The sequence below is a fragment of the Vipera berus genome (genome assembly GCF_964194415.1).
Source record: "Vipera berus genome assembly, chromosome: 3".
NCBI lineage: Eukaryota > Metazoa > Chordata > Lepidosauria > Squamata > Viperidae > Vipera > Vipera berus.
Genome location: NC_138204.1, coordinates 176,084,344 through 176,156,432, shown reverse-complemented (window position 1 = coordinate 176,156,432; position 72,089 = coordinate 176,084,344).

Here is a 72,089-nt window from a genome sequence, read left to right as displayed (position 1 = left end):
AAAGGTGTTAACAGTTTATGTTCTTATTGATAAATTTGGATAAATTTCAGATAGGGGAAAGCATAGTGAATTTGAGTATCATTGTAATAATAATGGTGTGATACTTGATTCCTGAATTTCTATAGCTATTCCAGATTTAAATGTTTTAATTTTACATACATATAAGCAAAGGGTAAAGTTTACAATGCATAGCTATAATACCCAGCCATCAATGACTGCGTTGAAATGAATAAATTCTTAAAGCCTGTTAACAAAGAAATGTCTAAGCTTTTCGTGTAAGAAACTAAGGGTCTAATACCAATAAAGGAGAACATTTGTAGCTCAGAGTTGAAATGAGGTGCTCTCTGAGCTTTTTTTTTTTTTTTGCAAACCTTTCATTACCCAAATTATGTAACATCATCAGCTAGTGGGTCCAGTTCTATGAATTTGATGGTAGAAACCAGGGCCTAAGAAGAGAATGGGAAAAGCTTTATCAAGTAGGCTTGAGACAATTAATAAGCAATTCTAAAGTTTACCAAAGTAAGTATCAGGTAATGCTTGGACACTGGTCCAATTTATGACTATCATGCTAAAAATGCCTCTAGTATCAAAAGATTTTAAGATTATCAGAGATTTTAAAAATCTGGATAGGATTATTAAATATATTTGATGATCAGAACCAAAATTACAAAGTAAAGTCCCCATCAAATTTCTATTTTCCGAAGACACGCTAATACTGCTAAACAATGGAAATGTCTAGATGATATTTCAATTGAAAAATGGTAAGATCTAATGTAAATTGTTCTTTAAGAAAGTTTCTAAGAAAAACCATTGCTTGACAGTGCAAAAAAGCAGTTAATTATTCAATGAGGATCGGTAGGATTTTATTATTGCCATAAGAAATAAACTTCCTTGTAACACCCTGTGTAAGAAATAATTGGAGAATTAAAATTTACAAGCATCATGTATATTTTAAGTTTAACCAAAAATAAATCTTTAAAACATAATAACAAAACAAGTAGAGGTTGGGCGATCAAAGTGTGAATTATATGGATTAAACTTAGAAAATGAAACAAAGTACGTAGATGTAAAAGGAAAAATATGAACTGGAAAACAGCAGAGTGAGAAACAATTTAATATATTTAACTTACATGAAAGGGAAGTTGGGAAAGAAACATTGCAAATATTGCAAATGAAAAAAAATCAAATTTTCAAGCAGAAAAAGAATTAAAGAAGGTTTCAAAATAGCCTTTCATGTAAAATTTGAAAAGCCAAAGTCAAAACAAAGCAAGTCAAAATGTTGGGAACAAAATAACATGTATGGAAACTGTTACGTTACGGTACTTTAACTTTTTATTGCGCAAAGTTGGTTATAAAATGAGCAACTATAAAAACATTTTAAATAAATAAACTGAATGCAGGCTTTAATGTAAAATGAGAGAGAATCAGGAAAGTTATTTCAAACAGATGTAAGAATATAACTAGAAAAATGAAAAGGTTTTTTTTTTTGAAAATTAGAAAACTCATAGAATTTAAGAATACTAAAAAATAAAAAAAATAAAAATAACAATCATGGAAGAGATATTTGAGAGAGGCAGATGAGACTTAAAGGAAGATATAATAAACTATGATATAGTCTTTAGGGTACTCTAAAGCAGGGGCCCCCAATCGGGATGCACAAGCAGTGGACGAGTGTACGAAGCTCCATTTGCCCACTGCTTCCACCTACCACTGCTGCTGGTCGGTGGAAACAGAAAGGTTGGGGACCACTGCTATAAAGGCTACAACAAGACCTTTTACAAATGAGAGTAACGGGAACATTTTTTTAAAAAAAATCATATATAATAGATGAGCTGTCAAATAGGAAAGTACTAGATGCAGATGTGAGTGAGCGCCTGTTACTCGTCCCAGCTTCTGCCAACCTAGCAGTTCGAAAGCACGTAAAAATGCAAGTAGAAAAATAGGGACCACTACGGTGGGAAGGTAACAGCGTTCCGTGCGCCTTTGGCGTCTAGTCATGCCGGCCACATGACCACGGAGACGTCCTCGGACAAGCGCTGGCTCTTCGGCTTTGAAACGGAGATGAGCACCGGCCCCTAGAGTCGGAAACGACTAGCACGCATGTGCGGGGGAACCTTTACCTTTACCTTTTAGATGCAGATGAAATGCCAGCTGAACTGCTTAAAGTTGGAAAGGAAGTGAAAGTGCTGCCAACCAAATGATTATGATAACAAATATGGAACTTGGGTTTTGACAGTGAAGAGAAGAGCAGTGCACAATTTAGGGCTTCATTTCTTAGACAGCTATGGCCAGAGGGACTTTGTATAACTTCATTTTGTGTGCCAACTGTATCACATTTTGGTTTGGGAGGTTCTGTTCATGATCACTCACTATTCCTGATTGGATTATTGAAACAGCTCTGCCTGGAGTTGCTGTTGAAGATATTTGGAAACTAGAACTGGTCCAGAATGTAGCAGCATGTATAGTTGCTATCTGGGCATGTCTCACTATGTCAATATGACACTACTACAGTACATGAACTATACTGTCTTTCAGTTAATTTCCTAGTGTAATTCAAGGTACTGGTTATCACCTCACCCCTATATAGCACTTTAGAGCACTTGCCTAGCTGACACACTAGGATGGGTAGAACACACTCTAGGTCCCTTCATTGAAACAATGGCATCTTGTGGGACCAGGAGGCAAATCTTCTACATGGTAGCCCATATTTTATGCAAATACTTCCTGACATTAGTTGGTCCTGACCTTTCTGCTCTTTAGAAAGCCTGTGTTGTGACTCAGGGCCAGCCTGTGGGTCCGGCAGCCGGCTCAGATGTCTCGGATGACTCAGATGAGGGGGAGGAGGAGGGTGTGGAAGACGAACTGGCTGATGACGGCTTGGAGGCTTCGCAGAGCCCTCAGCCGGGGCCCTCTTCTCAGCTGCGTGAGCCCGATAGTGCGGAGGATGATGACCCACAGCTGGCCCTGTTCAAGGACGCCCGACGCAGGAGGCAGTCGAGCAGGACCAAGCAGAGAAAGGCTGTGGGACTCCTCGGGAGGAGGCACAGGGAGACCACGCCCTGAACTCTAAATAAAAGGAGTGTTTGGGGAGGGGCTGGTTGCTGAAAGCAACCCTTCCGTTTGAGGATTCAAGTTCCAGTGTTTTTGTTTCTTGTTCTGTTTGTGTAATAAATCTTGGCAGACGCTTTGCAGCCTCAGACGCTCTCCAGTCTCTACTGTTTGAACAGGGGTTTGCCTTATTGCAAGGCCGGTAGCAGGCTGGTTCAGAACAGCCTGTGAAGATCATTGTCCTTTCCTGGCCTTTGGGTTACTAGAGTCCAATTGGTTGATGGTGGTACACCATTTTACTATTCTATTGTTTCGTGCCCCTAATTCTGCTGTTGTGGAGAAGGCCCTTCTTCATGCAGGCTCTGACAGAGAGTCAGAGTTTATAGTTTGGTCTATTGGTTAAGGCATTGGGCTTGAAAACAAAAGACTATGAACTGTAGTTCTGCTTAGATATGAAAACCAGCTGGGTGGCCATGGGTCAGTCACTTTCTCTCAGTCCAACTCACATCACTATGTTTTTGGGAGGCAAAGTAGGAAGAGGAAACAGTATTAGATATGCTCTCTGTTTTGAGTTATTTACAAAAATAATAGAGGATATAAATAAAATTAAACATACATGCACACGTACATATCGGTTTGCCATCTTTTACCTTTATCTTTTATTGAAATGATTGTAATTTCTTGTTTGATTGTTGTAAGGTACCCAGAGTTGTTAATAGTTAAGGAAGAAAAGATAAAAACCTTTTTGAAAAACTGGAAACCTTATATGGACTTTTGTTGAAAGAAGACTCAGTTGATGATTTATGGGTTTAGGATTAAAAAGGGTTAAAGAGGAAGGGCAAAAATTAAAATGGGTGGACGGAGGTCATAATTCTATGTTTTCTTTCTTTTTTCACTTTTTCTTTTTTCATTTCTTTTCTTCCATATTTTTTCTTTAATCTTGTATACTTTTTTATGTATTAAACATTTTTAATTGAAGTATTTTTTAAAAAAGAGACAGGATGTGAGATTAATTCATTATAATTAAGGTAGTGTCTATGAATATAGGCAGTTCCAAGCAGAGTAGGTTTTTGTACAATTAGGGTGTTCAGGTCTGATAAGCTCAATATTTCAACATTTTTAGGAAGTCTTTCCTTTATAAATCACTTCAAGGGCTCAAATCATGTTTGGTATTACAATGGATTTCTTTTTTTCATAAGCGTTCAATCTGCAGATTCTGGTATTTTGTATTTTTTATTATTAAAATATTACCAAATACTAAAAACATTTCTTTTTAAATGCTGCTTTTAGATGTTTCCAATTGCTATTACAAATGAAGCAGTTATTAATTACAATGAAAAAATGAATGCTGCTGTACTTTTCAAATTCATATCCTTACAAAAAAGAATGATAAAAGCCCTAAGTATTATGCCTTCTCTATGCTTTGAATAATAATTAATGCAATTTCCTGAAATATTGTATTCTAATTTTTTAATAATTAGACATTGTATCATATAAATAAAAAGGAACATTTGTCTTGATAATCACTCCAATACCTTGTCCTTATTTTTAATATGGATTAATATTAAATGATGTATGATGCTAATTATTTAAAACCATTAAATGCATTTCCTGGCTCATTTTTGAAAAAGATGTAGGGGGAAAAAATCTATATTTTTTCTGATATTTTTAGTATCTAATTCTCTTACCTTCTTCAAAAATGGTTACATTTATAATTTTTTTAAAAATCCCATTTATATCCCACCCTTCTCTGGGATTAACAATTTATGTACAATTAAAATATATACCAAGCACATGTTCAAATTCTCTAAATGGCTTAGTTAGTTTGAATAAAAATGTTCAATCTCCATCTATTTTAATCAATTTCATTCTCTTAAAACTTGAAAATTGTAATGTTTAAAAAGTTTGATTTCCTTCACAAACATTCTTGGCAGTTATTTTGCTTTTGTAGATCTATATTGACTTTGGAATAATTAACTATGATGCCTGGACCAATAATCCATTTTTCCAATTGTTAGAAATTTGGTTTAGTTTAGCTAATTGAACTAATGTCATGGGTTTGACTTGGATGTCTTGTCCTGGTAAACCAGTGACATATTGCTTTAAGTAAAGTGAAATTATGAAATGTTCAGAAACCAACTGGAAGGACCCACTTCAACTAACCACCCAAGAAAGCAGAACTCTTAAAACAGGCATTGTCTCAAAAGGATACTTTTATTAGGATACTTTTATTAGTGATAGTAGGGAAGTCAAGGCAAGATCTGGGGGAAAACCCATGTAAACAGTATAGTTAAGCTAGCAAGGGAGACACATTCCTTTCTCAAGATGATAGAAGCAGGAGAGGGAAAGTAGAAAGCGAAATGTATATTGCCAACAGGTTGGAGAACTGCTTTCCTCTGGAAAGACCTACTTAGTACCTGATTCAATGGGACCAAATTTTCCAACTACTATGTATAAACCCATAATTAAGTGAATAAAGCAGTCCCCAGAGAATCTTTTTAAATAAAATTCTAATATGCTGTATTTCACAGAGTACATTTAACTGTGGTTACTGTAAAAGGACCGTTATTTTTTCAATTTAACTCACATTTCTGGATTTACGGAATATCCACTGAACTATAAACAGGTCACACTAATTGGGTTTTCATAATGTGCAGAGCTAAACTATATAGTTCTAGTTGGGCATTTTTAATTGTGCCAACTCTGAACAAAGAAAACTGGAATTCATGTATGAGAAGGAATTATCCCAAAGTGAAAGCTAAGTAACATTTGCTGTATGCTTTTAATTCTTTTTTTGAAATTCAATTCTTTCAAACTAAGCACATCTTTCCTCTCTTCTGTTTCCTCCGATTGATATACAGTAACAGTATTGCCAAATCACAGAAATGAAGCATTGCATCAACTGACTATGTTGCCCTCTGCACTGAAGATGAAAGGAGACATGGGGATGAAGCAAAATAGATGCCTTATATGTAATACCCTATCAGGCTTTTGTGTCTGTCTTTGAAATCATATCTCTTAAATGCTAGAATGTGTTTCTAGATATAGATATGGTTAATTTTTCTATATATTTGTATTATATAATTACATTATCTACACTTAATAAAAACAGAGATACATACACAGAATTCCCATTAGAATTCCCTCTCTCTCTTTCACACACACACACACACACACACACACACACACACAGAGAGAGAGAGAGAGAGAGAGAAATTAAAAACAGATTTATGCTTCATCAATTGAGCAAATTAATGTTTTCCCCTCAATAAACACCAGTATGTGCAAAATGTTATTTATTTACCAAATCACTAAACACTGAATTAAACTATTTGAGTATTTCTGAGGTGGCCAATTCCAAGAAGGAATCAATATACCATGGAAAATCCAGTAATTATGATGGTGATAGTAATAATATTTTTTTTACCAAGATCTGGTGGTGTGTCTGCAAAAATGTAGCCATTTATTGTAGCAACTTTATTAAACTGTATTAAAGTGGAACAGAATGGATTGAAATTAAATGATAATGTCTTTAAATCAATACCAACAAAGTAAATATGTGTCTGAATGAACTCCTGAGGACTAAAATAATACCTCCACATAGTTTTATTAACAACAGTATGAAAACTCTTAAGACCAACCACTCAGTCTTAAGCGCAAAGTCAGAGATTTTGTTCTTGTCTCACCCAAGAACCATGAATAATTCTTCTTGATAAAGCAAATCATTCCTTAATGCCCAGTTTTAAGAATTGTTAAAAGTAAAAGTAGGAATTGCGTTTAAAAGGAAAATATTTTATAAACAATGAAAATTAAGTAGAAATAATAAAATGAGAAAGAAGGCTGATTAGCAAAATACCAAGTTAAATGTGCACAATTAGCATAAAGGTGGCTATAACATGGGAAGCTCAAATCAAATGCACAAGGGTGATGGTGAAATGAGTTATTACCTTTGTATCAGACCCTTAAAAAGGTAAGGAAAGAAAATAAAACTAGGCAACATATGTATCAGGGTTGTGGAATTTAAAATTTGCTTGGTAATTCTAAATTGCTAAGCACATTGATTTGTACTTAGATTGTAAGCCGCCCTGAGTCTTCGGAGAAGGGCGGGATATAAATGGGATTAAAAAAAATTATTGCCAATATTCATACTGACATATTTTGTATTCTTGTTGTTTTTGTATATACAAGCAACTTTATATTCTGCAACAGTATTGAAAATGTTGCTATAAATAATAATTAAACCAACAGAAAGGTTTTTTACCTGATGCAGAAAAGATTAGGAAGGCTTAGTTAAAATTCTGCAAGGAACATTTCACGGCTAAAGTGCCATCTGAAGAAATGTACGCTCACTTATTTCCTCCTAGCACTGCAGCTCATTTAGAAAGGATATGAGACTTATAAGGCTACTGTCAATATCTATGTAAATACATATAGCAGGAAGGATTTATTCAGGGAAAAACTATTCCTCAGCAGGAGACTCGAAGCATTCATTTAAGTGTGAGGAACCAGTAGCGTGGCTCCCTCCTCAGCAACTTGGGAGATAATTTTCTTTAGTTGGCCCATCATGTCCTGCTCCAAAGAGTTCAGTTTGACAGGCACAGTGTTTCAATTAAGATGAGAACCAGGAAATTCTTGAACAGAAGAGTACATGTTGGCTGCATTGCTTTGTTCCCATGATATATACTTATGTTTAATTTAGCCATGATTTACACAATTGGCCAATTCTATGGGAAGGGGGCATATTGCAGGATTTACAAGCTAACCACACAATAATTCACGTAATACATGAACTTAAAGTGTTATTGGATTATTTATGTATCTTGCAAAGTCAACCACTAGGAAAATAAGTTGTATTCCTAATAAAAACAAGGAGGTCCAAAGAATCCAGAATGAGAAAAGAATATATGTAGTTCATGACTGAACTGTGGAGTCCATGGTGCTCTCTGAGGCTACAGCATCCATCAGTGAAAAATAAAGAACAAATTGGACTAAACTGTTTCTGGATATTCTTTCTGCAAATTAAATACATTTAGGTCCCTTTCTTCAGTTTCTATCCTCAGGCACTAACTGGCTAGAAAACCTGCAAGTGCAATTTTGGTTATTGGATCCATTACTCCCTTCAAACAAGCAAGCACTCCTAGCTTTCCAGTTCTCTCATTCAGTAATTTCACAAGTATGAATTCATACACATAAAATGGACCAGGCCTTCAATCCTAAAGCCACAACCACTCTCCTGTATCTCCTTTCCTTTGTAAATGCTGCTGGAGCTACTCAATACCTTGTTTTTAAATTAATGAAGACAATTATAATTACAATATATGTTATATCACAAATATCTACAACAGTAGAAAAAGCTCTTTGCATTGTTAACTAGAAAATATGCATCTTCAAAAAATCAGCAGGACACCTTTTGTGAGATGCCCATATGAGGGGTGTTCAAGTTGTTAATAAAGTTTATTCTATGCTGCTTTCAAATTTTAAGGAGCTCTTACCTCATCATCATACCATAGATAGCTGGGGCTCCAAAGAAGCTAAAATGGGATAAAATAAATTATCTGTGCAAATGCCTGCAAAAATGCACCTACTTCTGTTAGCACACCTTAATATATTAAAAATATATTAAAAATTCTCTGACCTTTTCAGGGTCCTCCAATGAAGAAAGATCAGATGGCAGGGAAGGAGCTCTCTGTGCGTCCAAAAGCGCCACGCGCGCAAACCAGAAGCCAGTAGGATTATTCTTAGTGGTTCCTTGTTTAGGCTATTATTTATTGTGAAATGACACTGGGAACAACATGTCCATTTCCTTGCTGTGTGTTCTTCAGCCATTGTGATTCTTGCCTTGACTCTCAGTCTGGATTCTATTTCTTGAACTTTGGATTGTGCCTCTTGAACTTTGGACTTGCTTTTACCTTGTGGACTTGCCTTTGCCTAGTGGACTTGCCTTGTCTCTGCACTCTTGACTACCGGTTGAACTCATTGAAGGTGCACAGGGGTTGGTAAAGGGGGTTGTTGGAGAATACTAGTTCAGGCTCACAAGCCTTAATAAAGAATCATAACACTCATGGTGTGTGTGTATATGTATGTATGTGTGTGTGAGCATGACAGCACATAGTATTAATCTTGGTGTCAATTTCTGCTTATCTGGATGTTGATTGCTACTGAGGAGATGTTTCCTTTTTGTCTTTTTTATTGTCTCTTTGGAATGGTATATAGATGTTTATCTCTGTCAATGGCTCATTTGTCTGAGTACCAGGCTTTTAGGAATTTTTTAGTAGTTTTTGTCTTTTCTTGGTCTAAGATGCTCATACTTTCCTAGTTGAAACTTTGATTAAATCTGTCCATGAAATTAAGGAGTTTTCATCATGTCTTCTGACTGCTAGTTCATGTTAATGGATGTGTTCTGCTTGTCTTCTACATAGTCCTACATAGTAGCTGTTAGTCCTTACATTGCATGCTGTAGTGACTCCTGATTTTTCTTCTGGGGCTGTGGGGCCTTTTGGTTTACTTGTTTTGCAGGCCTTCAGTTGGTTTGTATGCTAGTAAGTGTGGTGTAGTGGCCTGGTGGTGAAGACACTCTTCTCCCACTAGGAAGATTGAGAGTTCAATCCTAGATAGCTGCAGATGTTTCTCTCCTAGAGTGCAAAGGAAAAATATCTGCTGCAAACTCCATGTAGGCATCAAAACAGGCATCTAACCAGTAAACACTTAGCACCATACAATCACCCCAATTCTATTCTGAATAGGGACTACAGGGTTGTACAAAAAAAGGTTTGTGTGCTACAGTGATGCCATGTGATTGTAACAGTCTGTTGTTTCTGAGATATTTTTAATGTATGGCAATTTTATCCTTTTCATAGCTTGTGCTATAGCGGATTGAATGGTCATGCATTTTTTTGATAAAGTTGCATTGTGTAGACAAACTGTTTCCTTTTTCTGATGTCCTGGGTCACTTCAGTGCATTTGTACTCATCTGAATAAATGTCCTTATGTAGCTGCTGTTGTGTGATGTTGGGCTATCATTTTGGTAACAGAGCACTTGTGTAGGTTAAGGTCCACAGGAGCTCCACATTTCAATCATGAACTACATACATCCTCATCTATTGGACTACTTTTATACTCCAAAAGTAAGGGCATTTATTGGTTGAGCATAATTGTGTTTGCATATAAACACTTCTTCCTCAAGAAAACAGCAGCAGCATTCAGAATATGGTCAAACAAAAATAAAATTATACAGAATGCTATATGAAGAAAGAAATGATAACTGTTGTTTTGATTTTAATATGAACAATTTGTAATTCTTTTGTGATCTTTTCTTAAAAATTAAGTGTACCTTTCTTCTCCAACAATTCCCACTTGGAAGAAGAGTGCAGTCTAGCTTGTAAAGTGATTTGTTACATAGCAATTTGCAAAGCCAAGTTTTTCTATGCAAAAGTTCAGCTGAAGAAAGGAGAAAAAAATTCCAGTCTTTTGCATTTCACACTGTAATATTTGGGAGAGGGCAGAATTAATCAGTACAAACCAGTTTTTCAACACTTTTTGAATGCTTTGATCAATTATCTGCTTCACTTTGTGAATAAATTGCATGAAGAGACAGGCAAGTCATTGTGGAAAATAAAAATGAACAAGGAACATATTTAATGGGACCTGGTATTTAATGTAGGGATAGACCAGGGGTAGGCAACCTTGGCTCTTTTATAACTCATGGACCTCAACTCCCAGAATTCTGCTGAGGGGAAAGAGAGAGGTTTCCAAGCTGAGCCATACTGGCTCAGGAATTCTGGAAGTTGAAGTCCATGAGTCATAAAAGAGCCAAGGTTGCCTACCCCTGGGATAGACCATTTGATGCTCAATTAGGACTTTCATTACAGCCATACAATTAGAGGCCTGATGTCATAGACAGACAAATAGCCACAGTTAATTCTTTTGCTAAATGCACAGTTTTTTGTCATGGTAATTTTCATCCTATGTACATTTCATTTTGTTGCAGTACTTTACTCTTAGCCCCACCATCTAAAATAGTAGTTCTCGTCCTTGGCCCATCACAAAATTGTCAAGCTAGAGAAACACTGATCTAAAGTATTCTACAGCATTTATTTCTCATTCCATTTTAATGCAAAATGCTTTTTATGGGCCATTTTCTGCTTTGGGGCCAGTCCTGCCCATTAGGTAGTATGAGGCAACTACAGTATATCTCACTTTGGATAGTGGAAGAAAATAATTACAGTCCCTGAGTAATTGATTCCTGTTCCTAACTTAGAGAAACAAGTTGTGATTATCACACAGTTTGTGTTTGCTTAGGTTATCTCCAAAGGTCTCAACAAACACAATGTATTCTAATATATTGCAATTAAGGAGATACTTTGATGGTATCCAATTAAACCAGGAAATGTAATTATCTTTACAAAAAAAGTAAAATAAGGATTCATTGTTGCTGTTGTTAGCTGCGAAGTCGTGTCTGACCCATCATGACCCCATGGACAATGTTCCTCCAGGCCTTCCTGTCCTCTATCATCTTCTGGAGTCCATTTAAGCTCATGCCTACTACTTCAGTAACTCCATCCAGCCACCTCATACTGTGTCATCCCCTTCTTCTCTTGCCCTCAACCTTTCCCAGCATTAGGCTCTTCTCCAGTGAGTCCTTCCTTCTCATTAGATGGCCAAAGTATTTGAGTTTCAACTTCAGGATCTGACCTTCTAAAGAGCAGTCAGGGTTGATCTCCTCTAGGACTGTCCGGTTTGATCACCTTGCAGTCCAAGGGACTCGCAGGAGTCTTCTCCAGCACCATAGTTCAAAGACCTCAATTCTTTTGCACTCAGCCTTTTTTATGGTCCAACTTTCACTGCCATACATTGCAACTGGGAAGACCATAGCCTTGACTATACGAACTTTTGTTGGCAGGGTGATGTCTCTGTTTTTTAGTGTGCTGTCTAGATTTGCCATTGCTTTCCTCCCAAGGAGCAAGCGTCTTTTAATTTCTTGGCTACAGTCCCCATCTGTGGTGATCTTGGAGCCCAGGAAAATAAAATCTGTCACTACCTCCATTTCTTCCCCATCTATTTGCCAGGAATTGAGAGGGCTGGATGCCATGATCTTGGTTTTCTTAATGTTAAGTTTCAACCCAACTTTTACACTCTCCTTCTTCACCCGCAACAAGAGGCTCTTTAGTTCCTCTTCACTTTCTGTCATTAGAGTGGTATCATCTGCATATCTTAGGTTGCTGATATTTCTTCCGGCAATCTTAATTCCAACTTTTGATTCATCTAGCCCTGTCTTTCTCATGATGTGCTCTGCATATAAGTTAAATAGGCATGGCAACAATATACAGCATTGCCAGACTCCTTTCCCAATTTTGAACCATTCAATGGTTCCGTGTCCAGTTCTCACTGTTGCTTCTTGACCCGCATATAGGTTTCTCAAGAGACAAATAAGATGGTCTAGTACTCCCATCTCTTTAAGAACTTGCCACAGTTTGTTGTGATCCACACAATCAAATGCTTTAGCATTGTCAATGAAGCAGAAATACTGTAGATGTTTTTCTGGAACTCCCTAGCTTTCTCCATGATCCAGCGTATGTTAGCAATTTAATCTCTAGTTCCTCTGCCTCTTCGAAATCCTGCCTGTACTTCTGGCAGTTCTCGATCCACATACTGCTGGAGTCTAGCTTGTAGGATTTTAAGCATAATTTTACTAGCATGTGAAATGAGTGCAATGGTGCGATAGTTTGAACATTCTATGGCACTGCCATTCTTTGGAATTGGAATGTAAACTGATCTTTTCCAATCCTGTGGCCACTGTTAAGTTTTCCAAATTTGCTGGCAAATTGAGTGTAGCACTTTTACTGCATTGTATTTTATGATTTTGAATAGCTCAGCTGGAATATTGTCACCTCCACTAGCTTTGTTGTTGCTCAGTTTTTCTAAGGCCCACTTCACATTCTAGGATGTCTGGCTCGAGGTCAGTGACCACCTCATCGTGGTTATCAGGTACGTTAAGCTCATTCTTATATAGTTCTTCTGTGTAATTTTGCCACCTCTTCTTAATCTCTTCTGCCTCTGTTAGGCCCCTGCCATTTTGGTCCTTTATCATGCCCATTTTTGCATTAAACATTCCCTTCATATCTCCAATTTTCTTGAAGAAATCTCTGGTCCTCCCTATTCTATTGTTTTCTTCTATTTCTTTGCACTGTACATTTAAGAAGGCATTCTTATCTCTTCTAGCTATTCTCTGGAATTCTCCATTCAATTGCATGTATCTTTTTTTTTCTCCCTTGCCTTCTCTTCCCTCCTTTCCTCAGCTATTTGCAAAGCTTCCTCAGACAACCATTTTGCTTTCTTGCATTTCTTTTTCTTTGGGATGGTTTTAGTTGCTACCTCTTGTACAATGTTGTGAACGTCCGTCAATAGTTCTTCAGGCACTCTGTCTATCAGATCTAATTCCTTAAATCTATTTGTCACCTCTGTTGTATATTCATCAGGGATATGATTTAGTTCATACCTGAGTGGCCTAGTGCTTTTCCCTACTTTTTTCAGTTTAAGCCTGAACTTTGCAATGAGAAGCTCATGGTCTGTGCCACAGTCAGCTCCTGTCTTGTTTTTACTGACTGTATAGAGCTTCTCCATCTTTGGCTGCAGAGCACATAGTCAATCTGATTTCTGTGTTGACCGTCTGGTGATGTCCATGTGTAGAACTGTCTCTTGGGTTGTTGGAAAAGAGTGTTTGCTATGACCATACTATTCTCTTGATAAAATTCTATCAGCCTGTTCCCTGCTTCATTTTGTACTCCAAGGCCAAACATGCCTGTTATTCTGCTTATCCTTTGGCTTCCTACTTTAGCATTTCAATCCCCCATGATGATAAGGACATCATTTTGGGTGTTAGTTCTATAAGGTGCTGTAGGGCTTCATAGAACTGGTCAATTTCATTCTCTTCAGCACTGGTTGTTGGGGCATAGACTTTGACTACTTGATATTGAATGGTTTGCCTTGGATTCGAACTGAGATCATTCTGTCATTTTGGGGATTGTATCCCAGTATTGCTTTTCCTACTTTTTTTATTGACTATGAAGGCTACTCCATTTCTTCTGAGGGATTCTTGCCCACAGTAGTATACCTGATGGTCATCTGAATTAAATTCACCCATTCCTGTCCATTTTAGTTCACTGATTCCTAAGATGTCGATGTTCAGTCTTGTCATCTCTTGTTTGACCACGTCCAGCTTGCCTTGATTTATGGATCTTACATTCCAGGTTCCTATGGAGAAAAAATCTTTACAGCATCGGACTTTCCTTTCACCACCAGACACATCCACAACTGAGCGTCCTTTCGGCTTTGGCCCAGTCGCTTCATTCTTTCTGGAGCTACTTGTACTAGCCCTCTGGTCTCCCCCAGTAGCATATTGGATGCCTTCTGACCTGAGGGGCTCATCTTCCAGCATCATATCGTTTTGCCTTTTGATACTGTCCATAGGGTTTTCATGGCAAAGATACTGGAGTGAGTTGCTATTTCCTTCTCCAGTGGATCACGTTTTGTCAGAACTGTCTGCTTTGACCTGTCCATCTTGGGTGGCCCTGTATGGCATAGCTCATAGCTTCATTGAATTATGCAAGCTCCTTCGCCACGACAAGGCAGTAATCCACGAAGGGGAAGGATTCATAAATCAATGTATTTCTGTTCTAGAATTACAAAATAGAGTATCAGAAAGACTTTGGTACAAAGTCTGTGCAAGATTCAGAATTTGAAAATGGATAATAAGAGATAAAAGTGTTTAACATTTCCTGTATTGCCCCCCTTGTGAGTTTTGTTTTGAAATATGTTTCACAAGCCTTATTGTTTAATAATAAATTTTGTCACATTAGGACTTGATTGCCTGTTATGAAAAAATATGTAGCTCACAATTTTAAAATCATTTTCTCATGCTTCCATCTCATATCTGTCAAAAAGTTATTAAGCTTTTCATATTTCATATTGTATAATATAATATGAATAGGTCAAGTTGTTTTCATAAATAACTACAAATCAGTTTCCATTTTCCATTTTCATTTTGCAAATGCACATTTGCAACAAGAGAACTACAATGAGCTGTAGTAGCAAATAGCTGTATTTAAATTTCTTTTTATTTTTCAAAAGAAATGTATGGTTCTTGGTTACTTTGTCGCTTCTGAATTAATAAATGCTTCATTCCCTCTCTCTTTTCTTTCATCACCTTCTCCCCCTCCTGTGGGGGGGATGTTTTTAAGTTAACACAAGGTTTTATCTTTTCATGTTATAATTTTAGAAAGGTAAAAGAAATCTCATAAGTATCAGCATTGACAATTAATTATCATAATTAACTTTAATAATTGAACAGAAAATCTAATATTTGGATAAAATATGTCAGGTATGGGCAACTAGAGGGAACAAATATCTTTCTTTTAATAAGGGTTGGTTGCCTGCATTTGATTTCTTAAAAATGTGCCTTCCATGTGTACTGAACTATATTTTATTCTGAAGAGTCAAGAAGCCACAGAAAGGGAAGGGAGATGATTTATATGTGAGAAAGAGCCCTAATGCTAGTATAAGGTAATGTTTATGGTATCAGCTTTTTATTCACGGCTTACTCTGGAAGACCATATAGTAGCCGTGACTAGGGGGGCTTTCGCCCAGGTTCGCCTGGTGCACCAGTTACGGCCCTATCTGGACCGGGATGCCCTGTGTACGGTCACTCATGCGCTCGTGACCTCTCGTCTGGACTACTGCAATGCTCTTTACATGGGGCTTCCCTTGAAGACCACTCGGAGGCTCCAACTGGTACAGAATGCGGCCGTGAGAGTTGTCTTGGGAGTTTCCCGGTACTCCCATGTTACACCTTTGCTCCGCGAGCTGCATTGGTTACCAGTTGTCTTCCGGGTGAGATTCAAGGTTCTGGTAATGGTCTTTAAGTCCCTACATGGCATGGGTCCTGAGTACCTCGGGGACCACCTGCTGCCGGCGTCAACTTCCCTCCGCCCTGTGCGTTCCCACAGAGAGGACCTCCTCAGGGTGCCTCTGGTCAGAGAATGTCGGCTGGTGGCCCCCAGGGGGAGATCCTTCTCTGTGGGCGCTCCGGCTTTATGGAACCAGCTGCCGGTCGAGCTCCGGACGGCACCGGACCTTCGCTCCTTCCGACGCGGTCTGAAGATCATGAAGTTGTATGGCCTTTATCCTGATTCCCCCCACCCCCAGAACTCCCTGAGGATGACCCTATTTGCATCTGTCACTCTTTCACAGTGGAAACCCTGTATGAAAGTTGTTATAGGAATAAAGTAAGATACCATATACTGTAGCTGTCTCGGGCTTCTCTGAGAAAAGGTACGTTATAATGGAAATTAGCAGTAGCAATTTGAACTCTGTCATGTCAATCATCACCATCAGCATGTTCTTCCTGCCTACTTCAAATGTGAGCTAGAAGGCACTAATCATTATGCCACATTGAATAGGACATTCCATTTACAGCATCTGAAGAAGGCAGAAGCTGAAACATTTTTGTTTGTTTTGCAATTTATTTTAATCACTATATATTATTTAAGAAATCATTCACATCACTCTGAGAACTTTAAGTACTCTTTGTTGTTTTAAAAAAAAATATTTCCTTCCCTTTAGATCAGACATGTCAAACACAAGGCCCGGGGGCCAGATCCGGCCCGCGAAGTGGTTTCATGCGGCCCGTGAAGCCATCCTGGAAACAGTGAGGGAATGGCCCCCACTGCCTTGGCCCTGGCCCAGAGACCCTCCTCCTGCCAGAGACCCTCAGATCTGTCCCACTCCTGCCCAGGCCCCCATAGGCACCCTTGATGCGAACGATGTAGAGCTGGCCATGCCCACCCAGTAGGCCATACACACTTTAGCCATGCCCACCCAGTAGGCCACGCCCACCCAGGCCACACCCACCCAGCCCCCTGAGGGCAACCACAATGCTGATGCAGCCCTCAATGAAATTGAGTTTGACACCCCTGCTTTAGATGTTGTTTCTAAGTTCCACCACCTGCTTCTGCTCCTGCTCCTCATTGTATTCTGCAGATTTTCATGATTTAGGAACACTAATGAATAGAGAAGAGGTTCAGCAAAGACTTTATGGAATAATTTGGTAGGTTGATCCTATGATGTTGTCATGAAAATTGCTGTAATGTTTACATCATCAAATACAAGTTAAAGAGTTTTACTTTTTTAGTTCAAGTGAAAAAAGTGGCAAATATTTCATGTTTTGAATAGACTATAACAAAGTGAAAAGCCTTTTGTTCTATTATCTAAAAAGCAAGTTTTCCTTAGAAAAGGGAATATGTGATAATTCTTTTGTAAAATTTACTCATTTGCTTTCAATAAGCACCTTTGTAGTGAAGTGAACAGGAAAATCCATTTGGTAGAGAGAGAGTTAAGTAGGACCAGAGCTATTTTGTGCTTGAACATTTCATGGCTTGCAGGCTAGGCTGATACACTCATAAGAACTCAGTCTACATGGAGTTTAATCTTTGACTTCCTAACAGTTTTTCATATCCTTCTGATCTTTACAATGGCAAAAATAGGAAAACTTTAAATGAGATTTAGTTGGCCTTTTCTGGACTGAAGTAAACCAAGGCAAAATAACATATAGAAAATCACAGCAAAGCCTCACACCCACCAAGCAAGTAGAAAAATTAACTGCTCATAATCCTTCCTTCCTTCCTTCCTTCCTTCCTTCCTTCCTTCCTTCCTTCCTTCCTTCCTTCCTTCCTTCCTTCCTTCCTTCCTTCCTTATTTTGTTTTAAAGAAAGCAGTCCATTTCATTCAAATTATGGTAGTGGAGAGTTTAATCTAGCAGTTGAGCTGCAAGAAACATTAATCTTTTGATCCAAATTGTTTATAGCAAGAAGGCTAGTCATACTATACTTTATACTATACTCAAAAAATCCAGATGTGGAGCTAACCTGTCAAATAAAACACATATTTAGTTTATACTTTCAATCTTAACTTTACTTCATAATATTTGAGTGTATTTGTGGGTGGGTGTGAATAAAATGTTGAGCCTGGAAACTAACTCTTTACTATGAATTTCACAAAGTGGGGAAAATATTTTTCCACCAATACAAGAACATCTAAAACTCAACTGATGAGAACATTTCATTCTGTTTTGTACATTTGTACATAAGTAGGTCCCACTGAACATAGGTAAATGAGTATAATATAATGTATACTGAGCATTATTCTATATTTTCCCAATAAAATGTAAATCTTATTCAATTCAACGATATTTCTGTATTATAGATAAGATTAGAGACAGCTGATGTTAAATGGAAATAGAATACATTTCCCAGTTCTGGAGTAGACTGTGGATTAAGTGACCTCTGTGGCTGATCAATCTGCTATCCAGTTGGACTGATTGTGTGTTTTTGGAAAACAGTTCAGAACAGGTGCTTCAGAATGTGTGAGTGGGAACCTAAAAAAGAGGTTAGTTCTTGAAAAAAGTGTTGAACCCACACTCCCGTGCATTCTGAAGCATTGCTTCCAAATAATTTTGGATGGATATACTATCTATTTAGTGTGAAAATGATGGGAAATTACTTGTTGAGATGGGAGGCCAGACAAGTTGAATAAATAAATAATCAAACAAGTATAAAGGTCCTTACTGATCTCTCTTTTTTTTATCTTTTAGGTATAGCTAAGCCAGAAAGCATTCCAATAAATCAGACTAAAACAAGGGATTATCCATTGATAGCTTTATGTGTATAGTCATGCTGTATTGGATTTACTTTTCCATAGACATATAAAGCAGCACACTATTCCTCTGTACATACTGTATTTGATTCTATATGCATATGCATACTTAGTAAAGTCAACTCTAATGATAAAAAGAAAAAAAAGATCTTGTCAAGATTGCATCCCATGCAATACTTTTTTTCATGAAAGTTCCCACAGAGTGACCTAAAATGTAATAAAATAATTCCAAACTATTAGAGCTTATTTTAGGAATTAGTAGAAAACAAGATGGGATGTACAGATGAAGGAAACAGCCTTTTTTAGGTGAATTATCTTTCCCCAGTCCTATCAAGTCCTATAACAGCAGAACTTTTGAGGAGATCAAATCGATTTGATCTTGACTATAGCTAACGATGAGAATAAATCAAAAATATCTAGTTATATGTATGTTAATAATCTAAAGGAAAAAGTTGTCTTTGATCCTATACCCACCCACTACATAGAAAGTTTAGGATGAACCTTTTATCTCTCCACTAATTTAGCATCTTTGAGAAAACTTCATCTCGGTGCCAACTTTCATAACTATGAAAACTTTTGAACCCAATGCCAATATAGCATTTTTTAAAAGTTTATATAAACCCTGTTAGGATACTATTAGAGAATATTCTGTTTTAAGGTTTCATCTTAGCTTCTCTGAATTGAAAAGTTTTCTTATCTAATACATAGTAATAACTGTTGGTCTTGCAAACAGTGTTATTAAATATTTTTACACTTCATAAAGCTGTATTGTTGCCACATGACCTATAATAGAATGGTAGTTATTGATCTCCTCCTCCTCCTCCTCCTCCTCTTTTACTGCTTCAGGTGTCGAGGGACATATAAAGTTCTGGTTCTTGCTCTTCAACATTGATCTGCCTTATTAATTATAATCATTTCCTGACCATCATAGGGCAACAATCAGTAAGAATGTTATGTCAGGGATCTATGTCACAAAATTAATCTCTGGGATAGAACTAACTTGTAATTCATCTTTGCTGCTTTTAGAGACTTTGGCTAAGTAAATATTCTTTAAGCAACTTGTAAAATAAAAATGTGCTTATTAACAATCTACTTATAAATTGAAAGCAAAATAGTTTGATCCCAATAAACTGTTGAATGAAGCTTGGCTGCAGCCTTTATTATTCTAATTCCAGGTAGTCTTCTTCTTAGCCACTTGACAAAGTACTTTTATTGTAGGGAATATTTGCCTAATTAAAAATATGTAAAGTGATGATTTGATTTATTACTGAACTTTATTAAGCACATTTATATAGATGCCCATCTATCAAAGGAACTGGAGGATAGGGGTGGATAGGATAAAAACGTAAAACCAAACCAACCAACCAACCAACTAGCAAACAAACAAATAAAAAGACCGTTTAAAATAAGAAATCAAGCTGAGTTAATGATAAAATTCTTATAACATACCATAAGAGCTCTATTGTCATCTTAATCATAGTGCCTGGTGGAAAAGGCAGGTCTTCATTGCTTTCCTGAAGGCCAACAGGGCCAGGGCTATCTGTATCTCTGGAGGAGCACATTCAAGAAGGCAGTTTCATGACAGACAAGGCAAACACTATAATGTTGTGTTGGAATGACCTTGAGAGACAGGGGGCAAGAGAAGCTGCTCAGGAAATCATCAGTTAAGAGACGTATAGTCAAGAGCTGCTAATGAGCAGAAAATGACACCTACAAGGGAACCTCCTTAACTATCTAATTCCTAACTATCAGGTGGTGAAAAGAGAGATTTGTACTTTCAGACTTATAAGATTCTGTTAATATAAAGAGATAGCTCATCTGGTTATGTTTCCTTGTCTTCAGGATTACTGTGTGGAAAATGTTGAGTATCTGGTGAATAAACACTCTTAAATTCACTCTGTCTTGAATTCCAGCCTTGAAGCAAGGCCAGTGGAGGTTATAGATGCTAAGTCTTGCATAGTTACCTGGAAGGAGATTGAGCCCTTTCCAAGATTTATTTTACAACACCTCCAGCACATTAACCCTGAGGAGATAGACAGGGTTCTTGAGCTGTCAGTTCATCTTTTTCTGTGTTAGATCCATGCCTCTCTTGGCTGATCAAGGCTGCATGATTGGGTCTGGGCAGTAATTAATTCTTTCTTGAGGGAGAGGATAGTCTTATTGGCTTTTATGGAAAAAGTAGCTCTCCAAGGGGCCCTCACATGAGAGGTCAATTAATCTGGACAATTTTTTCTAGTCCCCAACTTCCATTTTTAAGAAAGTTTTTTTTTAAACTGGTTTCAAATAGCTCTGGATGAGGCAAATTATCTGGACTTCTTTCAGTCAGAATTCATGTCAGCATATGGGATTGGGATGACATTGATTACATTTTGTATGACCTCTGGTAGGCACAGGATGGAGGTAGTTCATCCATCTTTTCTGTTCTTGACCTCTCAGGAGTCTTCTGTACATCAATCATGACATCATTCTTGATCATCTTGGAAAGTTGAGGGTAGATGACACAGTGTTGTGCTGGTTCTGCTCTTTCCTCTGGGTAATTTCTAGTTGTTGTTGATAGGAGAGGTCCAGCTCACAGCCTCTACTTTGTGGGAGCTTAGTTCTCTCTCTCCTCTTATTTAATATGTACAAAAGGCTAGTGGGTGAAGTGATCTGCCAATTTGGGGTGAGGTGTCATCAATATGATAGCTGATGATACCTGACCTCTATCTTAGGCCACCTGAATTATGCACATTATGACAGAACCTGAGTTCTGTCTCAGTGTCTGGAGGCTATAGGGGTCTGGAAGTGGCACAATGGGTGTTGACTCAATCAAAACCCCTTGTATTCCAAGACATTTTTGGCCAACTATTTATACCCAGGAAGTTCATAAGCACAGCAGGAGTTCTCTTCTACTATTGCTCCTTAAGAGTTGGTTTTTAAGCATATTGTCCATGATTCACAAAGTAATTTATTGCCAAATCTTTTGTCCAGTTGCTTTTAAAGCTATTGGCCACCACTACATCTGACAGAAAATTTCGTAGTTTAGCTCTGCACTTTGTAAATAAATATTTTCATGATTCTGCATCTCCCTGCATTTCCTTTCAACTCTTTAGAGTAGTTGAGGAAAGTCAAGGCATTTGAATTTTGTGGTCAATGTAAAAAAAAAAAGTTCTAGACCAAAGAAAAATGAAGTCTCACATGGAAAGCCGACTCTGTTAAAAACAAGCTATCTGTCACAAGGAAAACCACAATATCTGTTCAAACTAAATGACTCATTGACTTCACTTAGTCACAGTTAAGTCAGCTGCAACACTTAGGGGAAAAAAACCCATTTATTCTAGGTATACAGAGACCACTGGATTTGACTTGGGGTTATCTGGATCAGTCAAGAGTAGTGCAGATTTACTCATTATCTGGAATAACTCTACACTGGTATACTCTAACATGAAAAAAGAAAATGGCTGTATTAAGGAGCTAAAGTTGAGGATTGTTTGCCTTTGCTTTATAGGAATGTGATAATCAAGAGTCTTAAGAGGGGAGAAAGATTGTTCTGTGAAAATTAGGCAGGGAGTTTGCATTACAACCTTTTAAAATCTATTTGTTATGTTAAGTATGCTTAATATTATTTTGAGACAGCACATGCTGAATTTGCAGCAGGAATTGTCACTATTGTTAGGAATATCCTTGCCCACATTTGTTTAAGGGAAAGGATATGCATTCAGGATATGCATTCAGTTAATCTCTGGTTATTCCAGTGTTCAGTATCTCTTTTTTCTAGTTTGGCTTTTGAAAGGAATAGCAACATTTGACTTTAACATGGAGTACATTCTGATCCCCAAGTTTTAGGTCAGTATTTCTCAACCTTAGCACTTAAGATATGTGGATTCCAATTATCAGGGCTTTCCAGCCAGCATGATGAATCCTGGTAGTTGGAATCCATACATGTTAAGGTTGCTGAAGTTGAGAAACATGGTCTATTTATTAATTTAAACAATTTATTTATATTTCAAATTTATATGCTGCTCATCTCACAATGCGAGGCCTCCCATCTTAAGCAACTCTGGGAATCTCACAATAACAATAAAACCAATAAAACCAATATATAAAACAATAATAAAACTGTTATGTATTGGGCTCAGTTGTAATACCACGTGGTTAGGTGGAGCAGCTAACGGCTCTCCAGCTACCTAGACTCCAGGTCTCCAGTGCTGCTATTGGCCGTCCCTAGGCAGCAATGTTTGCTTTAAACCTATTGGCTGCCACCTAGGGGCTAGGCTATAAATTGCTGCTAGTTTCAGCCCAATGTTCAGTTCAGATCCTGCAAGCAATAAACCATGAGCTTTGTTGAACTCACTTGCCTCGTCTCCGTTCCTGCGCGAAGAACATGCTACATAACACTGGTGACAAAGGTGCGATCCTGCTTCCCAAAAAGAGCTGAAGTCCACTAGGGGAGAGGCAGCTCACATCTGGAGGGAAAAGGCATCCCCCCCTATGGTTGGCTAGCAAGCCATGCTAGCAACCATGTGCTCAGTGGATTCATTCCCTGGGCCTTGGGAAGCAGGATCAGAAACTGCAGGAACCAGCTGAAGACAGAATGCCAAAGGTCAGAAGACTTTGTGAATTCGACGTCAAGCACCCAGAGGGATGGCCTTCCTACTTGTCCCAGGTAGAAAACCACCTCCGGGCAAACCAAATCACAGAAGTGTTGTGATTCAGGGTCAGCCTGTGGGTTCGGCAGTTGGGTCGGATGACTCAGAGGAGGAGGGGGGTGTTGAAGACCTTGCTGAAAGGGTTGAAGATCTTGCTGATGATAGCCCTCAGGCAGGCCCCTCCCACTTGGTCACCATGGAGACCCAGCTATGTGAGCCTGACAGTGTGGATGAAGATGACCCACAGCTGGCCCTGTTCAAGGACGGCCGACGCAGGAGGCAGTCAAGTAGGAGTAAACAGAGGAAGGCAATGGGGCTTCTCGGAAGGAGGCAGAGAGAAGCCACGCCCTGAACTCTTTATAAGGGGAATGTGTGGGGAGGGCTGGTTTGCTGAAAGCAACCGCTCGGATAGTGTTTCAAAGCTCCTGTATCTTGGTTCGTGTCTTGTTTGTTTTTGTAGTAATAAATTTGGCAGACGTAATTCCAGCCTCTTGCCGTTTGTAAAGGGGTTGCCTTTTCTGCAGGGCCGGTAGCAGGCTGGTACAGAACAAGAAGAGGGGCTAAAGGCTGCCACGTTGCTCTGCATGTGTGGCCCAGCCACCTTCAACTTGGCCAAAAACCTCTTCGCTCCGACACCGCTAGAGTTGATTTCCTACACGCACCTCAAGAAGAAGCTGGGAGAACATTTTCAGCCAAAGATGTCAGAGATTGCCTGGCGCTTCACGTTTGATCAGAGAGTGCAGCAACCCAGCGAAACAGCATCAGAATTTATCACGGCCTTGAGGCAGGCCGCACGCCTCTGTAAATTTTTGAACCTTGAGGAGTGACTGTGAGAATGGCTTGTCTGCGGCCTTCAGAACCAAACGCTCCAACAAAGACTTTTTTCCAGACCTAAATTAACATTTTCAGAAGCTCAAGACGAAGTTATGGCAGATGAAGCTGCCAGGGGTGCAGTCCAAACAGTCCAGCCCGCCCAAACGACGAAATATGAAAAAACAGTCCACCATGAGGATGCCAAGTGCTTAGAGGAATCTTTGGAGGAAGAAGATCCTGAAGTAAACAAGCTTCACAAGCAAATTGATGTGCAGCAACATAGCAGCAAACAGCAAGAGAACACTTACAAGGCATTTCTCTTACCTAGATGTAAAGGGTGCGAAGGCAACCATTTTTGCACCGATTGCAGATTCTGGTCAACCACGTGCAGGGCCTGTGGCAAGACAGGCCACATCGCAGTGGTCTGCAGAGCTCACCAGAGGGACCAGCCACCCAAACATCAGTCGGAAGATCCGACCAGGAGAGGCACTGGGGCCCAAGGTCCATTTAGTGTGGGGTTTTGCAGAAGCCATAGAAGCGTGTGCTGCACTGGGGCCCAACGCCCCCTCAAATCTAAACTCAAACTGCTGGTAGAGCTACAAGGAGTCCCATGTAAAATGGAGTTGGACTTTGGCTCTGCTGTCTCCATTATTTCCCAGGACACCTTCAATTTTGTGTGCAGGCACAGTAACAAATGAGCCAAGCTGAGGCCCTCAGACATAATTTTAACTGACTTTCAAAATGCTCAAGTTAAAGTTAAGGGAGAAGCCACCATGACTGTAAAAATTAAAGGGTTTTATGGGCACCTGGATGTCATAGTAGTAGGGGGCCAGAGAACGAGTCTCATTGGACTCAATTGGTTTGATGCCTTAGGCCAGTGTTTTTCAACCTTTTTTGGGCAAAGGCACACTTGTTTCATGAAAAAAATCACGAGGCACTCCACCATTAGAAAATGTTAAAAAATTTAACTCTGTGCCTATATTGACTATATATAAAGTAATTCTCTTGAATAGGAATCAAATAAACACAAAGAAAGTATTTTATAATTACTTTTCAATTTTTCCCACGGCACACCAGGCAACATCTCGCGGCACACTAGTGTGCCGCGGAACAGTGGTTGAAAAACACTGCCTTAGGCATTCAGATTACTGGTATCAACTGGACACAAGCTGCAAATCTTTTGTCAGTTTGCGAGGACTTTGCAGACATTTTTGATTCAGCCCTAGGAACATACACAGGCCTGCCTATCTCATTCAACCTAGACCCCAAAGTAGCTCCCATTAGGGTTAAGCCATGAAGGGTTCCTTTTGCCCTCAAACATAAAATTGACTCAGAAATAGACAAGTTTGTAGAACAGGGCGTTTTACAACCAGTTGATGGTGGGGAGTGGGAAACTCCTATAGTCACCCCACTTAAAGCCAACAGGGAAATTTGTATATGTGCAGACTATAAATGTACAATTAATAAAGCCCTTAAGCAACACACTTACCCTGTCCCAGTGGTCAACCACATTTTAGCTTCCTTGCAAGGGGGTACTATTTTCGCTAAATTAGTTTTAGCGCAGGCCTATCACCAAGTGCCGGTTGATGAGGCCACAGCCGTGGCTCAGATGATCATGACTCACAGGGGGTCTTTCAAAGTAAAGCATTTACAGTTTGGAGTCAGCGTTGCCCCAGGCATTTTCCAGGGGATCATGGAACACACACTTAAAGGCATTCAGGGCGTCTGCCCATATTTTGATGATATTCTTATTGCTGGGGAATCTACAGAAGTGTTAGCTAGCAGGCTCAGGGCTGTCCTACAGAGGCTTTGTGAAGCAGGCCTCAAATTAAAAAAGAGCAAATGTAGTATTGGGGTCCCTTCAACAGAATTTCTGGGATTTCAAATTGATGCTAACAGTATTCACCCTGCTGAATCCAAAGTGAAGGCCATTAAATTGGCTCCTAGTCCTAAATCCAAAGGAGAGCTACAGGCATTCTTGGGCCTCCTCAATTTCTACCATGCCTTTTTGCCTAACAAGGCCACATTGGCAGAGCCTCTTCACAGGCTTTTAGATAAGAAAGCTCCATGGAAATGGACCGGCATTCATGAAAAAAGCTTCCAGGACTTAAAGGCACTCTTGTCAGATAAATCTACTGTAACTCGTTTTAGAGAGTCTAAACCAGTCTGTTTAGCATGTGATGCATCTCCTTACGGGGTGGGGGCAGTTTTGCGTCAATTAGAAAAGAATGGAACACAGGTCCCTATAGCATTTTATTCATGGACACTGTCCTCTGCTGAGCGTAACTATGCTCAAATTGACAAAGAGGCCCTAGCCATTGTTGCTGGAATAAAAAAATTCCATGACTATTTATATGGCAGGGACTTCACGGTCTTTACAGACCACAAACCTCTGCTGGGACTTTTCACAACAGACAAACAAACCCCCCACATACTTTCCCCAAGAATGCTGAGATGTTCTATTTTCTTATCTGCATACACTTTTAAATTGGTTCACAAACCTGGTAAAGAAATGGGCCATGCTGATGGCCTCAGCAGACTCCCACTGCCACTAATGGAACCAGACCCAGACCCTGCAGCCAGAATTCTGTCCATACAGGACCTGCCTGAATTTCCCCTCCATGCTGGGGACATTGCTGTAGAAACAGGTACAGATAGAACACTTAGTAGAGTGCTTTCATGGGTACACACGGGGTGGTTGGATAAAAGCCCAGGTTCTGACTTTCAGAATTACTTTGTCAGAAGGCATGAGCTATCAGCCCACAAGGGGTGCATATTATGGGGAAACAGAGTCATAATTCCCTCTTCCCTGAGAGACAGGGTTTTACAGTCATTACATGAAGGCCATCCAGACATTGTCAGAATGAAAGCTTTAGCAAGAAGCTACCTTTGGGGGCCTGGCCTTGACAAGGACATTGAGGCACAAGTCCATGGTTGTTATACATGAAAGCAATATAGGCCAGAGATGCCACATGCCCCAGTTCACAGGTGGGAGGAGACGCACACTCCCTGGTCTAGAATTCACATAGACTATGCTGGGCCCTTTCAGGGACAGCTCTTTCTCATAGTGGTGGACAGCCACTCCAAATGGCTGGAAGTAATTCCAGTTGCAAACATGACTACTGCTAGGACCATCCAGGTGCTGAGAAAAATCTTTGCCACACATGGGTTGCCAGATGTCTTAGTTTCAGACAATGGGGCTCAATTCACTGCTGCTGAATTTCAGGCTTTACTCAGAACAAATCTTATCAGACATGCAGCATCTGCCCCCTTTCAACCGTCCACTAATGGTCAAGCTGAACATATGGTGAGGACAATGAAGGAATCACTCAAGCTCATTGTAACAGGTGACTGGCATCACAGACTGGCAGATTTTCTACTCTGCCAGCATTCTATGCCCTGCACTGCTACTGGCAAAAGTCTTGCAGAACTGCATTGGGGGAGGCATCTGATCACTAAACGTGGCAGGTTGCATCCAGATAGAGTGGCAGCAGAAGCCTCTCGACCAAAATCCCCTAGGGGCTGCAATTGGGCGATTGGGTATGGGCCAGAAACTATGGACATGGGAATCTGTGGGTTCCTGGTAAAATTACCAAATCATCTGGGCCCCTGTCTTACGAAGTGGGGCTGAAGGGAGGGCGTGTTGTCAGATGCCACATTGATCAACTCAGAAAACGGTTTCCAGAATGGCCACTAAGTGAGGGCTGTGTCATGAGTTCCTCCCAAGGTCCCCAAACTTGCAGTCAAGCCAGCCCATACATGGACCCTCAAGACTCTTCCTTCATAACCAATGAGGAACTTGGTATAGAAGAGGGGAGTCCAGAAATACAACATGGATCCCCTGAAGGAGCAAGCCAACCAGACTTCAACAACTGCTGTGCCTACTCTGCTGATCAGTCTGACTCTGGGGTGGGCCAACCTGGAGAGGCCAGCCAGAGAGCATCTAATTCCTTTGACTCAGGTGCATCAAAGGACAATGGTCTACCTGGCCCGATGGTTAAGCTGGTAGATCACAAAGTGACTGGAACTCCGTGGCATTCCACAAGGGCACGCAAGCCTGCTTCTTATCTTGCTGATTATATTGTAAAATAAAGAACTATAATGTGGTCTGTACTGTAACTTGCTGCTGTACTCAAAACCGGAGTTATGATGTTAACTGTCTAGTGTACTGTCAATGAAAGCCTATTCATTCAGATGTTATGATGTTAACTGTCTAGTGTGCTGTCAATGAAAGCTTATTCATTCAGATGCTATAATGTTAACCCTTGTAACTTGTATTGTTTTTTATTTAAGGTTGCTATGATGTTAAGTCTTGTTAATTGTATTAAGGCCAACTATTGCTATGATGTTGTCTGATCTAAGAGGGGAGGGGTGTTATGTATTGGGCTTAATTGTAATACCATGTGGTTAGGTGGAGCAGCTAATGGCTCTCCAGCTACCCAGACTCCAGGTCTCCAGTGCTGCTATTGGCTGTCCCTTGGTGGCAATGGTTGCTTTAAACCTATTGGTTGCTGCCTAGGGGCTAGGCTATAAATTGCTGCTAGTTGCAGCCCAATGTTCAGTTCAGATCCTGCAAGCAATAAACCATGAGCTTTGTTGAACTCACTTGCCTCATCTCTGTTCCTGCGCAAAGAACACACTACATAACAAAAACAATCAAACTTCCGGTGGCGACGCGACGCCGAAGACAGCCGTCTTCGGGCTGCCCGCTCCGCAGCTGTGTTTTTCCATCGTAAACAGCGCCGATCAGCTGTTTAGATGGATTTGAAGCCCCCTCCTCAGGAGAAGAGGAGGGGGTGAGGCCCCAGGTAGGGGTTGAGCTCTCCGGGGCCGCCTGAGCTGAGAGTTTGGGCGGCTGAAGGATTGAGCCCCCCCCGAAGCCTGGGTTGCTCCGAGCTGCGCAGCGCCCCTGCTCCGGGATTTATGGAGCAGAGCCAGGCGTTAGCAACCACCCCTGCCAAAAGGAAATACTTTTGATTATCAAGATGCAGGCAGAGCGGTACAGGAGGTCAAGGTGATGTGGACTCTTATCTTTACTCTCTAGCTCAATGGATTTTATAGCTTTAAAGTGAAAGTGCGCAATAAGTGAAAGTGGGGGAAGATGGCGGCTAAAACTTCTAAAGCTCTTCGGAGTGCGGGGTCTTCCCTGGTGCAACAGACCTCATTGCAAGCTTTGCTTCCTCCTGCACCTCCTCCGGCATTGACGCTTAAGGATTTACAAGATGCTCTTGGAAAGCATTCACAATTGATGTCTGACATGATGGATGAAAAGCTGAAAAAGTTGGAGGAGAAACTGGAGAAGAAGATGGAAGAGAAGTTTAGAGCAATGAGGGTGGACATGTTGTCTATGATTGAATCTGTAGCTGAATGTGTGCAACAGCTGGATGAAAAAGTGAAGGATCTCAGTCAAAAGAACTCTATATTAGAAGCAAAGGTATCAGAAAATGAAAATATAAGGGATAAAATGGACGGAGAATTGAGCCTTGCTCAGTATCATCAGATGCAGTATGCTATTAGAATCAGGGGTTTAAAGGAGAACTGTAAAGAAGATTTAAAGCAGCTGATTTCTGAGGCTCTGGAAGGGGTATTGGGCCAGCCAGCATCTGAAATTGAGGGAAATATGGACAAAATTTTTCGTGTAAATTCATGGATTGCAAGACAAAGGAAGTTACCCAGAGATGTGGTGGTCTATTTTACAAAGAGAGTAATTAGAGATGAAGTTATTCAAGCTGCCTATGATACTAAACTGGTAGTGGCTGAGCAAGAAGTCTTGGTTTTAAAAGAGATTCCTCCGAAGATTTTAAGGAGAAGGAAAGATTTTGCATTTTTAGTATAGGAACTTAAGAAATGTGATATTAAGTTTAGATGGGAGATTCCAGTTGGACTGGTGGTGACGCATGAAGGTAAAAGACATCGTCTGGTTACTGTGGCCCAGGCACGTGATTTTTATAGCAATGTGTTAAAAGCAACCCCCCTATCATTTTTGGAAGCTGTTAAGGAATACGGCGAGGGAAAGCTTCAGGATGTTGCAGACAGACAGATAGAGGACAATGGTGTTGGAGGGGATCAAGATACAGTTTCATTGGATGTTGCAGGAGGCCAGAGGAAGACGCGTGCCGCCTTAAGAAGAGTGAGACGAGAGCAAGAGCAAGACCAGCAGATAGTTATGGAATCTCCAAAGTGTATTTACAGTGAAGATGTGGGAGGGGCGCGGTCCAAAGAAGTTTTGGGGGTCATGACAGACGTGCTCCAAAAGTTTTGGGGCGTTAAGATTGCTGATTAAATTTTTAAATTAGTATCTTAATGGATTAAATTTATCATAGAGGAGAAAGAAAGTTTTTTTTTAATATTTAACACAATTTAAGATGGATGTTATTTGCTTGTTAGAAAAGTATATTAGGGTTATGGACTAAAAGTGTGTGTTGAACACATTTGGTGTGATACATGTAAGAATTATTTTTGATTATGGTTTAGTTTGGTTGGAGATTATTAAGGTTAATAGATAGGCACTTTTGGCGCGTAACTGAGAATTTGTTTTTTTTTTCTTTGAAATTAATATGAATAAGGACTGGGATTAAGAAAATCTATTCTGAGTAAAGCTCTTTTTTGTTTTTCTCTTTTTCTTTTTTACTTTATTTGTAATATTAATATTGTTTGTATTCATTTTACATGAGCTAGAGGGAGATAGAACTAATAGTTTATTGCTGATAACATAGGGGTGCTTATGTTTGTTTTTTGATTTTATACCCTGTATTTAGCTCTGGGAAGTCGGGGGGGGGGAGGAGGGAATGGGGGGAAGGGATAGGGAGGGTTGGGTGGGGGTGGGGGAGGGGGAATTAAAGTTAAAATGTATTGTAAAACTTTTTAAATAAAAACAAAAACAAAAACAATCAAAACAGCGAAACAATAAAACAAAAACCCTGTATTATAATCAACCTGGCAGGAGGGCAGAGGGCAGAGGTCGACCCCTAGGACTCTCGCTTGTGGAGTTCCTCAGGGGTCGGTCCTCTCGCCTCTCCTGTTCAACATCTACATGAAACCGCTGGGTGAGATCATTCGTGGTTTTGGAGTTGGGTATCATCAATATGCCGATGATACCCAACTTTTTATTTCGACCCCAAACCACCCCAGTGATGCCCTCGATGTGATGTCCCGTTGCCTGGAGGCGGTTCGGGCCTGGATGGGGAGGAACAGACTTCAACTCAACCCTGACAAGACTGAGTGGCTGTGCATCCCGGCATCCCGGGACATTCAAAATATTCCATCTCTTCTTATGGGGGGTGAGTCCTTACCCCCCGTGGATAGGGCTCGCAACTTGGGAGTCCTCCTAGATTCACGACTTACTTTGGAAGACCATATAGTGGCCATGACTAGGGGGGCTTTCGCCCAGGTTCGCCTGGTGCGCCAGTTGCGGCCCTATCTGGACCGGGATGCCCTGTGTACGGTCACTCATGCGCTCGTGACCTCTCGCCTGGACTACTGCAATGCTCTTTACATGGGGCTTCCCTTGAAGACCACTTGGAGGCTCCAACTGGTACAGAATGCGGCCGTGAGAGTTGTCTTGGGAGTTTCCCGGTACTCCCATGTTACACCTTTGCTCCGTGAGCTACATTGGTTACCAGTTGTCTTCTGGGTGAGGTTCAAGGTTTTGGTTATGACCTTCAAGTCCTTACATAGCATGGGTCCGGGGTACCTCGAGGACCACCTGCTGCCGGCGTCAACTCCTCTCTGCCCTGTGCGTGCCCACAGAGAGGGCCTCCTCAGGGTGCCTCCGGTCAGGGAATGTCGACTGGTGGCCCCCAGGGGGAGGGCCTTCTCTGTGGGCGCTCCGGCGTTATGGAACCAACTGCCGGTTGAGCTCCGGATGGCATCGGACCTTTGCTCCTTCCGGCGCGGGCTGAAGACCCACTTATTTGAACTAGCTGGTCTGGCCTGATGGGGAACATTAGGGTTTTTTTAATGGGTCTTTTATTGTTTTTATTGTTATTGTAATTTTTAATTGGGCATTTGTTTAATCTCTTTTTGTATTGTTATTTATATATGCCCTGTTAACCGCCCTGAGTCCTTCGGGAGAAGGGCGGTATACAAATTGAATAAATAAATAAATAAATAAATAAATAAATAAAATAAACCTCCCTTGGGATTCTCAGCCTCCCTCTTTCCATAGTTTCTACCTATGAAATCCCAGTAAAAAAAGCCATGCATCAGATAGCTGAGGAACAATACTGGCTATTTCTATCAGGCTCCAAAAAACAAAAAAAAAGATACATTAAGATTCTTCTACGCAGTTTCCTTTAGTGGTCCTCACCTATAGACAGACATCTCGCCATACTAAAATGGACTACTTGCACCCATAAAACATATATTTTGGGAAACTATTCTTTACCCTCTTTCCCATACAAACTAAACTGTGCTGTCTCTTGCTCCTCTGGAATGCACTCTCTCCCTCCTGGAATGTAGACAACATTCTATCACAACTTCCCTCACAGAGTCTTATAAGCACCTGCTTGGTGACTCCAAAAAGATATCAGATAGACAGGAGATGCATGGTAGTCTTGAATTTGTTTGTTCCGAAAAAGCTGCACCACGTTTCTTAACATTCAGAAGAGTCCTATAATATGAGGGCAATTTGGAAATAAACCCCCGTTTTGTTATCAATGACAGACACTCGCAGATACATATTTTTTTATACACATTAGAAAACAACAACATTGCATTACTTTTCTACATAATCACAATTCAAATTGAGGCACTTGTCGTAATGTCTTACAAGGTTTGAAATTCCTTCTTCAAAAAAAATCTCCTGCCTGGGAATGAAGCCACCCTGTAACAGGATCATGAAGCGCATTGTCATCGTCAAACCCATTCGGTGTGTTTTGTGCTCCTCAGAAAGGAGTTTTGGTACCCAACAAGCACAGAACTTGCAGTATCCTAAATTTTCTGCCACTACCTCGTACAAAACAGTTCAAGAAATTTGGGGAAAGAAAGTGCAGATATCATGAACCGATGGACTTCACAGACTTTTTTGTCAATTTCCTGCATGAGTTTATCACTGACTACAGTTCATCCATCTTTTTTTTTTATTCTTTTTTTTTTTTTTTTTTTTTTTTTGTTTATCTATTTTTTTATTTTTTTTTTTTTTTTTTTTTTTTTTTTCCTTTATAGGATTTCCTTACATAGACATTCTGGGTGGAGCTAGCTTGAGTTTCTAAATAAGTTTACCCTTATTTCCAGGGTAAATGCATGATTCTGAGTTGTTTATTTTCACAATGGCTTCTGAATTTTTTCTCCAAGGTTGCCTCCTTCATTGCTTATAGGCAGTGCTTTTTTTGTAAAAGAAAAAGGTGCCGGAACTCACACATGTCATACAACCCACCTTGCCTACCCTACTAGGTTCCATCCAAAAAAGGTGCCGGAACTCCGTTCTGGGCATTCTATGACAAAAAAAGCCCTGCTTATAGGTAGGGAGCAGCACAGCAGGGGATAATCAGCATTGTGACAGTATGTTAGAGTTAAAAGATGCCCATGAACTGTCATATGAACTTGCACAGATTATACATGATGCTCTTTTAGCTGAGTGATAACATAAACTGGGGGACTATAAACTTAGCTATACACAACAACAGGATAGACTTTTCTAGAGGCAAGAAACTTTGACTCTGAAAATGTTTGAACTGCACAAAAATCAGTCCCTTACTGCTGCTTTCCTTCCCCACAAAAAAGGCTGAAATGTGGGAGAAAATTCAGGACAAAATTTGCAAATGCATTTTGATTTAAAGAATCTGCATTGCTGAAAGAAATATTTTTATGTAATTTATGCCTAAATAAAAAGAATTCACAGGAGCAGTTTTTGGTGTACTACACACTCACATAGCCTTTGTGATGGACTTCTGGTGAACCATCACGGCAAAGTGATGTTCCTCTATAACAGAGGAACACATTGTGGCTGAAAGTGGTGCATGGAGTAACGAGAGATTGCAAGATTATCTACATGTACTCGGTGCAGCTTTTTTGTTTTGTTTTAATAAGCAGACAGCAGGAACTGTGTTACTTTGTGGTCAGCTTGAGTTCAGCTGTGAGTTGCAGGATTTCAATGTGCTTATAGGCACTAATGTACATGTAAATAATGTATAGAGATGATTTCCCATCTCAAAGTAGAAAAATCAGAAACTATAATTTACCTATCCCTGGGATTCCAAAAGCCTCCTGTCGACCTGAAAAGATGGAACAATTGCATGTTTTCCTGTAAAAAAGCTTTTCCAAGTACAATGTTTTCTCTTAAAGAATGCAGAAACATTATTATGTGATTGATGTCAGTATAATGCTAACTGATAAATAAAGGTATTACAAAATCACAGCTGCTTTCTGCATGTATTAGTATGACTATAATAGTTTTATTCCCTGTTACATGAAGGGCATCTTATAAAACTGGCTAATACATTACAAGCTCCAAAAATTCCTTTCTCTTTAATAAAGTTTTAAGTCCATGGAACTCCCACTTACACAGCTTTTCATGCAGTAATTTACAATTTTCTATAATATAACCCTTCTTTAGCACATTTAGTCAAATTTAAGAATTTCTCTAACTGGGATAACCAGTCTCATTTCAAGCAATGTGGTTGGACAGTTTCTTTGATGTCAGTTGAATAAATCAACAGTGATGGTTGACTGAGCCTTTGGTAAGTGTGTAGTGTTCCCTTCTTCATTAAAGGATACTGCCTAGTCCCACAGATGCCTACAGATGCCTACAGATGGTCTGTGATATCTCTAAATAGAGTTGGGAAAGACTCTCTTTAAAAGCCTATTGAGCTGCTGCCAATCACTCTACTCAATGCTAAACCAAAGGGTTTATTTCAAGCCTCCATACTATAATTGGGGAAACAAATTACCAATCCCGAAGTATCAAATGGTGAAAACAACAGCAAAGAGCCTCAGTTTTACTTATGGGCAGCATGCTAATGTTAAAAGCCATCGAGATATATGCTAGTTACCAGAGCATTCTATCTTTCTACTTATTGTTAAAAATAATTTCCAGGGATAACAATCAGGCCTACGTGTGATTATAGAACAGCAGGGTTTTGTGTGTGTGTGTGTGTGTGTGTGTTTCATAACATAAGGGTTTTCAGAAGAAAATTGTATTTGTTGAAAGAAAAATCTTCATCAGGGTCCAGTCCAAGCTGGGAATAAACAAAATGGAGACTGCTTTAGAAAGAAGGTTCTTTGTTTATTGAGTTGCCAGAAACTTCAGTGATAGCAGCATGTTTTTGGGTGGTTGACCACATGGAGCTAGAAGTGATGGATTTTTATACCTTCTTGGGCTTTTGTGTTTGGGTTGTTCCTGTTCCTGTGGCTTTGTATTTCCTGTGTCATGTATTTGGACCTGAGTCTGAGTGTGCCCCTTTTGGTAGTGGTGGGTTAATCCTATTACCTCCTAAAGGTCATGTTTCCTGCCCTCTTTGTTTTTCTAATCCACTCAGCCCCAGCCTTCCTGCCCCCCAAACTTTCTGAATTGGATGATCAAATCTGCATTTCTACAGAGCTGACCTCTGCCTGGGGGAGACTGGCTAGGCCCGGTTTCTGGGGGCTGGTTTTTGTCTTTTAAGATTTTCTTTCTCCATTACTGTATTCCTTTGGGGTAATATAATATTCTGCCTTTTTAATATCCCCCAAAATATTTCCTTTTTTCTTCATTAAAAAATGGTATCAAAACCACATCAGAGAAAGATTATCAAGGCAAGGCTATCTTATTTTGCTCATATCATATGTTTAAATTACTTAGAAAAATAAATTATTCTAAGAAGGGTTAGAGGTGCTATAAAATGAGTCTTGTAATGAACACGCTAGATATCATCCAGCAAGATACTCATTTAAACCTAGAAACATTAAACAAAGGTATAAAACCCTGGAAAAAATAGAGAGAAAAAATCTATACTGTTTAAAAAAATTAGATGTAACTAAAGAAAGAAAGAGTAAGAGACAACCTGTAAAACAATAGGCAAAGAAACTTTAATATGGGCCTAGGTTATAATCCTATACATAATTGTTTAAATGAAACTCTACTGAATACTAGGAGAATTTTTTTTTAAAAAAACAGAAAATCGTATGAACAAAAAGGATTTGTATATTTAAAAAGTTGACAATATTGAAGATATATGTTATTATATTTATAATTTCAGATGACCATTCCTCTAAGTTCCTGGATTAAAAGGTTTCTCCATTCATATCACATTTCAAACATTCTCTAAATGTTTTCTGCTAGGAAGTTTAATATGCCAGCTTGTACCTTGCAAATGGTCATAATTAAGCCATTTATGGGAATATTTTTCTGCCTTCATTTCTGCTTGGCTTACTAGATCAAGCAGAAAAGGCATGCTTCAGGTCTCTTCCATCAGCAATGTCATCTTCTTGGATCCTGGAATCATGCCTTTTCTATGGCAGCATCTGCTCTGTGGAGTAGCATCTGTCCAGAAATTCAGATTTTAAATTTGGGTGTCATGGTTGGCTGGTTGATTATTTATTTATTTATGAAAGCATTTTACTTCTGTGGCTTATTTAAGATTCTTTTTCTTCTTATGCATTCTTAGCTTTAATTTCACAATTAGCAGTTCACGTCATTGGAAATCTATGAACTTTGGCCATTTTCATTATTATATTTACTCTGTAACCCTGTATTTTTCAGAAAAAAATAAATGGGACAAAAAATAAAGTGTAGTTGTCATGATCTTATCCAAAGTTGCTTTCTCTTTCCATACCAGGAAATGGTATCCAGAAGAAATTGCATGATTTTTTAAAAAAAAATAAACTGACATTAATACTGCATACAAACCCTATATAAGGTGTTGGCATACCGCCATCTAGTGGTCAGAAACCAAATATGTTCAAAACTGTTGGGGTAATTTTTCTCCTTGTATTGATTTTGCATATAACTTTCATATTATCATAAATGTGGTGCAGGATGATGGTTGTGACCCATCCCATCCAAATCTGCATGCTTCTCATTTCATCTGTTATCAGATACCTTCAAAAGAACAAGTGAACTGGCATTGTAATTTTTGTTTTATTTGCTATTTACATGGAGCAATTATTTCCACATCCCTCTGTAACCTGATATGGATCAATTATCAGCGCACCAACCCCCTTCAGAAGGGCCAGTTTTTCCTATTCTTTTTGGGCAAACTTAAAATCTTATCCAGCTTTTGCACAAAGCACCAGGTTTATGAACCCCAGCCTGCTCCTGTATTAGAAATAAAACTATTTCCCATTCTACTTGAACCTGGCAAAGTTATTTTTTAGATATACCTCAATATATTTGGATGTGTGCAAAGCAATCTGTTCACTCTGATTTAAAATGCTGATGTTTTTAAAGTCCAAGATAGTTTTAATCCAGATTACTTTTAAAACCTGCTCTAACCCTATCAACCTAAGTGGAATTTTATCTTTTCTATGCTCAAATGTCAAAACAGTTAGATTCATAGACATGAAAATTAAGCAGCCTGAATAAATTAATCATGTTAAAACTCTACAACTTGCCAGAAAAATAGTGGACCGTTACAGTGGTGGGATTTAGCCAGTTTGCACCAGTTAGGCAGAACCGGTAGCTATTTTTTTTTGTTGCTCAGGCCCAGAATTGACTTCCGGAAGTGGCATCCACACAGAGAACTGGTTGTTCACATATTTGAATCCCACCACTGGGCCATTACCGAAATTACGGTTTAATACAATGATTATTTACGGTTTTACTCAGTATTCAGTTGGATTTACTTTCTGAATGTAATAAACATCTAAAGGCAAGAAAAATGCAAGACAAACAATCGTAGCAAAGTTCTGCCTTCATACCCACATGCACACACGCCCGTGCGCGCGCGCACACACACACACACACACTTGTTATTTTAAAAGATGATATACCTCTGTTTGTGTTTCCAAAGTCCTCCTGAAGACATTCCAATACAACTATACTTATTTGCATACAAATGCAGGAAGTTAGCTTTGAAGTACTGCGCAGACAAAGAAAAGTGAACAGGATGGGATATCTACCCTAATAGTGGAGTAAAAGCCAAGCATGATACTCAGGTGAATACATAAGTAACTAGTGTTGAAATTAGTATACAGGTAGCTTTATCAGAGTCTTAGTAAAGGAAGTGAGAGCTGGAACAATACAAAAATGTGAACAATTTTTCACAATTCAAGCATTGTTTCTGACTAACTTGTTTGAAAAGTATGAAGAGTAGATGAATCTGAATTCTGAATCCGTATTGCAATGTAATGCATGTAATCATTTTTATTTATATAAATTTATATATTTATAGTTATTTAATTTTATATGCCACCCATCTCACTCTGAAAAGCAAATCTAGGCAGCTTACAATTAAAACCAAAAATTTAAAGCAATATTTAATAATAAAGCAAGTGCCACCAAAGGGAAGGTAGGCTTTAAAGTCCCAATAGGGGACTTTGTTCAATTGAAAGGAACTGCAGAACGTCACATACTATATGTCAGGGAATATATTCTGTGACACTCTATGGTCACAATATGTGCAATGCTATAAAGTACAGAGTATAATTAATCTCATCTGGGGGCAATAAGACATTATTCACAAACAGATCTCTATTGTAAATTAGTATGGAAACATTTACTTCTAAATTTCTTATTTATGAGGGTGGCATTTCACTTATGACACAATTGGGACCCAAATCTCAGTCATTGAGCAAAGCAGTCTTTAAGCGAGATACCCAAATAACTGTTTTGCTCAATGACTGCAATCCCGGAACTCATTAAGCAGTTTCCCAGGTCATTAAGTAGGCAGAGCAAAGAGCTGCCTGTCTGGTTCAAATCGTCTCTGTGTGCAGAAGGGAGCTGGTCTGATGGGCTGCAGGAATTGAGCTCTTTCCTGCAGCCCGCCAGAGCAGTTCTCTTCCATACACGGAGGTGAGTTTCTTCCAGTAATGTTCTAGATGTCTCTTTACCATTTTCAACTCCCTCTAAATTGGGCACAAAGGGATGAGAGATTGCACAAGCACGATTCTGTCCAAGGCCTCCACTGCCTCCCTATCCTAGGTAGTAGCCATAAAGCAGAATCTCAGGAAGAACCCCAGCTCCTTTTGGAACCCCACTGGGTCCATCAATTGCCAGGGTGGAACAATTGAATAGGTCCTGCCTCCTTGCAGAAGGTGGTAGGAAAGGAAAATCTTAAAGTCACATGGGCATGATCTGACCATGACGAAGGGGACAGAGAAAGTCCCCCCCTCAGATCACATTGCCACTGCTTGAGGAAAAAAAAACATGTACAGTGCGGGACCACTGTTTTGAGTCGGGGCCCGAATAAACGGGGGTAGGCATGAGTTGCTTCTGAGATAAGTCCCCGCAAAAGCAAATTAAAGTTCCCCATGACTATACACCTGGGAAACTCCACAGCCAACCCTGAGGCAGCCCCAAGCAGTTCAGGCAAGATGGTTGCTACATAGCAGGGAGTCTGGTACAGTAGCAACAGTCTCAACTGACTTTATCTTTAGAAATTGGGTCTCAGCAGTGTGTAGAGCAGTGCCTCTGAAGGCCAAAAGACACTCCTGAAGGCTAAAAGAGACTCCTGAATGACAACTGCTACCCTCTTTGGCTAGTGGCACACCTGAAATCCCTCCAGGCACATTTCACAAAGGATACCATCCAGGTTTAGGTAATACATGCCAGGTTGGACTGTTCCTCCCTAATGAAGTTACAAATAAGAGGGACTTTATTATTGATCAACCTGGGGTTAAGCAGCAGCAGCCTCTACAGACCTATGCCTCTGTAGGTCTGTTGACCAGGGCCTGGGCTAAACAAAGAGGTCCAAAATCAAACACCAGTGACGTCTTTCCTAGTAACAACCCACTCTGTCTTCTGTCAAAATGTCCCTTGCCTGTCACCAACTGAATGTGCTGCCCCTTTCCAAACCCCCAATCATTTCTCCCCACCTCTGGACTCTCAGTCAAGAATGTGAGTAATATAAACTACTTGAAACTATTCCAGTCACCATTTAACCCATCATCTGCATTGCTCTGTTTTTTATTTTAGCTAATTTTCCCCTCACTTGCTATGGCCACCATCTTGTCCCACAGAAGATCTGATAGTGGAGTCTTTAATGGCAGAAAAAAATAGAAGTGTAGCAATCATAGTGCTCAGCATTTTGGTGTATGCAATTTTTCAGCTTTCATGCAAAGGACCCTGCAACACTAGTAGAAACCAAAGCAACCAGCCAAACAAACAAAATCCCTCACAACCTACCAAACTTTCATTCTACATTATTTTTAAACAGGGCTATATTTCTAACTTTGATTATTTTTTTTATCATTCATCCATAGATAAGAATTGACTGTAATTAAACTTTCTAATTTCTTCACCCTAGGTTTTGCAGCTTTTCAACATTGAGGATGAAGAGTTGTGCTTTTTTAATTGTGGGTCAGTTCTACACAATGGAGTATAACTGTAGTAGAGTTAAATTAGTTCTAGAATAAACATGCGTGGAAAAGATTTTCCATGAAACCTGTTGATAGTGGTTCAAACTGAAGTACACTCACATTCATAGAGTCAGTGAGTGCTCTTTCTTATCTCAGTTATATTCATGGTGAACTGATTCTAGTGATTCACTGTGGCCATCTTTGTAAGCAATCTTCTATAGCCCTCATTTCCAATCTTGTAGACTCCAAGTCATTAAGACCACAAGTTCCAAAATTCCCACCCAGCCTATAAACAAGCTTTTCTTAGTTTAGTTTATCCAACTAGTATTAGAAACATAATTATGTTTCCTTCCTCCTGTTTCTGTGAACACTACTCTGCAGGCTACTTGGCTTTGTAAAGATCACTTTTTAATGCATTTTAAATGTCATGCCACTATTTGCTCCATCTGTTTCTTTCTGGTTTTTGTCTGGCTCTCATTCAACATATTGGGAAAGGTGGAATTAGGGCCAAGAAAACATTTTTATATAATAGTCTTGTACAGCTTTTCAGCATTCCCTTGTTTACAATTTTCTAAATTAGAAAATGAAATCCATGCTCCCACTGAAGTCAAACCCATCACTGATTCCACTAATATGAAGTGAGAGTAGTAAGGATAATATTTCGCTAAATATTGGTGAGCCCTGATAGCAAGCACTGAGCACACATTGGAATCTCTTCAAGTGAAAACTTTATTTTCCCTTTATGCTAACATTACAGCAGGTCAGAGCACTGTTTAAAAATTGCTATTATCTGGATCTGAAATTCCAAGAGTACAGAAAATGAACTCCCACAATTAACAAATGCCTAGGCAATCTGCAAATGTGCCTGAAGATTGATGTGCTTTGGGTCCAGTGCCACATGCTCCTGCACTTGCCTTCTGGAACAGCATCACCCAGAGATCTGTATGGCTCCTACCCAGTGCTTTTTTTGTAAAAGAAAAAGGTGCCGGAACTCACACATGTCATACAACCCACCTTGCCTACCCTACAAGGTACCATCCAAAAAAGGTGCCGGAACTCCGTTCTGGGCATTCTATGATAAAAAAAAGCCCTGCTCCTACCCTGGGCTCATTCAACTGAGTTCTAAAAACCTGCCTTTTTCTCTAGTTCTTGAAGTACATTTGGTCAGCTTTAAGATCTGTGGACTGCAACTCTTCAGTTGAGCATGTTCTCTGTGGAGAAAGATTGGGTTTTTAAAACTCCTTCTGGATGACTTACTAATTTATTTTTATTGTTGTTAATTTACTAATTGTACTAATACCACCCAGTGTCACTATGGATAAATGTGATTAATAAATAAGGTACTGGGGGAGAAGTGACTGAATCATACATAAAAAACTGCCTTTGAAAAATCAGGACTGGAGTATTCTAGCAACTGAACCATGTCCTTCACTATTTTCTGTTCTGTTCATTACTAGCATCTACTAAAACTCTGTATTTACTGTGTCAGCCTTAGTGTTAGTTTAAGCAGCAGCATTAACTGGAGGGTCATAATTGGGCTGCCTCTCCCTAAGAATATCTGCCTGTCCCACCAAATCAGATAGGGTAGGCGCACTCCAAATCTCTTCCCTGAAATCCTGCCATGCAGTGGCACCTCATGGTACTTGTCCTATGGAATACCCTCCACTCAGCAATTTGGCAGCCCCCCCCCCCCGCTCACACTTTTACCCTTTCAGAAGGCCAAAAAGAACGGTTGTTTTTACTGAGGGACAGGAACAGCCAGAACAGAATAGAAAGAATGGAATGAGGGCAGCAGGACCTTACTGCATTCTAAGGGGATGAGGATGAGGCACAAGGGGTTTGCTTTTGTTTGCTTTTTATTGTTTTATACTTGTTGCTTTACTGTCATTTTGAGCCATGCACAGTTGGTTTAAGATATAAACCTTAAATCATTTAAATAAAAGATATAAATCAATAAATTTGCAAATTTGGCTGGTGCAGCGTGGTGATTAGAGCCCATCTGTACAAATGGAACAAGCCAAGCCACCTAACATCTGGCAGATGTTATTTGCCCACCAGGCACTTCTCTCAACCCCCCCCCCCCACTTGAAGTTTTCCCATCTATGGAAAGACCACGGGGGGAGACTATGTGGCCTCCTCGTACATGTTGAACATTATACTAAAAGAGGTATTCAGTTTTCTTTCTAGTCAATATGAAATCTCAGTGATACCAGATTTCTGGGGTTATTGTTTGAATTTTACTTCAAAAGGTGTATCTTAAAGGATAGAAGCTATTTGAAATGCAATTTAAATCTTCCACCATAGTCAGTATCTTTACTAATGAACTCTCAAAGTCCACCATTATTTATGCATACAGCAGGTCTGCAACTAAAGAAAGTAATTTATTTTTTTCCTTACAAAGCAAATCAGATATAAAGGTTTTCTCTTCCTGTATATATGTATCTTTATTTTCTTCCTTGATAGTACTCTAACATTTTGGCTTAAAAATCCAATTTGCTTAAAAGTAATAACTGAAGCACTTTGGGAAGATCAGATACTATTTATCAATGTAGCTGTTCTCTTGACTGGAATAATATGTATAAGACTGGAGCCTTGACAACAACGTAAGACTAACTTTACCGGTATTAACTCAGAAGTCCTATTGAGCCCTAAAAGGCTTATTTCCAGAGAAGTGTATATTGAATTTCGGCCTATAAAAATTGGTGGGATCAAGCATTGGCTGAGATAATTTCCTCAATATTTCATTCCTGCTTTGGGGGCAGCATGTTCTTGGCAGCACAAATATTCCCAAATATTTAAAGTTTCTTATCACTTCAGTTTCTAAATTCCTTCTCATGTTCATTAGAGCAAAAATTAGGTATTATAATATACAAACTCCTCCTTTAGCAGCATCAGCCATTTTCTATTTTCCTTGATATGGTTAATGATACCCATCCCCCAACATGCTTGTTATATGGTTTGATTATATTATGATGTTCCCAGGGAAATAATCATAATAATAGAGTTGGAAGGGACATTGGAGGTCTTCTAGTCCAACCCCATGCTTGGGCAGGAAACCCTATACCATTTCAGATAAATGGTTGTCCAGTCTCTTCTTAAAAACTTCCAGTGTTGGAGCACTCAAAACTTCTGGAGGCTTCTGAAACATCCAGCTTTCTTAACTAAAGGAGAAATCAGCTGAATAAGCAGAATGAAACATTTTGCAAATAGGATTAGAAACAGTGCTATTGGTCATCTTTCTTATCCAGCTACTATTTTAAAAAATAAAAATCTTTTAAAACCTCTTTCTTAATTTAGGAGATACCCCTTTTCTTTTTCAGTTATAATTACTTTAGTTGCAAATTGAAATACTGTAGTAACTTTTTAAAAAAAACTGCTGAATCTTGTCCTGATGGGTTTGTTCTCCTAGGTTGTGCCATGTCAAACCCATCAGGACAAGATTCAGCAGTCCATCTACATTTAAAAGACAAAGGCCACTCTTTCGAAGACAGCAAAGTCCACATTTTGGACAGAGAGGACCGCTGGTTTGAAAAAGGCCATCTATGTGAAAACTGAACAGCCCTCTCTCAACAAAGGGGGAGGGATACAACATATCTATCTCCAGTCTACAACACAATCCCTTCAACAGTTCCAAGAAAGTTCCACAGCCATTTGCAATACTCAGGTGACCCTGATGACACAGATAAGCCTCCAGGTGGCCTCAGTGACTCTCTAAAAGAATGCAAATGACCAGCTATCTGCAAGCAGTATAAATCCTTCAATTCCCCACTATCCAGTCAGAGCTGAAGAAGCTTCTTGGATGAGAAGTGAAATGTCTTAAAACAGCAACAACAATAAGAAAGTCCAGTTGCCGTGTGAAAAAGCATCTTTGGGACAACTATGACCTGGATGACTGAGAATCTCCATAGACAAAATGAGTTAATGTTACTTCATTGTAAATTTAGATGAACAAGTCTAAAAAGTACATTTGTCACCCCAACTCCTTTACAGCCCAAGAAATTAGGGAGGGCATCTGCTTCCTTTGTTCACATTCCTCTGGCAGGCTAAATTGCCTTTCACCTGACTGCATCTCTTTTCCATATCTCTCAACATAATTCCTACATACCATCACAGCTTGGAAGTGGAAGATATAGCATTATGGTGGTTGTCCTCCTTCCTTTGGGACAGTATTGATGGAAAGAAGCACTTGGCTTTCTGTTCTGTGAAGTTTCTCTTTGTACTCTTTTTTTTCAATCTGCATATTACACACAAGGGCTGCTGGGTGAGATCATCCATCAACATGGAGTTAGGTACATGTCTCAACACTTGCCCATCCAAACAATGTTGCTGAGGTACTGCTTCAGTGTCTGGAGATTGGGGAATCCAGATATGGAAGAAATAGTATAAGTTCAATCCTAGCAAGACTGAGTGCTGTAGATTTGCCGGGGCCATCTGAATCCAGGAAATTTCCAACTTTGGTTCTGGATGGGGTAGCAGTACCTCAGGTAGATTCAGAGTGTAATTTGAGGGTCCTCGTAGACTCATGATTCATGTCTGAAGAGACAATGGCAGTCATAGCTCAGAGGATCTTTGCACAAATCTATCTCATATGCCAAAGGCACTCTTTTCTAGACTGAGAAGCTCGATTCACAATCACTCATGACATAGCCACTGCTTGTCTAAAATACTACAATGCACCATACAGTGTATCCTTGAAGACCTCTTGAAAACTGTAGTTGGTCCAGAATACAATGAAATACGAAGTTATGGACACAAATCACTATGCCCATCTAATATTGCTACTACATAAACCATGTGTGTGTTTCCAGTTAAATTTTGCAAAAATTCAGATTTATAACTTTAAAAAGGAAAAAAAAAGTATCTTAGAATGGTATTTTATTCAGAATTAAAGAATAAAACCCAACAAAAAGGGAAGCCTTTTTTCCTTTAGCTATGATATCCTTAATTCTTTCACCGCCACACTCAACTTTAATTTTAGTATTATGTTAAGGAGCATCATTGTTGGATCTGTGTTTAGGACAACAGTTGATCTAAAACTGGCCCTGATTCACATGATGCATTCCTCTTTCTGACCCTTTCTAGTGATTTCTTCTTCTTTCTGTTCCCACTATACTTCCCTTCCTAAGGCAAATGACTGTTCATAACATCAATGTATAGTAATAATTCTTATTCCTAGTTTCCATCATTGCTCATTGTTCCTTAGAAGTACTGCTAAAGTACATATTCCCCTGTCTGGAAAGAGGTGGTCAGGTCCTCTTTCCCCCTTCATTTGGCAGGCAGACCTTTTGTTTTGGATCTTGCTGCTTATAAACTGAGTCAGTGATTCATATAATATTGTGCTCTTAGACACTGTTTTAATTCTATGCTGGGCTGTTGCTATAGACTGTGAAAGTTGTTGCTAATCACAGAGGCCTTGATTTATTTCTCCATATTCACAAATAATTTTACCATATTTGGTCTTTTGCAGAAAAGTTCTTTTTTAGATTACTCAGCTATTTTCCAAAGCGATGTTTCCTCTGAAACAAGAGAGTAATGTCTTAATCATAGATCTGCTTTCAACTGCAGACATGAGTTAAAATTAATACATTGTGTAATAAAAATAGTAAAAATTAGCTATAAATCAGAAGAATATATGGCTGGTTAATCCTAGGTCATATTTTTGCTCTTTTAAAAAATGTCCATAATTCTTTTTTATGACTCTTTTTAAAAAAAAATATAAAATGAGAAGTATATATAAATTACGTGTTTAATGGTTTTTAAAAATGATTTATATATTTTTTAAATGTCCTAGTGATTTTTTGTTTTGGTTACTTTGTTGTATTGTGTTTTTAGTTATTTTGTGGTGTTGCACACCACTGAAAAGCAAGTATGTGTGATGGGTAACTATAAATTTACTAAATAAATACTGTAAATAAACCTATTTATGAGTCTGTTCTCACTGAAGAATGGATTATTTCATATATTGAATCAGAAAGCTAAAAGCCTTTGGGAAAGAAATGATTACAATGAAATACTATTAAAATAAATTGGACTGACACTGGAGAACCCCATATTTAAATCCATTTTCAACTATGGAAGGCTACAGAGTGATTTTTGGGCCATTCACACTTTCTTATTCCAGTCTACCTCAGAGTATCATTCTCGCTGCATGGAAAAAATTAGCTGAGGGAGCGTTGAAGTCCTGAATGATGTGTAGCTTACATATTTAACTATCAGACAAACAAACAAATAATAAAGTGACATACATAAAACATTTACATGGCAATAGGTCTCCTGAGAGTTAGATGTAATATGTTTTGTCAGTCTTTTAACTTTTTCCCCAGTTTAGGATTTTTAAGGATATATGTAATAGGACCTACTATTCTTTAAATTTGACCCTTTTGACCTCAAATCTAAAAATACATGAAAAGAAATATAAGATGGCCATACATGTTCTCAAGATTGTCAGAAAGGCCTAAAAGAATACATGTTGTGATTTCTTAGACTTGGGACTAAACAGATCCTGCAAGAACAGCAGATGGAAGTCACACCTTTTGCCCAGCTTAGTTGTACCCAAGCCTGAATCAAGAGGCCCCAGAAACAGGGCTTCTGTTTTCATTCCATTGCTTAACACGGGACTATGTTTGAAAATGACTTAGAAGCAGCAATTGGTACAAATGGAGCAGCTAGGGATAAAATTTACTATTGCAACATAATGCTTCCTTTTCTATAACTATAGCCTCTAGAGGTGTAGGCTCTATAATTAACCATCAAAAAGCCTCAGCTGAGAAACTGAAATGTTAAAGAAAGCAGAAGAAAGAAGGATAACATGCTGTATCTCAATTCCTACATATCTCCATGAATCTAATTAAAATTTACATAGAATTCACATTTGTATTTCTTGTTTTGAGATCTAATGCAGAATTTTATACCTGCAACTTTATATAGACCTTTACCTGCACAAAAGTCAAAAGACAGGGCATTTTTTCCCCTCCACATACACTCAGTTTAACATCTGAAGAGGAAGTTGATTTTCCTAAAGCTGCCAAACTGCCCGTTTTAAGCAATGAAAAAAAAATGTAGATATCTAATTTACATGTCAGCATTCTTGGGGACAGATTGAAAGTAGAAAATGCTCCAACATATTATCTGTGATGTTAAGTAAAATATTTCAGCAAATATTAAAATGCATTCCATTTTTCTCTGTGAATTTCATTCTGTATGAAGAACTAAATGCAAAGTAACCTGCAAATAAATCTGTGTGCTGTGGAATTGAAGGTTTTGAATATGAACAAAGGTGGTGGGGGGGAGGAGAAACTGCTGCTTGCAGTTTATCATGTGGTTCCAAAGTTTGTGGAAACTTTTTTTAATCCCTTGGTCTAGCTCCTTTGGTCTCCAGTGTTTCAGAAGTTTGTCAGAGTACTTTCCTTCCTCAATATGACATTGCGCTATGGAGCTGCTTTTGAAACATCTAACAAGTAAGGCACTTCCTTTTTATGTTTAGCAAAAAATGTCATTTTGGGTCAAAATATTTCAAAATAACAAGGTGTGGATCAATCCTAAGTGCAAGTTGGTTTTTAACCCAAGCCTCAAAGCACAGAATCATTATGAACCTGACCATGTGCTACAAAATATATAATTGTCATTACTTTTGGGAGGGAGTATAATTCAGCTACATATTTTAACTTGTCTTTTAGAAATATATGTCATCTATCTTATCAGTGACGAGACCTGCCATTTACTTGCTATAGAAAATCTTTCTTTTATGAATGGAGCATCAGAAAGTTTTCTGTTTCAAGGATATCAGAGTACAACCTCCAGACTCCCATGTTTTGGGGGATCTTTCTCTCTGCAGAATAGAATGTACCCTGGAAATCTTAGAGGGATCCTTTAAATTCATTCATCATAGCATGGTTAGTTGCCTGGATGGACAAAATTGTTCTTATTCTACCTGTTTCACCAGTCTGACAGCTAGGACTGGCCTAGGTGTACTAGATGTACCAGAGCAGTAAATATGTCCTGAAAACAACAAAACTAGGATTATTCACATTGTGTTTGAGTCCTACTCAGCCCTTTCAATTTTCCTGTTGTGGTACATAACTTATTTACTGTTATGATTGTTACAGTTGCAGAGTTGGCTAATTGGGATTAGTTGGGCGGGAATTTTGTATCATAATTAGCAATTGTGACTTGGGTCATTTTCCTGCAGGGAACAATCTTCAGGTGAAAGATATGATGCTTTACTTTGTGGAGTTAATATCTTTTTGTCATCATGTAATCTATAAAGGAGGCTAATGTCAGAGTATATAGAGATATACTAGCATCTGTTCTGATGCTCTGATGCTACTTTAAGCTGTAGGTACAAGATGATACAGCAAAACAGCACTTGGTAGGCTTCAGCTTGATAGTAGTAGGCCACAGAGTAATAAGTAGTGGCAGATAAGGTTCAGACTGGGTGAGGGTGATATCATTGCCTTGAGAAGTTAAAGCAGCAGCACCCATCTCTAGTATACAACTTTTCACTTCTAAACTTTACCAGAGACAATTGCTGTAGTAAATTTTAAAAATTGTTTTTATAGTGGAATATTTGGACGCTGTCCAGCAAAAATACATTTTATCTTTTCCTCTCAAGATATCCCCTATATCATAAGTATGACAATAAAAATAAATGTGTGGTTAAGTGGCACAAAACAATTTTAGTTTTGTCTTGTTACATGTCTTTAAATAATAATAATAATAATAATAATAATAATAATAATAATAATAATAATAATAATAATAATAATAATAAGAATAATAAGAATAAGAAGAAGTTGGAAGGGACCTTGGAGGTCATCTAGTCCGACCCCCTGCTCAGCCAGGAAACCCTATACCATTTCAGGCAAATGGCTGTCCAGTCTCTTCTTAAAAACTTCCAGTGTTGGAGCATTCACCACTTCTAGAGGCAGGTTGTTCCACTGGTTAATTATTCTAACTGTCAGGAAGTTTCTCCTCAAAGCTATCTTAAACTGACAGCTTCCTGACATATGGTGAAATAAGTACTATTTTTTTAACCATGTAATAACAAGAAGAAGAAGAAGAAGAAGAAGAAGAAGAAGAAGAAGAAGAAGAAGAAGAAGAAGAAGAAGAAGAAGAAGAAGAAGAAGAAGAAGAAGAAGAAGAAGAAGAAGAAGAAGAAGAAGAAGAAGAAGAAGAAGAAGAAGAAGAAGAAGAAGTAGTTGGAAGGGACCTTTGAGGTCATCTAGTCCAACCCCTGCTCAGGCAGGAAACCTTATACCATTTCAGACAAATGGCTGTCCAGTCTCTTCTTAAAAACCTCCAGTGTTGGAGCATTCACCACTTCTGGAGGCAGGTTGTTCCACTGGTTAATTGTTCTAACTGTTTTATAAAGTCACTTTGGATTATACTAATTATTTCTTTGCTCTCCAAAGCAAAGAAATGAATTCATCCAACAGATTTCATGAAAGTATTCAATGCTTATGTTTTTGAATTGGGAATTATTTAAATAATATACAAGTTAATGAGATGTTTCACTGAAAGCTATGGCTCCTTAAATAGAAATAAGTGAAAACTCTCTGCATTTTAATTTGGTTATAGAAATGATCTCAGCTTTTGTAACTTTTTCACTTTTATCTTAGTCCAATCTTGCTTTCCAAAAATTCCCACCTATGCAATAAGCTAATGAAGAGGACTTCCTTAAATAAGCCAAATATTTCACAGTAACCATTATGGGAAGTTTGTAAGTCTTTTAGCTTCTTCATAGTAGGATATTTTTATTCTGTCCAATGGCAGAAATTCTTGTAAAGCAAATTTTGAGGTACAGTTCCTGAAAATAACAAGAATCTAACATTTCCAATTCTGTGGAGGTATATATTTTAGTAAATATAAAGTGCTTATAGACATACACAAAGAAGGAAACTTTTCAAAATGGATGATTTGTTTCTGCGTTAAGCTTTGCTTAGCAAATTATATACAAAATTTCTAGTTCCACATCACTCCTATAATTCAAATGTGATGACTCATCTTGTATTAAAAAGCTTTTACAGGCAGCATGGACAAGTAAATGAGATATATGTCTTTAGACATACTAAACAGCAGGGGATAGTTTGTACATGCAAACAGCTATATTTTCTATCCATCACAGAGAAATAATAGTAATAATACAGATGCATGAGAAACACTAATATAAACTGTGTGAAGCATGCCATTAATACACAAATGTAGCTATGGTCGTATTTTTACTTATATAGCTAAATTTTCTGAAGTGCAGAAAGTGCAAAAAAACTTACACCAGCTCTCAGAATTTTGCTAATGTTGTTCCCAAGTGACTATGTTGCCAGAGCAAAACTCAGATGTTAAAGCAGATCCACATAGGTAGCCTTTCATAGTTGTCAACAGGTTAACATTTGTTGTTAAAATGAACTATTTTTACCACTCCCATAGTTTCATTCCATACAGCATTAACCTTGTGAACTTTCAGACTTCCTCCTTCCGTTATATATTCAAGTTGGACAGTATTTAATATTTTATTGTTATGTATATGCAGAGGTGTGGGTCTATACATATGTTGTATGTAGTATGTTTTAGGTGTGTCATGTATGTGTCTCACTTTGAGAGCGGGCAACTAAATTTCATTTTTGATGTGCGCCATTGTGCCCACAGTAAAAAAAAATGACAATAAAGATTATCTTATCTTATCTTCACATGTTCTTAACTTTTAGACGGAAATTTAAACCAGCTGTTTGGCTAATCTAAATAAATACATGCAGACTCCTCACACATATCAGATAATTTGGGTTTGGTGAACAGGCTTTGCTGATTTCTTACTGTCAGATAAAATCATGCTTTTTAATGTGCATTCCACGAGACAGTAAAACTTTACAGTTACAAATTTTTCAGACAACATAAATTTGGTATAATTTTGTACAGATGAGCCACCACTAACTTAGTGTGCTCAAGAACTGTTAAATTCTACTTCTCCACACCCTGAAAAAGCAATGCCAAAGAATTCTATTGGTAGCTGGCAATACCAATAGTTAAAATACAACAAAAATTGGACATAACTACATCTTTATTTTCAATATAGATATGATAATTTCTACAGAAACTTTACATGCTATTTCAATCCACACATCCCTTAATGTTAAATCAGAATCCATTCATGTTTTGAGCAACATATCTACCTAGAAAATTAAATCATTAATAACGAAGTACCAGCGCAGGTATACAGTGCTGTTTGGCATTAAAAAATAAATACTTTGTACTTTTTTTAAAAAAAAATATCAAATGGTTAATAAAGTAGCTATGGGTTCTGGCAGTTACAGTATAATATGCCTTTTTAAAAAATCAGATGAATGAAATGTTATAATTCTAGATTGTATAATTTAACATGTCTCTTACATTAAAACAAGAAATATGCATTTTCAATATACAATAAATATATAATATTAAACAGGAAATGCCACCCACAATCCTTGAGATTGCTCATTAGTTAAATATTTTTCCATAGTCTCATACATAACTGTATTGTATTGTACTATTTCAGCTCCTATTCTCTTTGTTCAACATAATATTTGTTAAGTGAGAGCAATCTTTCAAATACGATTTTAAATGGGAACTTCTCATTGGTAAGATCTGTAAACATTGCTTCTGAGGGGACTGTAAGAAATAAGAAAGGCTTAAATTAAGCATGTTAGAATTGGAGAAATTCCTGTAAGTGCACATTTCTTATCATATGTTTCTTTGTATGAGAAATGGTAAAAAGTGGAGCTGCAGCCAAGACATATGAAAATACTGCCCACTCACTAGCCTGAGAAGCTTCAGATTAAACAGGCTGCTGGGGAATTCTGAGAGCTGAAGTCCACACATCTTAAAGTTGCAAGTTTGAAAAATACTAGGTTTAACTAACAATAGTTTCCTTTTTGTAGAACAGGGATGTCAAACTTGCAACGTCACATGACGTGTCACGATGTATCGCAACTTTTTCCCCATTGCCAGAAGTGGGGTAGGCGCAGTTTTGGCATGACGCATCCTGCCCGTGGGCCAGCAGTTTGATACCCCTGATGTAGAAGATGGCGGGAGAGGCACCAACTGTAATAGTTATGTAAAAGAGCTAAATTTATGATGAATGGACATCATTCAGGAAGGCCTTCCTGAGATAGGCCTATACCTGACCAGAGTTCCTTCCAATATCTCTTTCAAGATAATTGAAGCAAATGAGCTCTCTAACATTAACATTAACACTCCTCTGGGAAGAATTGTCTAGAAGACATATTAAAAAATTAAGATGTTCTCTATAACTACTGAAAGTAATAAAAGTACAAAATATATTTGTAAAGAGAATTAGGCAGTTTTTCACCTAGGAAAAATAAATTAAATGCGTGGGTAGAGAAGGATACCTGGCTTGTAAGATAAGTGTGAATGGATCCTGAATTGGAGACGAACACAAATGGGATACAGGTAGTCCTTGACTTATGACCACAGTTGAGCTCAAAATTTCTGTTGCTAATTGAAACAGCTGTTAAGTGAATTTTGCCCCATTTTGCAACCTTTCTTGCCACAGCTGTTAAGTGAATCACTGTAGTTGTTAAGTGAATCTGGCTTCCCCATTGACTTTGCTTGTAAGAAGGTTGCAAAAGTGATCACATGGTCCTGAGCCACTGCAATTGTATAAATATGAACCAGTTGCCAAGTGTCCAAATTATGATCATGTGATCACGGGAACGCTGCAATGGTCCTAAGCATGAAAAATGATCATAAGTCACTTTTTTCAGTGGTGTTGTAACTTTGAATGGTCACTGTTGTAAGTTGAGGACAACCTGTATAAATCAGCAGTTTATAAAGGCAAAACCTTCTTCATCTTGAATTTGGCTTCTGTACAGATATATCTTTACAGATTTTGGAATAGCAATAAAGAAATAATTTCTCATTGTCTTTTTTCTGGGATTTTTCTTTATTTCCCAATCTAGTCATTCATGTAATAGTATTCTTTCAGCTGCTACAAAGGAAAAGATAAATTTAGACTGGATTAATGGTGATTTAATTTCTAAACAGAACATCACATATTAAGAAAGATTCAGAGAACATGAAATGCGTACAGAGAAGGGACATAAGGACAATCAGGAAAGCAGACACAAAGACTTAGAAGGCTGGCAGTACGGAGTTTGCTTATCCAAGGAAGAGGAATATTGCTAGATTTAGTAGCATATAAACTCAAGTAAGTAAATTATCAAATACATAAGAAAACAGGCAGACAGGCTGGAAGGAAGTATTGAAGTTAGAAAGGGATGTCATACAAAACTGTAAGAACTGTTTGCCTTGTCTCAGAATGCAGGGCCCGATAATGACTTTCAGAGACAGGAATGTAGTTTCTACTTGAATGTTACAAACATTTCCCAAAACTGAAAGAAGTTCAAAAGTAGAACCAATCACTGAAGAAAACAGGCAGCCTCCCCTGGCTGGATATACTCAAAATGAAGCTGAAGAGCATCTGGAGGACATGCTTTATATTCTTGAACTGAGCTGCCGGCTAGATTTCATGGCTCCTTCAGTGGCTCAAATCAACTATCTCCAAATGTAATCCCACAATTACTGAGGATGAGAAAGACAGCCGTTGGAAGATACATTGCCATGTTGCACCTTAAAAACTACAGAAATAGATGTAGTTAAAATTAGTGTAAGAATCCCTCCCTCACCTTTGCATGTCTTCAAATTTATATTTTTACTCTACCTATTATTCCCCTAATTAGTTATACTGATACTCTCCATGCTGTCATAACTTTCATTTTCTACTCTTCATTTTCACAGTTCACTTTCCCTGATAGTAATGGAGTAGGTACCATGCCAATCCATATATGGTTGAGTAAACTACCTGGCCTTTTGTTCTTTTAATTAAAATTGAACTAGATTAGATATTTAGGCTATCTATTTAAATAAAATTTCCCGAGAAAGATTCCTTTTTTTAAAAAAAATATAAGCATGAGTCTCCAGAAATTGTTTAGTAATTTTTTTCTTTTATTTTCATTTCTCTCTGTATGCATTGTTGTTGTTCTTAGTTGCGAAGTTGTGTCCGACCCATTGCGACCTCATGGACAATGTTCCTCCAGGCCTTCCCATCCTCTACCATCTTCAGGAGTCCATTTAAGCTCATGCCTACTGCTTCAGTGTCTCCATCCAGCCACCTCATTCTCTGTCGTCCCCTTTTACTATTGCCCTCAATCTTTCCCAGCATTAGGCTCTTCTCCAGTGAGTCCTTCCTTCTCATTAGGTGGCCAAAGTATTTATTTATTTATTTATTTATTTATTTATTTATTTATTTATTTATTCGTTTTATATACCGCCCTTCTCCCGGAGGACTCAGGGTGGTGTACAGAGCAAAGTAAGTATACAATAAACCAACAATAAAACAAATAAAACCCCAGATCTACAAATAAAACCCCAAATCTATCAGGCCAGGCCGGCTTGCTGCAATAGATAGGTTTTTAAATCTCGCCGAAAGGTGCGAAGGTCGGGGGCCATCCGGATTTCGGCTGGTAAACGGTTCCAGAGGATTGGCGCACCCACCGAGAATGCTCTCTCCCTGGGGGTCACCAGCCGGCATTCTCTGACCGGTGGCACCCTGAGGAGGCCCTCTCTGTGGGAGCGCACAGGATGGAGGGGTGTTGACGCTGGCAGTAGGTGCTCCCGTAGGTAATCCGGACCCATGCCATGTAGGGCTTTGTATGTCATCACTAGCACCTTGAATTTCACCCGGAAGGCAACTGGAAGCCAGTGCAGCTCACGAAGCAGAGGTGTAATATGGGAGTATCGGGGAGCCCCCAAAAGCGTCCGTGCAGCTGCACTCTGTACCAGCTGAAGCTTCCAAGTGATTCTCAAGGGCAGCCCCATGTAAAGAGCGTTGCAGTAGTCAAGACGAGAGCCACAAGTGCATGGGTGACTGTACGTAAGGCATCCAGGTCCAGATAGGGTCGTAGCTGGCGCACCAGACGAACCTGAGTGAAAGCCCCCCTAGTCACAGCTCCTATGTGATCTTCTAAGGAGAGCTGTGAATCTAGGAGGACACCCAGGTTGCGAGCCCTATCTACGGGGGGCAGTAACTCGCCCCCAATATTAAGGGATGGAATACTCTGAATATCCTGACATGCCGGTATGTACAGCCATTCAGTCTTGTCCGGGTTGAGTTGAAGCCTGTTCCTCCCAATCCATTCCTGGACCGCTTCCAGGCAACGGGACATCACGTCAAGGGCATCACTGATGTGGTTTGGGGTCGAGATGAAAAGCTGGGTGTCATCAGCATACTGATGATAACCCACTCCAAAACCACGGATGATCTCACCTAGCGGCTTCATATAGATGTTAAACAGGAGAGGTGAGAGGACCGACCCCTGAGGAACTCCATAAATGAGAGGCCTCGGGGTCGATCTCTGGTCACCCGCCAACACCCACTGTGAACGTTCCAGAAGGTAGGAGGAGAACCACTAAAGAACAGTGCCTCCCACTCCCAATCTCCTGAGACGCCGAAGTAAGATACCATGGTCGATGGTATCAAAAGCCGCAGAGAGGTCTAATAGGACCAGGACAGAGGAATGACCCCTGTCCCGAGCCCGCCAGAGATCATTCATCAGAGCGACCAATGCCGTCTCCGTGCTGTGTCCGGGCCTGAAACCCGATTGGTACGGGTCTAGATAATCAGTATCTTCTAGGAACAGAGGAAGCTGATGCGCCACTATGCTCTCAACAACCTTCGCAAGAAAGCAAAGGTTGGAGACCGGGCGAAAGTTGTTTAAAACAGCTGGGTCCAGGGAAGGCTTTTTGAAGAGGGGTCTCACCACCGCTTCTTTCAAGGCTGCGGGGAAACTGCCCTCTTTCAATGAAGCAGTTACCACTGCATGGATCCAGCCTTGTGTCCCATCCCGAGCCGAATAAACCAGCCAGGAGGGGCACGGGTCCAATAAGGATGTAGTGGAGCTTAGCTTCCTCATGATCCTTTCTACCTCGTCCCGAGTCACAGGATCGAACTCTTCCCAGATAACATCAACAAGACTGTCCATGTTCTCATCGTCAGACTCTGCCCTGTTGGAATCCAGACTGGTCCGGATCCGAGCGATTTTGTCCAGCAGATGTTGGCTAAATTCCTTAGCACGACCCTGCAAGGGATCCTCCTTCACCTCTAGATTAAGGAGGGAGCAGGTCACCCTAAACAGGGCGGTCGGGCGATTATCTGCGGACGCGATAAGGGCAGCAAAGTAATTAGACCTTGCCCTCCTTAGCGCTGCGAGATAAGACCTCGTAAAGGACCTTAGTCGCGATCGGTCGGATTCGGATCGGCTGGATCTCCAACAGCTCTCTAGGCCCCATCTCTGCCGTTTCATCTCCCGGAGCCTGCAAGGGATCCTCCTTCACCTCTAGATTAAGGAGGGAGCAGGTCACCCTAAACAGGGCGGTCGGGCGATTATCTGCGGACGCGATAAGGGCAGCAAAGTAATTAGACCTTGCCCTCCTTAGCGCTGCGAGATAAGACCTCGTAAAGGACCTTAGTCGCGATCGGTCGGATTCGGATCGGCTGGATCTCCAACAGCTCTCTAGGCCCCATCTCTGCCGTTTCATCTCCCGGAGCTCCATAGAAAACCATGGAGCCCACTGGGATCTGCAACGGGTCAGGGGCCGCATGGGTACAACTCAGTCGAGTGCTTCTGTGGCTGCCTTTTCCCAGGCTTCCACCATGGCACTGGCCGAGCTATGAGCAAAGGAGGCAGGTGGGGGGCCAAGCGCTGTTTGGAACCGCCCAGGGTCCATAAGCTGCCTGGGGCAGTACCATTTCATTGGTTCAGTAACCCCACGATGGGGAGTGGCAAAGCGGAAGGTCAGCCGCAGGAGATGATGATCTGTCCATGACAGGGGCGTAACAATTGGAGAGCCCCCACCAAGATCATCTAACCACTGTCCAGATAGGAAAATCAAATCGAGCATGTGTCCTCCTACATGAGTTGGGCCCTGGATTATCTGCGTCAGGTCCATGGCCGTCATGGAAGCCATGAACTCCCGAGCCAACTCAGATGATCTCCCCAGGGATGGTAAGTTGAAGTCACCCAAGATCATAATTTTGGGGAACTCAACCACCAGTCCCGAGAGGATGACAAGAAGCTCGGGCAGGGCTGCTGCTACGCGACTAGGTGAAAGGTACACTAGCAGCAAGCCCAACTGAGCCTTAGGGCCACATCTAAGGAGGAGAGATTCACACCCGGCTATTTGAACAACAGTGGCCTCTCGCGGATACAGGTTCTCCCTCACCACTACCGCCACTCCCCCGCCTCTTCCCTGAGCCCGAGGCCTGTGTAGCACCCGGAAACCTGGTGGGCAAAGATCTACCAAAGGGACACCACCCTCAGGTCCTAACCAGGTTTCCGTAATACAGGCCAGATCCGCATGTTCACTCTCAACCAAATCTCGGATGAGAGGAGCTTTATTGACTATGGATCTGGCATTAAGATATACAAGCCTGAGCTCAGGTGGTTGATTATCTTCGCTCCCGGTACCACGGGCCGAAACCAGAGGCTCGGAGTGCATCACCGCTTGAAGATAGTGGGGACGCACTCCCGGATGTTGATGTGGTCCTCTGTTCGGACACCTACTGCCATTCCCTACCGTCGTTGGAATAGGTAATCCCAAACTCCACTTCGGGGCCCCGAGGGTAGCTAGTCTAAGCTCCCTCTCAGCATGATCAATCTCAGGCCTGGCCTGAGTAGCGGTTGGTGGACACCTCCCGGTATCTGACCAAAACTCTAAACCCTCCCCTCTCCCTAACCCCATAAAATATTTAGCTAGAAAATTAACCAGGGGCCTCTTATTAGGTTTGTAACCGAGGCCCCTATCCCTGCCCAGCCATCTCTCTGGGTCCCAACAATTGGGCCCTTCATCAAGAGGTAGATTGGTAAGTGAGGCGGGTTGCATCCAGGAGGAGGGGGAACCCCTAAGGGCGAATAAGGTAGTGATGGAGTACTTGAGACGAGTCATTGATTAAAGAGTGACTTCGTAGCTAATAAACATGTCCGTGTAAGCCATTATTTACAAATGGGGAAGATGTTAGTAAGATGTTAAAGTAATAAGGGACTCAATATTAAGAGCCTTGGTGGAGCAGTGGGCTAATGCCTCCTTAAGTAACACCAGCTGCCTGCAATTAGTGCAGGTTCGCATCCCACCAGGCTCAAGGTTGACTCAGCCTTCCATCCTTCCGAGGTAGGTAAAATGAGGACCCAGATTGTTGGGGGCAATTAAGCTGACTTTGTAATAATGCCGCTTGGGGTGTGTGTGAAAGCCCTAATAAGCAGGCATATACATAGAATGAAGGCTACTGCTAAGCTTGTAAGCCGCCCTGAGTCTTCGGAGAAGGGCGGGATATAAATGGAATTAAAAAAAAATATTAATTAAAATTAGGTATTGATTAGGTAATAGGTATTAGACCCGGTCAATTGCTGCCATTGTTGCTGTTGCCGCTGAGCTCCGGAGGGGGGAGGCAAGGCTACACAGTCAGTTGTTTTGCCAGTCAGTTGTTTTTGCTCTCCCCCTCCGAGTATTTACGTCGGGTGAAGTTGTTCTAGTCCGTATGTAAGGCAGCGAGGATCGATTGAGGCTTGAACGGCGTTTGTTACTTGATTCTGGGGCCAGCTGATCAGCGGTAGACCCGGTCATTCCTGCCGTTGCCGCCGCCGCTCCTCTGCTCCGGAGGGGGGAGGCAAGGCTTCACACCGCAAAACGGTGCTAGCCTGCTGTTTTTGCTCTTCCCCTCCGAGTATGCACATCGGCCGAAGTTGATCTAGACCCATGTATAAGGCAGCAGGAATGGATTGAGGCTGGTGGAGGCGTTTCAGAGTTGATTCTGGTGCCAGCTGATCTGCGGTAGACCCGGTCATTGTTGCCGTTATTGCCACCACTGCTCTGCTCCGGAGGGGGAGGCAAGGCTTCACACCGCAAAACGGTGCTAGCCTGCTGTTTTTGCTCCCCCCCCTCCGAGTATGCTCCTTGACTGAAGTTGATCTGGCCCCATGTTTAAGGCAGCAGGAGTCGATTGAGGGTGGTAAAGGCATTTTGTAGTTGGGTCTGCTGTTTTTGCTCCCACCCCTCTGAGTATGCACCTCGACTGAAGTTGATCTGGCCCCATGTATAAGGCAGCAGGAGTCGATTGAGGCTGGTAACGGAGTTTGATGGATGTTTCTGGAGCCAGCTGATCAGCGGGAGACCAGGCCTTAGCAGCCGTTGCCGCTGCTGCGGAGGGGGGAAGGCAAGGCTTCACACCGCAAAACGGTGCTAGACTGTTGTTTTGGTACTACCCCTCTGAGTATGCACCTCGGCTGGGTCCCAGTGAGCCCCTTGGTCACCCATTGTAATGGCTTAACATGGAGCTCAACTTCAGGATCTGGCCTTCTAAAGAGCAGTCAGGGTTGATCTCTTCTAGGACTGACCGGATTGAACGCCTTGCAATCCAAGGGACTCGCAGGAGTCTTCTCCAGCACCATAGTTCAAAGACCTCAATTCTTTGGCGCTTAGCCTTTTTTATGCTCCAACTTTCACAGCCATACATTGCAACTGGAAAACCATGGCCTTGACTATACACACTTTTGTTGGCAGGGTGATGTCTCTGCTTTTTAGTATGCTGTCTAGATTTGCCATAGCTTTCCTCCCCAGGAGCAAATGTCTTTTAATTTCTTGGCTGCAGTCCCCATCTGTGATGATCTTGGAGCCCAGGAAAATAAAATCTGTCACTACCACCATTTCTTCCCCATCTATTTGCCAGGAATTGAGAGGGCCGGATGCCATGATCTTCGTTTTCTTATTGTTGAGTTTCAAGCCCACTTTTGCACTCTCCTTCTTCATCTGCATGAGGAGGCTCTTTAGTTCCTCTTCACTTTCTGCCATTACAGTGGTATCATCTGCATATCTTAGGTTGTTGATATTTCTCCTGGCAATTTTAATTCCAACTTTTGATTCATCTAGCCCTGCCTTTCTCATGATGTGCTCTGCATATAAGTTAAATAGGCAGGGTGACAGTATACAGCCTTGAAGGACTCCTTTCCCAATTTCGAACCAATCAGTGGTTCCGTGTCCAGTTCTCACTGTTGCTTCTTGACCCGCATATAGGTTTCTCAAGAGACAAATAAGATGGTCTAGTACTCCCATCTCTTTAAGACCTTGCCACAGTTTGTTGTGATCCACACAATCAAAGGCTTTAGCATAGTCAATGAAACAGAAGTAGATGTTTTTCTGGAACTCCATAGCTTTCTCCATGATCCAGCGATGTTGGCAATTTGATCTCTAGTTCCTCTGTCTCTTCGAAATCCTGCCTGTACCTCTGGTAGTTCTCAATACACATACTGCTGGAGTCTAGCTTGTAGGATTTTAAACATAACTTTACTAGCATGTGAAATGAGTGCAATGGTGCGATAGTTTGAACATTCTTTGGCACTGCCTTTCTTTGGAATTGGAATGTAAACTGATCTTTTCCAATCCTGTGGCCACTGTTGAGTTTTCCAAATTTGCTGGCAAATTGAGTGTAGCACTTTTACTGCACTGTCTTTTAAGATTTTGAATAGCTCAGCTGGAATACTGTCACCTCCACTAGCTTTGTTGTTGCTCAGCTTTTCTAAAGCCCACTTCAATTCACATTCTAGGATGTCTGGCTCGAGGTCAGTGACCACCTCGTCATGGTTATCAGAGATGTTAAGCTCATTCTTCTATAGTTCTTCTGTGTAATTTTGCCACCTCTTCTTAATCTCTTCTGCCTCTGTTAGGTCCCTGCCATTCTGGTCCTTTATCATGCCCATTTTTGCATGAAACGTTCCCTTCATCTCTCCAATTTTCTTGAAGAGATCTCTGGTCCTCCCTTTCTATTGTTTTCTTCTATTTATTTGCATTTTTCATTTAAGAAGGCAGTCTTACCTCTTCTAGCTATTCTCTGGAATTCTGCACTCAATTGGGTGTATCTTTCTTTTTCTCCCTTGCCTTTCTCTTCCCTTCTTTTCTTAGGTATTTGCAAGGCTTCCTCAGAAAGCCATTTTGCTTTCTTGCATTTCTTTTTCTTTGGGATGGTTTTACTTGCTACCTCTTGTACAATGTTGCAAACCTCTGTCCATAATTCTTCAGGCACTCTGTCTATCAGATCTAATTCCTTAAATCTATTTGTCACCTCTACTGTGTATTCATCAGGGATATGATTTAGTTCATATCTTAGTGGCCTAGTGCTTTTCCCTACTTTCTTTAATTTAAGCCTAAAGTTTGCAACAAGAAGCTCATGATCTGAGCCACAGTCAGCTCCTGGTGTTGTTTTTACTGACTGTATAGAGCTTCTCCATCTTTGGCTGCAGAGCACATAGTCAATCTGATTTCTGTGTTGACTGTCTGGTGATGTCCATGTGTAGAGCCATCTCTTGGGTTGTTGGAACAGAGTGTTTGCTATGACCATCGTATTCTATTGACAAAATTCTATCAGCCTGTTCCCTGCTTCATTTTGTACTCCAAGGCCAAACTTGCCTGTTATTCTGGTTATCTTTTGGCTTCCTACTTTAGCATTTCAATCCCCAATGATTATAAGGACATCATTTTTTGGTGTTAGTTCTATAAAGTGCTGTAGGGCTTCATAGAACTGGTCAATTTCATCCTCTTCAGCACCAGTGGTTGGGGCATAGACTTGGACTACTGTGATATTGAATGGTTTGCCTTGGATTCACACTGAGATCATTCTGTCATTTTGGGGGTTATATCCCAGTATTGCTTTTCCTACTGTTATTGACTATGAAGGCTATTCCATTTCTTCTGAGGGATTCTTGCCCACAGTAGTATACTTGATGGTCATCTGAATTAAATTCACCCATTCCTGTCCATTTTAGTTTGCTGATTCCTAAGATGTCGATGTTCAGTCTTGTCATCTCTTGTTTGACCATGTCCAGCTTGCCTTGATTCATGGATCTTACATTCCATGTTCCGATGGAGAAAAATCTTTACAGCATCGGACTTTCCTTTCACCACCAGATGCATCCACAGCTGAGCATCCTTTCGGCTTTGGCCCAGTCGCTTCATTCTTTCTGGCGCTACTAGTACTAGCCCTCTGCTCTTCCCCAGTAGCATATCTGATGCCTTTCCAACTGAGGGGCTCATCTTCCAGCGTCATATCTTTTTCCATTTTGGTACTGCCCATGGGGTTTTCATGGCAAAGATACTGGGTTGCCATTTCCTTCTCCAGTGGATCACATTTTGTCAGAACTCTCTGCTATGACCTGTCCAACTTGGGTGGCCATGCATGGCATAGCTCATAGCTTCATTGAGTTACACAAGCCCCTTTGCCACGACAAGGCAGTAATCCATAAAGGGGTCTGTATGCATAGTCTGCTACTAAAACCTACTCCAATAAAACTAAGGATTTTTCAGTTTTTGAAATATTTGCATTTCTACTCAAAAGAAACAATGATTATTACAGTGATATGATTGAAAGGAACACTCTAATTTAAGAGCAAATTTAATGTTATCCTGTAGTTCAATGACTGAAATTCAATTTGTATTGAGATGACCTCTGTTGTTACTTAGAACTCAATGCCTCCTCTTTTTCATAACAGTTTACGTAAAGGACAAAAAGGTGTATTTTGGTCTCTTTGTCTGAGGCTGCCACATGAGATACAAATTTGAAGATCCAGATCATAGCAAAAGATTTATGGTGGATGATAATTTGATTGGAACAAGATTAGGTCCATCTTTTTAATGAAAGGAAAATCTATTCTCAGTTCCCCTGCTTTGCCTTGTGCTCCAGATTTCAGTTGAATCCAATCTACACAGGTAATATACATATATTTATTTATTATTTATTTATTAATTTAATTTATATACCGCCCTTCTCCCGGAGGACTCAGGGCGGTGAACAGGGCAATACATAAAAACTAGATACAAAATTTAAAAATTATTAAAACGTGATTAAACAATGCCCATAATAAATTAATACAGATTAAAATTTTAGTTCATTTATAAAAATCCCACCCCGTCCCATTAGGCCAGGCCAGCTTGTTTAAAGAGATGGGTTTTAAGAATAAATGCATAAACATATTGACTTTAATATGTTCTTAATTATATTCTATGCCTCACAGTTTCAAAATGGATTCTATTACATAGTATGGCTTCCATTAAGAACAATAGCAGATATTTCTCAAAATTCCACTTGACTCCATTTTTCTCCTTGCATTTGTCTATATGAGCTGACATTTAATAATGTTCTGCATGTTGCATGAGAAAGTAATTTCAAACATTCTTTTTGGAGAATTAAAGCATTTTATTGTAAAGATATATGAGAAATTATTTTGAGACTTCATAGATCTGATACACTAAATGAAGGTCTTTATGTGAAAAACATATACCTTTTTAAAAATTGTACATTTAAAAAACCTTCAAAGTTATATATTGAAAAATGAACAATAGATTTTTTTTGTTCGTCTCTTATACCTACAAGAGGTTTGTCCTTGGGTATCTGGTACAACCATGATGGTCCAAAGATATCTCAGGGGCTGCCACAAAGAAGAGGGAGTCAAGCTATTCTCCAAAGGACCTGAAAGCAGGACAAGAAGCAAAGGATGGAAACTAGTCAAGAAGAGAAGCAACCTAGAACTAAGGAGAAACTTCCTGACAGTTAGAACAATTAACCAGTGGAACAACCTGCCTCCAGAAGTGGTGAATGCTCCAACACTGGAAGTTTTTAAGAAGAGACTGGACAGCCATTTGTCCGAAATGGTATAGGGTTTCCTGGCTGAGCAGGGGGTTGGACTAGATGACCTCCAAGGTCCCTTCCAACTTCTTCTTCTTCTTCTTCTTCTTCTTCTTCTTCTTCTTCTTCTTCTTCTTCTTCTTCTTCTTCTTCTTCTTCTTCTTCTTCTTCTTCTTCTTCTTCTTCTTCTTCTTCTCCTTCTCCTTCTCCTTCTTCTTCTTCTTCTTCTTCTTATTATTATTATTATTATTATTATTATCATTATCATTATCATTATTATTATTATTTTGAAATCTATCTTCTGATGCCATGATGAAAGCTTTAGCCTTTTGCACCTGCATTGTGACTTTGTAATCAAGTATTTAAGAATGGAGTCTGCATTACGAAGTTGCAAGAGGGTCCATTGTTTATTTCCCCCTTAATTCCCCTGTTGATGTTTGCTTAACATTATACAGTGTAGGATTTTTATTTGTTTGACTCAATTACTAGAATTTTGCTGTTAATCCAAGTTATTTTATAAGGTAACAGTGTGTCCCAAAAGAAGTTCACTGAATTTGGAAAGTTAAAAATTTGATAAATTTCATGTGGGTTAGAAATAAAACAGGCTGAAGAAATAAAAAAAAAAAAGAGAAATCCCTAAAGCAAACCAGAACAGGGATGTTGCAGACAGAAAACAGAACAGAATAATCAAAGCAGCCTGCTATTCATAAACATGAAACAGCATAGTGCTGCTTAGATTTCTGCCCAGGAGGATATAAAAAGAAATTTGGAAATTAATCCTTAATTTATCCTTGCTTATCTTTTCTTGCCACCACTATACTACCATTTAAGTATAAACTATAACTTGTTTCTTTGTTTTTTAATGATATACTTGCATGGGGTAGTTAAGGGATTTTTGTTAACAAAACAAAAGTAGGAATGAAATAATAAATATCTGCACTGTTGATACTTCCTAAATAAGAGTTCAGTGACTCTTCTATTTTTGCCTTCTTAAAAATATATTTATATGAATTTTTTTCAGAAAAGTTTAATATAAATTGCCTTTGGGCTCTTGTTCTGAAACATCTGTATGACCCCAATTTTTAAATGATTATAGTGATTAGGTCCTTCATACTGATGGCCAAAACCAATTTGTTTTGCTAATATTCATCTTGCCAGTAGAATCTAGGGGTTGGGGTTATTATACAGAAGTCAAGATCACAATCCTGCCTCTTTTCCAGTACTGCTGGAAGTTCTCGTAGTATCAGGAATGTTCACCATCCTCATCCAGATTACTCCATAGGTCATTCCCAAGATGAATCAGTGTGGTACCATTCCATGCCCAGGCCTGAAATCCAATGGGAAGAATTCCAACTAATTCATAACTAATTCTGTAACTCTGGTATTACACATAGAAAAGTCTTATGATCTTGCATGATGTTACTTCTGTTATTTCTGCCCATCTAGAATTCAACTTAGAGTCTCAGTGTAGTAATTTTCTTGAATAGATCTCAGGATATATTATAGTGTTATGTGACTAAACTTTCTTATGTGAATTGACTTGACTGTGAATTGAATTGAAGATATAATGATGATGATGATGATGATAGTAATAATGATGATGATGATGATAGTAATAATAATGATGATGATGATACATGGAAAATTTGAACTTATTAGACCTGAATATCCTTACTTTGCAAAAAACCCCCACCATACTTGGAACTGCCTATGTGCTCAGATGCTACCTTAATAGCTCTTAGGTCCTTGGTTAGGACATGAACTATTTTACCAGTCCCAGTCTGCGAATTGAATTTAAGATGATGATGGTGATGATGATGATGATCCCCCAGCGAGGCACTACCTTATGTGGTTGTGGGGCATGTACTCTGAGGAAGATGAGAGCTATGCCAGAGGTTCAACCATACTGGATAGGTCTCATCAGAGGAGTCAGACAAAGTGTGTCTCTCCCATATAAAAATATGGTGAGATGTAAATTTCAGAAAGCCATACCAGCTCGGATGTTGCCCAGGTTAATAAGGTCCATGCTAGATGTTGGAGTTCCTGGATATCTCTTGAAAAATGGGTTACAGGACTCAGGACTGTTGGCTGAGCAACCAGGGCCAGCAGCTGCACAACTACTGGAAGAAAAGGTGTTTACCCATCACAAATACACAGTGATTGAAAACAAAGAAATAATGATCTGTTATTACAGATAAAGTCCAAAAACAAGAGGATATCTAAAAAGAATGCACCAGTTCTGGAAAGAACAACATCCAAAATCAGAAATAACGCAACAGAGACTAGCAGATCAATGCCGATTTATAATACAAAATAAAGTATTCACAGAAACAGAATTGGACGAACTGCAAAGGTTTACCCAGGGCAAAGAAATCAAAGCCTTGCCAGAAGTAATTCAGAATGTAGAGCCAAACCAGAGGGAGTTGGCAGTGAAAGAATCCAGCAGAGATATAAAACTGTTCTCATTTGGAAACCAGGCACCTCTTCCTCAAGAAGAACAAAACCCTCTAACTAAAGAAATAAAAGAATTGAAACAAAGAATAACTGAGCATCTAGAACAGCACAAAAACAACAGAATAAGGCTGCCTGCATTGAAGCTTGTCCCAAAGAAACAGCTAGCACAAGCATTAAAAGATACAAATACTGCAATATCAAGTATAAGCACCAATTCACTGCAAGAAACAAACCAACTAATGTACAGCACAGCTGCAGTTATAACTGAATACCTGGGATGCTAAATCAACAAAGAAGAAAAACAGTGCACCACAAAAATGGAAAGTTAGACTAGAAAATAAGATCAGCAACTTAAGATCACATGCAAGCAATCTAAAACAGATGAAAGAAAAGAAGCTGAAGAACAAGAAGACCAAAAAATACCTAATCAAGAAATACCACCTAGAAACAAGGAACTTCAAGGAAGCACTGGAAATAATAAAGCAACAAATAACAGCTATAGCCAGGAAGATCAGTAGATATGAAGCTTGAATTGAAAATTATAGGCAGACCCTCCAATTTCAATCAATGGAGAAACTGCAATAAATCAGTCAGTACCTGACAAGGAAGAAACAGTGTACTTCTGGACACAGATATGGGATAACTCAAAAAAATACAACAAGGACGCAACTTGGTTAAAAGAGGTGAAGGTAAATAAAATAGAAGTTGAAATGAAAGAACTAATAATAACAGCAGAAATGGTAGCGAGAAGAGCAAAGAAGATCAAGAATTGGTTAACAACAGGTAATAATAATGATAATAATAATAATAATAATAATAATAATAATAATAATAATAATAATAATAATAATAATAATAATAATAATAATGTTGGAAGGGACCTTGGAGGACATCTAGTCCAACCCCCTGCTCAGGCAGGAAACCCTATACCATTTCGGACAAATGGCTGTCCAGTCTCTTCTTAAAAACTTCCAGTGTTGGAGCATTCACCACTTCTGGAGGCAGGTTGTTTGATTGTTCTAACTGTCAGGAAGTTTCTCCTTAGTTCTAGGTTGCTTGTCTTCTTGACTAGTTTCCATCCTTTGCTTCTTGTCATGCCTTTGGGTGCTTTGAAGAATAGCTTGAGTCCCTCCTCTTTGTGGCAGCCCCTGAGATATTGGAACACTGCTATCATGTCCCCCCTCGTCCTTCTCTTCATGCTGTAAGATCACACAGACTGACTACAAGCAGTGGCATGACAAAGTAGTAACAATGGTGCATTGGAAGATCTACAAGAAATATCATTTGCCTGCAAGCAACAACTGATGGGACCATAAAATAGAGAAAGTCATAGAAAATGAAAAAGTTAAATTGCTCTGGGACTTCAGAATTCAAACAGACAAGCACCTGCCACATAACACTCTGGACTTAACAATTGTCTATAGGAAAGACAAAAAAGATGGATAGTGGATGTGGCAGTGCATGGATACAGCAGAATAGAAGTGAAAGAACTGGAGGAGATAACAAAATACAAAGAGCTACAAATAGAAATAGAAAAACTGTGGCAAAGGCAAGCAAAGGTAGTACCAATAGTAATAGGTGCCTTGAGTGCAATCCCAAAACAACTGGAGCACTACTTAAACACCATTGGCATTGACAAATTCACCATCAGTCAATTGCAAAAGGTGGTCTTACTAGGAACAGCTTCCATCCTACAACGATGTCAGTAATACCATCAAAAATCCACATCTGCCTATCCCAGGTCATTGGTAAGGACTGGATAGGTAGACAAAAATGCCAAATCCAGTCTGAACATCTGGCCGCCTGTGTTGTTGTTGTTATTGTTGTTGTCGTCATCATCATCATCATCATCATCATCATCATCATCATCATCATATATTCAAGTTATGGAAACTAGCTGGCATTTCTTTAAAAGAGAAATTATATTATGAAATGTTGAAGTGGAAAAAATTAGAACCTTGGTGGTCAAACCACTGATGACATTTGTTCCAAACTGAGAAACACCAATGATGACTGTATTGAAATCTGAAATCTTATTTTAATTTAGGGATGGCTTAACTTGTAAATAAGGAGATGATGATTTCAAAAACAGAACACTACTAAGTAACAAATAAATGACATCTAAAAGGAAGAACTCCCAAGTAAAAATGAACCTCATTGCTGCAATTAAACAGACCAAATTTATTACTAAAATATGGAATTGAGTAGATCTGTGTTATGAAAATCAATCTGTATTAGCTTTAAAATGGTACAGAAATGCCTGTGGTTCTGTGTCCCTCTTGTGGAACAAAGCTATGTTTATCATGACTGGTTTGTTTCTCACAATATGCAATCCAGTTGGGATTTAACCACTGATTTTTAACATCTCATAGCTGAGAAACATCACTCCCTGGGACCTTTTAATCAAGAAAATGATTGGATTCTTCCTGATACATTTTAAAATATCAAGAAATTGGTAACCTTTACCCGCTGTCTAATCACAATTTAAACAAACTTTCACTGAAGGTCTCCAAAGCAGTAAATGCTAATTGGAAATTGTCCATAAGAAGATATTTTTTTGTTCCTGAATCTCAAAAATACATAAATATTACAAGAACTAGCAGAAAAGTACAATATTAAAAGGAGACAATAGAGCCCACCAAACATTATTTTTTTATTTTTTTATTGATCATATTTATTTGGCCACTGTTCTCATGAGAGTCTGACTATGAAACATATAAGATATATTTCTGCTTGAGATGTTATTCCTGGGTTTCAATATGGGAGACGTTTCTTCTATACATTGCCCAAGTTGGAATGGAATTTCTCCTTTCAAATGCTGGCTTTTTTATATTGGAATTTCCTAACAATACACCCATTGAGGTCCCACCTGCAGGAGGAATCTATTTTTTCCTTCTTATTATTATAATTATTATTATAATTTTATTTATATACCGCCCTTCTCCCGAAGGACTCAGGGCGGTGAACAGGGCAAATGTATAAAATACAAAAAATACAAAAGTTAAAAGGAATTAAACATAATGCCCAAGGTAAAAAACAATAAATACAAATATTAAGAACAATAAAAACCCAACCCACCCCCCATCAGGCCAAGCCGGCTTGTTCAAATAAATGCATTTTCAGATCGCGTCGGAAGGAGCAGAGGTCGGGCGCCATCCGGAGCTCAACCGGCAACCGATTCCATAGCTCCGGGGCGCCCACAGAGAAGGTCCTCCCCCTGGGGGCCACCAATCGACATTCTCTGATCGGTGGCACTCTGAGGAGTCCCTCTCTGTGGGAACGCACAGGGCAGAGGGAAGTTGAGGCCGGCAGCAGGTGCTCCCTAAGGTACTCCGGACCCATGCCATGTAGGGCCTTGAACACCATTACCAGTACCTTGAATCTCACTCAGAAGACAAGTGGGAGCCAATGCAGCTCACGGAGTAGAGGTGTAACATGGGAGTATCGGGAGACTCCCAACACAACTCTCGCGGCTGCATTCTGTACCAGTTGGAGCCTCCGAGTGGTCCTCAAGGGAGGCCCCATGTAGAGAGCGTTGCAGTAGTCCAAACGAGAGGTCACGAGCGCATGAGTGACCATACACAGGGCATCCCGGTCTAGATAGGGCCACAACTGGCACACCAGGCGAATCTGGGCGAAGGCCCCCCTAGTCACGGCCACCATGTGATCTTCCAAAGTAAGCCGTGAATCTAGGAGGACTCCCAAGTTGCGAGCCCTATCTACGGGGGGTAATAACTCACCCCCCATAGAAAGAGATGGAATATTCTGAATATCCTGGGATGCCGGAATACACAGCCACTCAGTCTTGTCGGGGTTGAGTTGAAGTCTGTTCCTCCCCATCCAGACCCAAACCACCTCCAGGCAACGGGCCATCATGTCGAGGGCATCACTGGGGTGGTTTGGGGTAGAAATAAAAAGCTGGGTATCATCAGCATACTGATGATACCCAACTCCAAAACCACGAATGATCTCACCCAGCGGTTTCATATAGATGTTGAACAGGAGAGGCGAGAGGACCGACCCCTGAGGAACTCCACAAGCGAGAGGCCTCGAGGTCGACCTCTGCCCCCCTGCCAACACCGACTGCGAACGTCCCAGGAGATAGGAGGAGAACCACTGGAAAACTGTGCCTCCCACTCCCAATCCCCTGAGATGCTGCAGCAGGATACCATGGTCGATGGTATCGAACGCCGCTGAGAGGTCTAATAGGACTAGGACAGAGGAATATCCCCTGTCCCGGGCCCTCCAGAGATCATTCACCAGAGCGACCAATGCCGTCTCCGTGCTGTACCAGGGCCTGAAACCCGATTGGTACGGGTCTAGATAATCCGCTTCATCCAGGACCAGAGGGAGCTGATGCGCCACCACACTCTCAACAACCTTCGCAAGGAAGCAAAGGTTGGAGACCGGACGAAAGTTATTTAACACAGCTGGGTCCAAGGCAGGCTTCTTGAGGAGAGGCCTCACCACCGCCTCCTTCAAGACGGCGGGGAAACTACCCTCACTCAAAGAAGCAGATATGACCACCTGGTACCAGCCTTGTGTCCCCTCCCGAGCCGCATAAACCAGCCAGGAGGGGCACGGGTCCAATAAACATGTGGTGGAGCTCAGCCTCCCCATAATCCTGTCCACTTCCTCCGGAGTCACAGAATCAAACTTGTCCCAGGTAATATCGACAAGACCGCCCGCGTCCTGATCGTCAGACTCTGCCCAGTCAGAGTCCAGACCGGTCCGAATCTGAGCAATTTTGTCCAACAGATGTTGACTAAACTCCTCGGCAGGACCCTGCAAAGGTTCCTCCCTCACCTCCTGGTTAAGGAGGGAGCGGGTCACCCTAAACAGGGCGGCCAGGTAGTTATCTGCGGACGCAATAAGGGTAGCAAAGTGATTAGACCTTGCCGCCCTTATCGCTGCGAGATAAGACCTAATATAGGTTATTAGTCGCAATTGGTCGGATTCGGATCGGCTGGACCTCCAACAGCTCTCTAGGCCCCGTCTCTGATGCTTCATCTCCCGAAGCTCTGCGGAAAACCATGGAGCTCACTGAGATCTGCATCGGGTCAGGGGCCGCAAGGGTACAACTCGGTCAAGAGCCTCCATGGCTGCCCTTTCCCAGGCTTCCACTAAGGCATCCACCGAGTTGTGAGCAACGGAGGCAGGTGGGGGCCCCAGCACTGCCTGGAACCTATCAGGGTCCATTAAGCGCCTGGGGCGGTACCATCTAATAGGCTCCACACACCCACAGCAGGGAGTGGCAAAACGGAAGACCAGCCGCAGGAGATGATGATCGGTCC